Source organism: Amblyraja radiata, chromosome 34, assembly GCF_010909765.2.
Source record: "Amblyraja radiata isolate CabotCenter1 chromosome 34, sAmbRad1.1.pri, whole genome shotgun sequence".
NCBI lineage: Eukaryota > Metazoa > Chordata > Chondrichthyes > Rajiformes > Rajidae > Amblyraja > Amblyraja radiata.
Window position 1 is genome coordinate 16,172,209 of NC_045989.1, and position 63,551 is coordinate 16,235,759.

The 63,551-nt window shown below is 39.6% G+C and overlaps 1 protein-coding gene across 2 annotated transcripts; it reads right to left on the bottom strand.

Annotated features, from left to right (window-relative positions):
* Nucleotides 1–11,896: 11,896 nt before the first annotated feature.
* On the bottom strand, nucleotides 11,897–58,467 carry rfx7 (regulatory factor X7). Of its 2 annotated transcripts, none has more exons than XM_033050595.1 (9): nucleotides 57,841–58,467; nucleotides 42,820–42,853; nucleotides 38,055–38,137; nucleotides 35,927–36,046; nucleotides 26,677–26,793; nucleotides 24,865–24,949; nucleotides 20,512–20,719; nucleotides 17,412–17,716; nucleotides 11,897–15,592 (listed from the first exon to the last, which is right to left on the bottom strand). In XM_033050595.1, the coding sequence occupies exons 1-9, from the start codon at nucleotides 57,981–57,983 to the stop codon at nucleotides 12,266–12,268; spliced, it is 4,422 nt and encodes a 1,473-aa protein (XP_032906486.1). In that variant the 5' UTR covers nucleotides 57,984–58,467; the 3' UTR covers nucleotides 11,897–12,265. The 2 variants fall into 2 exon arrangements, with proteins under 2 accessions (XP_032906486.1, XP_032906485.1); XM_033050594.1 differs by having other exon boundaries at nucleotides 35,927–36,049.
* Nucleotides 58,468–63,551: the final 5,084 nt, after the last annotated feature.

The following is a 63,551-nucleotide window of genomic DNA, read 5'->3' on the forward strand; positions in this document are numbered from 1 at the left end:
ACACACTTCACTGATGCAGCGTTTCATGTTGACATCCTGTGAGATAATGCATTGAATTGCTCGTGGAGTGGTTAGATATCGGCATTCCGATTATAGTTGATGTGATTGTTATCAATAAAATATATTTAGGAGAAATCCATCGCAGATATTTTTCACCTGAATGGCAAATCTGTCTGGTCATTCCGAATTAATTTGTTCTTCTAAGCAAACCCTTTTCTCCCCCATAACATTAGAAATTGGTGATTCCAATTGAAAATAGGGGACGCTTAACTAAACTGAAGGTGTGTGCAATGTGCAAAGTCTAGGTTTACCTGCTTATCATGCAGCCACTCGTGGACCAGCCGTCACCTGAGCCCTCCGGAGTTTGGTGTTCTCTATTTTATTGTTATACAAATTTATCAAATCTGGTGCAAATTTAGATAAAAATGGGACTGATGTTCTGAGAAGTGAGCTTGAAATATGCTGAGGATGGATGGGAAAAAGCAGGAACATAAAACAGCATGTATATTAGTTGCAAATACTAGATAGATCACAGATGCACAGAGGCAGATATACATGGAAGCAGAACTGAAGAAGCGAGTTCTCAAAAATATATCAACGTTTTAATATATTTAAATTTTCTGATGGATATTGGAATATCTTGAAAGGGATTATCTGTATCTTGTATTTATAGTACCATCATATTGCCATTTCCAGGACGGAGTTTCGTTAAGATTAATTTAGCTTCACAAACAATTATGAATTTGGGCTTCAACTGGATTATTTCAGGTATCTGATAATATCTCCATTACATCACTGTACTTTATTATAAGCAGGTCATGGCGAGCTCTGTAAATAATCCTGAGAATAAGTGTCATAACCGCATTACTGAACATTATGCCAACACACCTTCCCTGATTGATGGGGGGGGAACACCTATGCAGACAGAGCATAGCATTTACAGATAAATAGCCAGTGCCTGCCTACAGGCAAATTCATGCTTTGTCAACACACTGTCCAGCTCACAAGGAAAATCTAGAGCCAGAGAAAATATTTTCTGAAGATACTTGTGAGAAATTATTCATTATTTTTTGTAACATTACTTTTAGCCATAAATTTCATTCGGGGTAAATTACCGAAGATGGAGGTTCAAAGCACTCCAAGTATATATGGAATGATTTTGTGGAAATCAAATGTTCCTGCCCCTTGAAAAGATACACCACCTCCTAGTATTCTTAATAGTTCCTCCAACGATAGTGCCTCTGCTAATGGTCCTCAAATAGCACCTTGTGAATGAGGAATGGAAACGTGTGTCATCCAAAGATGTAATTAATTGTCAGGGCTATGTACATTTCCATATGCATCTTTATTTTGTAAACCAGCATCTGCAGTTGCTTGTGTGAACACTTGGCAATCCTACTCGGTACAACTCCACATGTCATATATGGGAACATATGTGCCATGTAGACTTGCACTGACTAGGATTGAGAAGTGTTCACACAAGGAACTGCGGAAGCTGGTTTACAAAAACAGACACAAAGTGCCAGAGTAACTCAGCGAGTCATGCAGCACCTCTGGAGAACATGACTTTTGGGCCGGGACCCTTCTTCAAACTGTTTGTAAGGGGGCAAGAGGAGAAGATATGAAGAGAGGATGGAGCGGAAAACCCGCTTTGGCAAGTGAGAGGTGGAGGGGTGGGGGGGGGGAGGTGATAGCCAGATGGTTGGATAATTGCTCCCTTTCCCACCCATCCATCCCCTTGTATTCCTTCCTCTGGCTTAACATTTTACACTTCTATCCTTACTTTAGTCTTTCATCTCTGGCCTTTATCAAACCATCTGCCTATCAAAAATCCCATCCGTCTATCAATTGCCAGGTTTTGTCACGCCCCTACCTCTTATCCATCTTTCTCCATCCTTCACTTCCTACAATCAGTCTGAAGAAGGATCCCGGCCCGAAGCGTCACTTATCCATGTTTTCCAGAGATGCTGCCTGACCCATTTAATTACTCCAACACTGTATTTTTATTGAGAAGTGTTCACCTATTGATGGGGAGGGGTGTGGCGCGGTTGGAAGAAATTAGAATAGTAAATTCTACCCGAGAAGGATGGCTTTAAAGAGATTTCTCTGCCCATTTAAGAAACAGGAAAGCAACGTATTATCCCTAAAATTAGTGTAGGATAGATTCCGTCATAAATCTCTTTTTCTAATTACTTGGGTGATTCAGCAGCCAAGGAACTAAGGTACTGCCTAAATACCTGTAATGTGAGCTGGTAACTCATGACGACTTCGTCTCAGGGACACAAGGAACCAAAGATGCTTAAATCTTGAGCATATCATAAAGTGCTGGGGTAACTCAGCAAGTCAGGCAGTATCTGTGATGGTAAAGGACATACAACCTTTTCGGGAGACAGAACTACCTGTCCTTTGCCCCATTTGTTTAAAGGTTGCTGTTCTGAAACATTATCTGTCCATTCCCTCCACAGATACTGCCTGCCCTGCTTATTTACTCTAATACATTGTTTTGCTCAATACTTAAACTCACTTTTAATTTCCTTTCTCAAAGGACTTTAAGCTCTACACCCAGTGCTCAGATTGAAATGTTCAGAAAGCACAAATATCTACTTGACCACAACAGGACTGTTTAACTGACAAGACTAAATATGAATCAAATTTACTTCCAAATCGATCTGAGAGCAAACTGAGATATGTTCGTAATTGTGCATATTTTTTAACCTTCAGTGTGGGGAAATTACATATTTTCTACTTAAGGACCAAGATAATGAGATTTAGGTTTGTGATTTTCCATGTTAGAAACATCTTTGTGAACTGTAATTACCCAAGGCACTAATACCAATGTACAGAGAAGTCTACAATTACCCCCCAGTTGCATGAGTATGTAATTGGCCTCGTGTCACACCCATTTGCAGTAATTATAGCGTGATCTTAAGTTCATTGTCCAAGCTACTGAACACAGCATGAATGCATTGCATGAAACAATATCCCTACCCTATTACAAAAAGCAGAGTATTCAATTTGCATGGGCTATCACATTAAGCTTCATCAGAAAGTTCATTTTTGTAAGCCATATCAATTTATTGTTTTATTCCATTTCATGCTATTGTGCAAAAATGTTCCCCAAAACAGGAACGTTTGAATTTGTGGGAAGATTTGTCAAGCTGACCCAAGACAACATCTGAATCAACATTAAAATTAACTGAAGATAGACACAAAAGGCTGGAGTAAATCAACTGGATGAGACATTCATTCAACTCAAAAAGTGTCGGAGGAACTCAAAGGGTCAGGAGGTATCCGAGGGAATGGGCAGATGAAGTTTCTGGTCAGGACCCTTCTTCTGACATACAGAGCAAGTGTGAGAAAGCTGGAAAAGAGAGCCGAGGGTGGGGCAACGTCTAGCAAATGGATACACGCAAGGGAAGAGTGATTGGCAGATTGGTGGGGCGAGTAACAAAGGCTAGAGGTGAAAAGCAGACAAAATGGATAAAGTAGGCAAGATAAAAGGGAAATTAAGAACTTGGAGATGAAAGATAACTTCCTCTGTCCCTTCCACCCATATCCTTCCCTCCAGCTTTACATTTCACTCCTCCTCTACCATTTAATATCACAATGGTGTATTTAAACAATCTTTCAACCAAAGGTGTGCAAAAAACTATTGATCACATAAAAACATGATTGGTTAAGTAGCTACTAAGTTAGTATTCTCCTTAAAAGTCCAGAAGACTCCCAACATTACTTTTAGACTGCGCATAACATTGATGTGTCTTGTTATTATAGAGCCATAGAAACAGGCCCTTTGGTTCACCATGTCTATGCCGACCATGTCCATGCTGAGCTATTCCATCTGCCTACATTTGGCTCATATCCCTCTAAACATTTCCTATCGATGTATATATCTAATTGTCTGAGCAAGTCCTGCCCTTGTTTAATTTACCAAAGTGCAACATCTCACATTTATCCAAAGTTACATTCCACCCACCATTCTTTGACTCACTACCGGTTATCTAGACCCTATTGTAATCTTAGATCACCCTCTGCACTGGCAGCAGCCTCTGCCTACAGCCTGTCTGTTATTTCTATCTTTTTTTTATTATTTTTAGTTAGTCTAAAGTCTTGTGTTGGGGGAAACTTTAACTTTTCTATGTGGGGGAGGGGGGCAGGGTAAGGGGGAAACCGTTTCCCAGTCTCTTCCGGGAGGGGACACGACTATTTCTCCGAGTCGCGTCCTCGCCCCCCACCTTGCGGCCTACCAGCTGGATCGGAGCGGCCTTTCCTGCCGGGGACCGGGAACCGGACCAGGGCTGCTACAGCGGCGGCGCAGTGCTGGAGTCACCGCGGAGCGGGCGATGCCTACCTGGGTCGCCGTTTGGAGCTCCGAAGCGTTGAGCCGCTGCTCCAACATCGTGGAGCTCTGGTGCGGAGAGCTTCCAACGCGTGCGGCGCTGAACGGCATCGTGGAGTCCTGGGCCGCCTTGCAGAGGGTCTCCAGCAGCAGTATCCACCCGGCGCGGCCTGCAGACTTTGGAAGCCGCCGACTCCGGTGTCCACGCCGCTGAGGACGTCCCGCAGCCCCGACGTCGGACTTACAACACCCCAGCGAGCGGTCCTGGACATCGGGCCGCCCATAGCGGCAACTGCGGAGGGCTTGGGGAGGCCCTGACCACGAAGAACAATGGAGGAAGAGACTGACTTTGGTGCCTTCCCACACAGTGGGAAACTTTGATTCTGCTGTGTGGGGATGTTTTATGTCAAACCCTATAGTGTGTTGTGTCCCTTATTTTTATTGTATGGCTGTATGGGAATTTTATTTCACTGTGCCATCTGGCACATGTGATGAATAAATCTATCTTGTTTCTTGTCCACTATAACCACAAACATTGGTGTCACCTGAAAACTTACACCATTGTCATCCAAATCCTGATCAAAGGGAATAAATATCAATGGGCTCAGCACCAGTCCCTATGGCACATCACTAGTGACAGGCCTCCAATAGGTAAAACGACCCTCCACTGCTATGCTCTGATTATTTCCTCCCGAGCCAATTTTATATCCAATTCGCTGGATCATTCTTGATTCCATGAGACTGGTCTAAAACAAGTGACGGCACAGTGGTAGAGTTGCTGCCACAAACAGCGCTAGAGACCCGGGCTTGATTCTGACTATACATGCTGCCTGTAGGGAGTTTGTACATTCTCTCTGTGACTGCGTGGGTTTTCTCTGGGTGCTCCTGTTTCCTCCCACATTCAAAAGACAGCAGGTGTGTAGGTTAATTGGCTTCCAGACTTTGTCACTAGTCTGCAGGATAGAACTAGTGTTTGGGGATCGCTGGTAGGCATCAACTCTGTGGGCTGAAGGGTCTGTTTCCATGCTGTATTTCTAAACTAAACTAAATTTTGTGATTTTAATGGTAGTTCTGGACCAGTTCCTTTTGTTTTAAAGTATAGCAATTTATTGTCTTCCATGTTGAACAGGCTTCTTATTGTAATTATCCAAGGCACTTGGTGATCAAGTACATATCCAAATCCATGTAATGTTTCCCCTGGATTTACCCATGAGGGTAATGATTGCTGGTTGCCTGGCAGAGCAGAAGGCACATGATGACACGCTTTCCAGATTGGAATGTGGTACAAAATTTTTTTTATTGGTTTTTGAAACCATTTACAAAACTTCAACAATATCTGTGAGCACTTTCATCAATAAGAAAAAAAAAAGCTAAACTGAAATGCTATTCCAACATTACTGCACTACTGATTTTGTTTTTCAGCAGTACAATACACAAATACCATTAAAAAAAATCTACACTAAATAAAAATGGTGGTACAGGCCAGCATTACCTTGTGATGTAGTAAGTAGTTGGGGTTCAATGCTTGTAGTTTCTCTTGATGTGTATTAGTTATAATTGCTGAAACCAAATCATCTTCAATCAGCTCACATTAATGGCAATTTATTTTGCAAAAATATATGTATAGCAAATTACTGTAGCACCTTCCACAATAGTTTACCAAACACTAATTCCCCAAATCAATTGAACAAAAGTGATAACATATTCAACGTTTCCAAGGTGAATTAGTAAACTTCAGAAAAGGTACATAACTTGTAATGTGTCTAATTGAGCATCCCTGGCCCTTAAAGAACCAGATTCATTTCAGGAAAAAGAGGTTACTGGAATATAACTAGCACTGTACAATATAATTCAACAACACACATGCACACTTGTGATCATTTATTAACATGGTGAAGAAAAACTGAACGTTAAATTTTCATCGTTTTAATATTCTCATACAAGAGAATTAAGAAAAACAATTATCTCATTGAGATCAATGTACACTGCTACATAAAACACTCAAAATGTCATTTTGCAATGACATTTCATCTTATGTATGGTCTCACCTTCTAAAATCAATTCAAATGACAACTTAGTTTGTGTAACGATTAACATTTGTCCTAAGAGATGTGCCAGGCCAGAAACTCCCTTTAGACATCTAGTGCAAAATATGATCAAAATATATCCACTGAACTCAGAACTGAGGATATACTTAGATTAAAAGCATCTCCAAATATACTTAAGGTGCAAACCTATGTAAGAACCTCTTGCTGAAAACTATGCAATGTTACGCTCAGCGCTGTTTCAGCTAGATAAAGTTAGTTTATTTGTGCTCTGCTGAGCAGTTCGGGTCCAGTGGACCAGAATGTCAACAACAATGTCATAGCTAATATGTCAATATTAAAATAACTAATCAAAATATCAAACTTCAGAGATTGCCAAAGTGATAACCTCTTTGTAAGTGCATATATTAAAAAGCAGACTAAAAAAAAAAGGAGAGAAACACAAATATGAATTAAAAATGTCCAAAGTTTTCAAGAGCTTTTCAATTCCCCATACATAAAACCACACATATATAGCCCACTTTTAGAGTTTTCCAGAAAACTCTTCAACTGGACAGATTTAAAATAAATCACTGGTACATCGCATCCTCTCCATTCAACCATTTACTCAGCTCATCATTTTCCAAGCCCGATAATTATATGGATTGACTTTTAAAACATTACAGAAATTATATGTAATGTAACAGCTCTGCCCTTGGTTAATACCTATTGATCATATTTCTTCACATCAAAATAAAATTAGCAAGACCTTCCTTTGTAGAGATTGATGAAAACAGAGACTGTAGATTTTGGTTAATTGGCAAATATGTTTAAAAATGCTTTAAAATTTTAAAGTTTAAAGATGTGCTTGGCCTTTCAGTCAATTGTTTCAGTTAAAGCATGAATCACTAAATCTGCAATCACAAATGTAAAAGTAGTATCATAGGGATAAAGTATATGTTAATACCATAGCCTTAAACAAAGAATCAGTCTACACTGATGAAATTTAACTAGTATCGTGACATCATTGGGTATATTTGATCCATTCTGGGAAACTTTTCTTTGACTGTCAAGGCAAATTAATTGACCAAGTTAAAATAACTAGTTGAGCAACACAATGTTATGTTCCGCATAATTGATGCCCATAGGTTGACTGTCCACCTGACAGACAGGTATCAGGAAGTTGAGGATAAGGATAAAACACTCCAAACTCAGCACTTTATTCCTTAGAGCATAGAGGACTGTGGGGCTATCTTATAGGGGTTTATACAATCATGAGGGGTATAGACAGGATGAATGCACAGAGTCCTTTACCCAGAGTAAAAACCAGAGGACATAAGATTAAGATTTAATAGAAACCCTAGTGACAACTTTCTCACCCAGTGGTGGATATATGGAACGAGTCGCCAAAGGAAGTGGTTAAGGCAGTTTCAATGACAACGTTTAAGAGATATTTGAACATGTGCATAGATATGAAAGGTTTAGATCGATATGGGTCAAAATAGAACAAGGATTAGCTCAGACAGGCATCTTGGTCGGCATGTAACTTTTGAGCTAAATGTACTGTTTTGTGCTGTATGAATCCATGACTAATCTAATTAAAGGTATAAAATATTTATATATATATTTTAAAAAACATTCAAAAGTTTACCAACTAAGAACATCAAGCAGTACATGTGGAATATAAATGACAATAACAAAATGTAATGCAAGGAATATATACTGATCCATTGAGAATAGCAGTGTCCACATGTGTATAGACTCGTGGGCCTTTTTGCTTCTATCCATTATTTTATAGACAAATTGACAGTGGCAAAACATTTTAGTCCTCACCATTCAGAAATAAGCTAGCACAAAATGTCATGGTTAAATGCAAGCTATTTCAAATTCAGCATGTGCTCTTGAGAACCAGACTAGATCTAAAACCAGGTACAGTTTTCAGCTTTATTTTTGATAAAGCATGCAAATGTGATGCGTAGATTTTTTTTGGAGATGATAATCTGGATATGGAGGAGGCAAAGACATAGGAAACAAATAATTTAATTTAAGTTTTCATTTTTTCTAAAATTTTATTACTAACTTTTTTCTATTAGTTCATGGGACAACTTTAATCGCTAACTTTAAATTATTCACAAACTAAATAAATGCTACTGGAATTGGCTGTATTTATTACTATCTCCAATTGTTCCTGAGGTGGCAAATAAGAATCAATCACGTTGATGCATCAGGAGTCGTAGGTAACTGAGACGAGGTAAGGGTGGCAATGTTCATGAATGGACATTAGTGAACAAAGCAGGTGTCTAATGACAATCCAGCTAAGTATTCCAGTTGTAATTCAATTAATAAAACTAATCTGAAAGTAAAGTTCCCAGCTGCTGTGGTGAGATTCGAACTTTCTGGATCAATGGTTAGAAACTCATGACAGCTGGTCCAGTAACGCAACTATTTACATTACCTACAACTGGTTAAAGGGATATTTTGTTCATTTAAGATGTTAACCAAATACGGAGATCAAGAAAGAATTTAGGAAATTAATTTGTTCTTGAAATATGATTGGATAAAAAACATGTCTTCAGTGTCACAAAAGGCAATGAGAATATGTGGAATAAGTCTACACCTCGACTGCAATAGGGTACATCTATTCCTGTAAATTAGTTGGTCAGCTTTTAAAATTGAGTTTTAAAATCCACTGGATGGGTGTTCGCTTCATGATCAGTAATTTACTCTGCAACTGGAATAAATATTGATGCGTTTGAGAAGGGTTAATCTAAATGAAGAATGAGCTAGCATGTACATATTCACAAACAATCCCATTATTTAAAAAATTATGGAAATTAATGAACAAAATTTCATGATAGCAAAATTAACAAATAAATTCCAGAGAGGGACTGGACATAATCAAGTGTCAAACCATAATCATTATGATTATTCTGAACAATCAAACTATAAGGAGAAAATTCAGTTTATGCTATATTTGTCATTACAGATTTTAGAAATATGACTGTTTCTAATTCAATGGGATAACTATCTTAGAAGGCTTCAGTTACAACAAAATGGAGCACCCTCTTGTGGTCAAAGATTTCTAAAATTATGCATGTGAACTAAATTTATGATGTGGCTTTGAACTTTAAAAATTAAACAAATGTTGGATTCACATAACTCAACAAGTTATTTTAATTGTGCTGCAAACGTGGTTTTCAGTTTTGTTGGAAAGGAGAATACTGAAAAATGCTCAGTTTTCTAACAGGAGTCAGAGATAATTGACAATCAAATTTTTTGAATTGCTGGTTTAGGGTTGCTGAAATTAATTTAATTCTCACATGATAAAAACATTACATTTTACATCAGCTGAGACCATTCGGCCCATTGTGCCTGCTCACGAAAGGAGCAATCTACACACTTTAAACTGTTTTCTTAATTTCATGTTTTTATCCTTGTTGCTTCTAAAATTCAGACCACTTTTCAGACAGCAAGTTCTTCTAGGAATTGCATACATTTTAATAAAACAGGCCAACCATTCTGCCTGGATTCTTTTTGTTCAATCACATGGGTAACTCAAAAGTCTCATCTCACTTCTCAGTTTTGATAAGTTGATAAGTTGTAAAAGACTATTGAAGGTTATCAGCCTTGAGAATAGCCAAGACAGAATCATGGAATGCGGAATCAACTCAGGTTGTTTAAGGATCATATTGCATATCACATTTATCCATTAAACAGCATAGGAAGGTGTGTAGTCTTTAAAATGCGGCTCCATATGCAAGGGAATATATAAAAAGGCAACTAAGTTTTACCATGGCCCGATTAAAAATCAAATCCTATTGGACTATATATGAATCAAATTTAAAATACTCCCTTGAGGGCAGCTTTTCGTTTCACCCATTTCTTGAGTTATGAACAGCAAGAAAAGTGTTTGTCAGGAGACAAGTGCCATACTTGGGATGGAGACATTTATGATATTTTCATAGAACTTAATTTATTTGGTGAATCCTCTCAATCAGTCTAGAAAAAGGTAAATTATGTAATGAACAAATTTTTATAAAGCACCATGAATGTTTTTACCATTAAGAGCTAGCAACTGATTTTATTGAACAGTGTATACTCTTTTACGAATGATACAAAGGATTTAAACCACCCAAGTTGATTTGTGTTTAATTCTTGCATGTGCTGCTTAACACTGTTGTTAATCTTCTGAAATAGATTAACATAGCTGTTACAACACCTCAGAGAAATATACCATGGTCAGGTTGTATCATAACAGCGTCTCAAGTGGGAAAGCAACTAGCATGATATACTAATTTGTTTGCTTTACCAAATTCAGACTGTTGAATTCCTACTTGTTACAAGGCAAGCATCACACTGCCGACAATAAGAGTATATGGTCGGCAATAGAATTCTTCATTACTGTTGTAGTATCTCAATGACTTGTATTATTTCATCCTTTATGGACAGTTTCAGGCATCCAACATTGGGTGAATTGCAAGATAACGTTTTGAGTAATATCATAAGGATTGCATTACAGTGTTCCCACTGATATCACTATAAAGGTTTTTTAGTATTGTACATAATGCCAAGTGCTCTATATGTTTCGAATAAGAAATACAGAGCAAACGAAAATAAGAAAACGTGGCTGAAACACAACAATATAAATATTGTTGCTTGTTAAATTCAATAGAACTTATTAAATCGTATTAATAGTTAAACTCGTAAAAGAAAAGTCACAATGAAGCATTTTGAGACCTGAAGTTGTATCTTAAAAGACGCTGGGCTAAATTCTACCTACTGACAGCAGCCGAGATTGTAAATGCACCTAATTCCTTTGTTAGACTCAAAATGCTGGAATAACTCAGCGGGTGAGGCAGCATCTCTGGAGAGAGGGAATGGGCGACATTTCGGGTCGAGACCCTTCTTCAGACTTATGTCAGGGGAGGGGGCGGGACAAAGATAGAATGTAGACGGAGACAGTAAGACCAGTGGGAGAACGGGGAAGGGGATGGAGAGGGAAAGCAAGGGCTATCTGAAGTTAGAGATGTCAATGTTCCTACAGCTGGGGTGTAAACTACCCAAGCAAAATATGAGGTGCTGTTCTTCCAATTTGCGCTGGGCATCACTCTGACAATGGAGGCCCAGGACAGAAAGGTCAGATTGGGAATGGGAGGGGGAGTTGAAGTGCTGAGCCACCGGGAGATCAGGGAGGTTAAGGCGGACTGAGCGGAGGTGTTCAGTGAAACGATCGCCAAGCCTGCGGTTGGTTTCGGCGATGTAGAGAAGTTGACACCTGGAACATCTGACCTTTCTGTCCTGGACCTCCTCCATTGTCAGAGTGAGGCCCAGCACAAATTGGAGGAACAGCACCTCATATTTCGCTTGGGTAGTTTACACCCCAGCGGAATGAACATTGACTTCTCTAACTTCAGATAGCCCTAGCTTTCTCTCTCCATCCCCTTCCCAGTTCTCCCACCAGTCTTACTGTCTCCGCCTACATTCTATCTTTGTCCCGCCCCCTCCCCGGACATCAGTCTGAAGAAAGGTCTCAACCCGAAACGTCGCCCATTCCTTCTCTCCAGAGATGCCGAGTCACCCGCTGAGTTACTCCAGCATTTTGTGTCTACCTTCGATTTAAACCAGCATCTGCAGTTCTTTCTTACACTCACAATTCCATAAATGGATGGCACACACACATCCACACAGATGTATTTACAGTGAACCATACAGGATGGCATCTAAAATGAAATTATGGACACACGATTAATAGAACATATGTATGGAGAACAGTTATGTTTTTTCTCCTGGAATACACTTGTTTATGAACAAATGTTTTTCTGAAGGCAGGCACATCTATTAGGCTAAATATTATGAATCAGAAAATGAAATGTGTGCTATATATTTAACAGTACTCTTTGATTTAACCCAACATTTCAACTGTAGGATGATCTTTACTTTCCATCCAGTCAAAACCTGAAGACTCATTACAGATTTGCTGAAATACTGCATCATTATTTAGTTCCTCCAGTGTAGTATCAACATCGTGCCCCTGTTGTTTACTAGGGTCAAACAGCAAATTTGTGTCTAAAGTGCTCAGATCGTTTATGCTGCCTGAAAGCTCAGTAGGTAACCTGAGATCACTGGAGAAATCAGAGGCAACATTTAGATCTGATGATACTTGACCAACCACTTGCTGGTTAGACTGTAGGCTCTCTTCAGCCAGAAAGTCTTTGACTGTATTGTTGAAATCCAATGATTGCACTCTGGCTTCTGTTTGTGCTTGATTACCCTCAGAAATATAACCCATCTGATCATTATTGATGTGTTTTGTTACATAACTGGGCTTTTGGAATTCAAAGACAGAAGAGCCTGGATTAATCATTGGTTGCTGGTTGGCAAAATTAGATGTTGTCTCTAATATCTGAGTAAGATTCATTCGTGCTGTATAATTGGAGGGCAAATTATTTATTCCTAAGCCTCTCATTGCATCGTCACCTTCAGAATCAAGTTTACTTAACAACACATTTGTTATCTTTTTCGTGTTAGTTGGCTTCTGGTAAGATGGAAAAGTATTCTGCATCATAACTGACAAAGGGACAGATTGGCTTCTTTGAGCTATGCTGTTGGCACTATTATCAGAAATATTGTTAACAAATGTGTTGTGAACCTCGGGTGTCATTGGGCTTCCAAAAGTTGCCATACTTGTTCTCGGCAGATTAATCACTGGACCAACTGTGCTTCCGCTAAGATTACGTTGACGAACAGCAGGACTGACACTGCGGCACCTAAAATTATTGATCAGTGAATGTATTCCTTTGTTGTCAAGAGGCGCTGGCACTGCAAAGCCCTCCTGCTTATTGCAATTAGCCATTGAAGCTGCCTGGTGTGGTATAGGTGAAACAGGAGTAACACGGCCCATTTGAGCATCATGATGTCTGAACTGTAACTGCACAGTATTATGATATGATTGCATTGTCTGTCCAGGAACTGCAAAGGCATGTGGTTTTCTAAAGTGATCCTCTGTAAGTTTCTGGTAACTAGGAAGAATACCAACACCACTGGTCAACATTGCTGGATTGCTCATTCCAGTGTTGTATCCATTATTCATCCATTCAATTTTTGTTTTGTCTGGATGAGTAGCCATGGGCCGTTGCATCGGTTTAACAGGACTACTGGAAATTACACTGGCATCCTGGTAGGCCAGGCTGGAGCTTATGGGAGTAAAAGCAAACGGGTTCCGGCACTCAACAGGGCTCGGAGGTACACTACTGCTGCAGTTTGAATGAGGTGTACCAATTGGCGTATGCCTGCTACTACCGAGAGCACTGTCAACAGGTGTGGATTGAGCCATTCTGGAGCTAGGACTGGAACATGTTTGGGAGCCAATCATTTCTGATGTAGGTGTTGGATTGGGTGTCGGAGTTGGTGTTGGCGTTGGGGTTGGAGTGCCACTGCTATGGATGGGATGATAGAATTGCCCCATTTGATGAGATGATAACAGTGTATTCTGACTTCCTGCAGAATGACCATGAGCAGGTATTCCCAACGCAGATTCATAATCAACATTCAAGGACATTTGCTCTTCAAATAACACAAGCTCTTCTACAATACTGTCCTGTGTAAGATCATCGTCAAATTGAAAGTAGTTATCACTGGGTTGTGAACTTGGAGCAGTGAGATCCATCAAATTATCCTGCAGAGGTAACGGGTGTGACAACTGCACTTGATGGTGTCCTTGCAGCTGAACCGAATTAGAAACTTGCATCTGATTTTGAGCATGCAACTGTTGATCATAAGGCTGCTGATCCAACCCATTACATTGTGCTGGCTCCCATGCAGATTCTCGAAAATCAATGGTCCCTGAATTCCCTATTGTATTAGCATTTACAGCTGCCTGCCTTTCTGTATTCATAAAAAAACATTGGTGTTTCCTTTTGATATGCTGGATATCAGTATGATCGGCAAACAGCTTTGTACTTGTGTTGTGCCCCTGCACAGAAAATAAGCCCCTTTCCAAATCTGCGGTCTCGTTTTCCTGAAAGATAGACATTTGTTCTGTATCCGTCTGAACGCAACCCAAGGTGACCACTTGGATATCGGATGAAGGGTTGGCTAATATACGGGTTATCCCTGTTGTATTTAGTTTAACAGTAATTTTACTAGGTGTATGAACCTGAGATGTTGGGGTTTTCTCATTTTTTACCAGTACACCTGCAGAGAGCTTCGGATGTGTCACTACTGCAGTTCCAGGACTGATCTGATGTTCTGCACTATCGAAAATGGGTTCCAAAACCAGAGCTTTCTTCACAGGTGGCACCAGTGGCTCACCTAACGAATTTGAGGGAGACCGTTTCCTTGGGCTTTTTGGGCACATCCCATTATCTTTATGAGACCTGGCAGTATCGGCATTGGATTTTGAACTAATGCTGGTGTTCATCATTAAAGCAGAGGAAACAACAAAAGCATTTTGATTATTTCCAGACAATGAAATGGCCAGATTTTCATTGTGTAAAAACTTGCCATCATTTTTTGACCGTTTTCCTTCAGTTTTCTGACCATTACAGACTTTAGCTGCCTTCTCAGTAGATATTCTCCCATTTGGCGTCTTCACTTTTGTGGTACCTTCACTATTACCTCTCTGTCCGGACGGAGAACCAGAAGCTCTTCTGGGATCATTCAGATTTCTTGAATGATCTTGGCACTGAATCTGCTTTTCATCATTTGATATCGCTTCCTGTTCGTATTTGATGACCTCCGCAGTAGGTGTAGTCGTGGCACTACTTGATCTGGATCCAGCAGCAGAAAGAGAAGTAGCGCCAACTTTCACAGTTGACGTAGATTTTGTTTTTTCTGTTACTCCACCACTGTTACTCGCTGATGATGTAGGTTTAGGAGATGCACCTGTACTGGGTGGAAGAGATATTGTAGTCATCTTCACCATATTCAAAGAGCTTGGATGGGATGCTCCAGAAGCAACAGTTTTAATTGGACTGCTACTGGCCAAAAGTACCCTTGTTGGAGAGGTAAGAGTAAGTGTGTTGGTTGAAGGTGGTTTAGGCAAGATTTGATGATAACGTGGCCTTGAGCGGTCATTATGTGGACTTGCAGGAATATTCTGGATAGTCTTCTGCTGCTGTTTGACCGACTGCATATGTTGAGCCACAACCTGAACATTCAAAGGAAGGACCTTGCTTTCTGATGGACCCAATGGACTTGGTGACGTCATCATCTGCCTGCTTCTTTGCATCTAAAAAAACACCATAACAGTTACATAAGAACTAAGTTTAATAAATGAACTCAAAGTAGAGGAAATGCGTTTCCTTGCACACATTAAATGGTCAACAATTTTCTATGTTTTTTTTGCAAAGCTATGATAAGAAAAATATCCAACCAATGCATCCAAGCATAAAAGTATTTTACTTCCTTCACAACTAGTTTCAAAATTAAAGCAATTGCACTGTTAATTATTGAAAGTGTCCTAAGAAAATCATGTGCACTAAAAGCATTCACTATTAGTAGTTTTGCTGATCACGTTGCAATGAAAATGAAACATTCAAATTGACATTGATCTATACAACTTTAGGTAGAACTGCATTGTACTATATTTTTATGGCAGCGATAGTTAGATTCTTGATTAGTACAAGTTATGGGGAGAATGCAGGAGAATGGGGTTAAGAGGGGAAGGTAGATCAGCCATGATCCAGAGAAAAGTTCCCTGGAAAAGTAAGTAACTAGGACGGTTAGGGTTTAAGATGAATAATGAGGTGGAAGTTGGGGAGTGGATGGTGTTAATTGAATTAGTTAAAGAAAAAGGACAAGTTAATACAATTAATGATAAGCAGCAGGAGAGAGAATCCTGACAAAAATAGGGTCAAACATGCAGCACAAAAAGTGCTAAATGTGACGCTAAATATTTAGCTTCAGTAGTTAATTTTTTTAAAATCATTATATATTGAAGCCAAAGGTTTGCAATCTCAACGCATGTCTGATGAACTCATTGCCCAGAGACATAAATGGGCACAATTTCATTAGTGATGTATATGCAAGGTGATCAAAGCTGTGAAATAAATAAAAAACAGAAAGTGGTGGAAATACTTTTCTACTTGACTTTTGACAGCATTTTCTGCTTTAATTTCATAATTCCAGCATCTGCAGTTTATTTTTCATTTTCTCTTGCTGGGAATTGACTATACTTGGGTATTTGGCATTTCAGAAAGAGGAGTAAAATGAATGCTGTGAATGATAATCAGGCCTCAAAAATCAGCAAATAGGGCCAGCCTGGCCCAGGATAAGAATGAATGAAATCAGTGTGTCTCCACATAATGACTACATTGCTGTACATGGTATTGATCACAAAATAAAGGGGGCTTGTGACAAAGGCACAGTAAGGCAGTGAACAAAATCATGGGCAACTTGAATTTCATATTGATTGGGCAAATCAACCTCATAAAGGCAGTCTTATGGATAGATTCATAGAATGCATGCTGAACCATTTCATAGGGCAGCTCCTTGTGAACCAGGCAAAAGACAGGATTAAATTGGTGTTCTCATGGCAAGAATTCTTTGAAAGAAGTGATCATAGCATGATGGACTTTCACATCTAGTTTGGAGTGGCAAACTCGTGTGAGAATAGGATCTTAAACCAAAATAAAGGTAATTACTTAGAAATGAAGAGAGAATGGATATGGATTGGGAAAATGCATTAAAGATGTGTTTCAGAAGCAGAGCTTTTTTTTTTTAATGCTTGACCTTTGGAAAAATACATAGTGCTGACAAGTAACAACACTGGGAAAAGTGGCCAAGTAAATAATAGTATCAGACCATGCATCGCCAAATCAGCACAATAAATTTTAACTGAACCATTACCCTGAAACTGGATGTGCAGCACCGAAGCAATTAAACCACCTGATACCACGTACCTACGTTATGTGACTTTACAATTGAAAAATTATGTGATTTTATTCATTAGATTTTTAAATCCTGCCACCTCCCCTCCCTCCACGCCACCCTCTCCAACAGTCTTCACTTTGATTGTCAATCTTAACACTGAATCACGAATAACCTACCTGGATAGGGCTGGGAACAGTTGCCACTACTATGCCAATTGTGGGCTGTGGAGAAAGCAAAGCAGGGCTTCCATTGGGAATGTTAGTTACTCCTCCAACAGTGGGGCCCTCTATCTTCTTCCCTTGTTGCTCGCCTGGAAGTGGAGATTGAAGTTTCTGTTCTTGTTGTTTCTTCAGTGTATTTTGTTGAATTTTGCGCTGTAATTGTTGTTTGGCATCTATTGATGGCGAAAGCAAAGTCTTCACTTGGGGCTGAAAAGAGTTGCTTTCAGCCATAGGCACAAACGCAGAAGGTTGCTGCCCTCCTGCAACAAAGGAAATTATAAACTGTGAACACACAAAACTATGTACACTCGATAAGTCAGCATCAAAATCATGAGGATATTTAGCTCTGAAACATGCAGCTTCTGATTTTGTTAGCTGCTTATTACTATATTTTTCATGATAACCATTTCACCACCCGTGCTTTCAGTACATTTTTTGGATCTCTGATAAAAATGGAAACATGATATAATTATTGTTGAAAACAACTATTCTGTTTCCATAATGCTCTGTATTTCTTTGAGCACATTAAACTCTGGTGCATTTCCAATCGTTTCTGCAATAGTTGAAACACCAACTCCCTAGAGAAAGACATAAATCTAATCATTTTTATAAGCAATTAGTCACAAAATAAAAGCATAAGATTTCGATAGTTATATTTCATAATTCATCCAGGAACCTGGGCACAACTATTTTTGCCTTTTGCAGTTGCTAGTTATTTCTTACATATGATATTAAAAGCAAAGCAGTTAGGTAATATGTGGTTCTTCAAGTTCTTTTGTTACGACATAATAAATAAAAACTTGTCAGTTGCTGATCAATAATATCAGTGCCAGCAATGTAGAACTGTCCAGCTTTTACAGCACATGTCAACATCAAACATATCAAGATACTGTATAGTCCCTAGGCAGCATTCTTGCCTGCATGGGTTTAACAATGCAACGTAATCAATCAAATCTCATTATCCCTTTCTCATTGCGGAATCTTGCCAACAATTTTGTTTTTTAATTGACAAGATAAAATACAATGAAAAACCATGAAACCATTGTCGTCCTCTACATTTCCCCCCTGTAACCCATTCTCATATACATGCTCATCAACTTCCCAATACTTCTATCGCCCAGTCGTATAGTAGACAATTCACCTGACAGTCAGCATGTCTTTAGGATGTCGGAACAAATTGAGCACCTGAGGGAGAAGCACACATGGGCACAGGGAGAGCATGAAAACTCCATTAAGTAACACAGCAGGTCAGAATCAAACCCATGTCTCTGGATCGCTGGATAACTGCATTCATACAAGTTTTAAATTATCAGTAAATATAATTTTTACTGATAGTTGTTGGAATTTGATAGTTTATTGAAATGGCTTTCTTTTAATATATCCGAGCATATCATTTTTGAATGATGTGTTATACTGCATATTCATAATGAATTGTAATTTACAGGGAAGGATAAATGGATTGGATAGGTTTAGAGGGATATTGGCCAAATGCAGGCTAATGGGACAAGCTTAATGTGGGTAAAAAAGAAAATAGAAGGGAAGTTGATGGGCATGTGTGTTAAATTGTTGGACTTCAGAGAAACAAAGAGCAGGAATTAGTTTGATGACTTTACTCAGTGCAAGATCTAGTGTGGATCTGACAAACCAATTTGCCTTCAACTATGTTTAAACTAAGTTGCACACACAAATCCTTCACCGAACAGAATATCTGCCATCTGATGCCTCTCCCCTTTCTTGATCTCTTTGTCTCCATCATGGGGAACAGGCTATTGACTGAAGTCGACTCCAAACCCACTGACTCCCAGTTATCTGGAATACACCTCCTCCCACCCTGTCTCTTGCAAAGACGGTATCCCCAACTCTTAGTTTCTCCATAGCATCATCTCCTAAGATGAGCTTTTCCATTGTAGGACATCCAAAATACTCTCTTTCCCTAGTAATCATGCTTTCCCCTCTTCCCCCTCATAAATGGACACCTCCTATGTGTCCCAGTGAGTCCTGCTCTCACACCTCCCCGCAGACAGAACAATGATAGTTCTCCAGGCCCTCACCTTTCACCCCCAGCAGCCTTCGCATCCAACACATCATTCTTTGACGTTTCCACAACTTTCAATGTGACCCCACCACCAGTCATATCTTCCATTCGTTCCTTTCTGCATTCCACAGAGACCACTCCCTCTGCAACTCCTTAGTTCATTCATCCTTTCCCACCCAAACAACCCCTTCCCCCATGTACTATCCCCTGAAACCACAGGCGTAACACCAGTCCATATACCTCCTCCCTCACATACATCCAGGGACTCCAGCAGTCCTTCCAGATGAAACAGAGGTTCACGTACACCTCCTCTAACGTCAACTACTGTATTCTTTTACATTGGCGAGACCTAGCATAGACTCGGCGACCGTTTCATCGAACACCTGCGCTGGGTCCGGCAAAGCCGACTGGATCTCACGGTTGCTAACCATTTTAAATCCCCTTACTGATCTTTCTGTTGAGGGCCTCCTCCATTGCCAAAGCCCTTGCCCCTCCCTTTCCACCTATATTCCTCTGGCTTCACAAATTACAACTCTTCTAACCTTAACTCTCACTTTTCTGGCTTTCTGAACATCTGCCTATCAAAGCTCATCTCACCTGTATCCACCTATCACACACCTGGCAGTGTCCTGCCCCTCCTGTCTTTCAGCTTTCTTCCCCCCCACCACAATCTGTCTGGAGGAGGGTCCCAGCCCCAAATGTCACCTATCCATGTTCTCCAGAGATGCTACCTGACCCGTTGAGTTACTCCAATGCTTTGTGTCTTTTTTTGTAAACCAGCATCTGCAGTTCATTGTGACGACATAAAAGTTGCAACATCATGCACGTATCAGGAAAGGGAAGGAGCAACTCCCCTCACGCAACTACAGTATGTAGTTGAACTTCATAACCAATAATGCAAGCAATACTGTACTTGGCAACTTGTTTCCTTTACCATCATAAAAATGTTGTATATTAAGCAGCAGCAAAGTAGTCTTAAAATATTTAATGGGGAGATATTCCATACACTCAATCGCTCACCTGAAGGATCACCAGTCATCATGGACAACGCAGCGATGGATTTAGTGACAATATAGTGACTGGTTACAAGGAAGCGTGCGAGATCGACCACCGAATCAAACTTGCGAATTAATACCTTCTGGGCCCACTCACACACCAGACTGCAAGCTGCAGATCTGACCTCTTCATCAATACTCTGCAAGTGCCCTGCACAGTCTGATCCTTCAGACTAAAAAAACAAGATAATCAAAAATTAGTCTCTAATTATTAACAGTGGAAAATAAAACATTCACTCCAAAAATAAGGAATATCTCTGCGTGATAATCTCATCTTTTAATCACAAAAACCATTTGAGGTTTCAGTAAGAGAAATTCAACTACCTATGCAACTTAAAATAAAAATAACATTGAGGTCAAGATTGGAGCAGCAACACAAATAATTAAATGCAAACTGATCAATTTATGAAAATGCATTCCCTCAAAAAGTGCGACTTACATTTGACTTTGGGACAGATATACCCAATTCTAGATGTTATATTATAGAGACCACAGAAGTTTGCTGCACAAAATACCGAGGAAAGTACATTTACCTTAATGCATAAACAAGCAAATGATAAATCAATATTTCTTTGAGTACACATACATCCAAGTTCAATTTCTAGATTTTCAGATTTTCTTAGAAATGCAAGCAGGAAAATACCAGCCAACTGGCAGGTAGTTAGCCGAGCAATTTCACATCAGCTCTGTAAAATCTTTTGGGAAATTAAAGAATGATAGTAAATGACAACTTGGGACAAGAAATAACAAAAAGGTAACCCAGCTGTTAATCCGACTCAAATTGACATTAAGTGCAAAGTCTGTCTTACTCATTCCCTAAACAAATAACAGACAGTATATCAATCTAGATTTAAGATAAATAGCATAGAAGGGTTAGAAATAATTTCATATTTTGAAATCCTTTGAAACAAGAGTTTGGGGGGGGGGGGGGGGTAACTGTTTATATTACAAAGGAGTGTCACCATCAGGCTCCCAAGGAAATGATAACAGAAGGGGAGACAAGTAGTCACGCCTGGCCACTAAACAAGCTACTGGAAGTTTGAGCTTATATGTCAAGAAGTACATTCCAAGTCCAGATATGGACCTCATTCCAAAACACGTCGTAACTCAAAGGTTTCTTTAATAATGTCCCAAGGTCAAGGGGTTGGACAGGCTAGCTGCAGGAAGACTGTTCCCGATGTTGGGGAAGTCCAGAACAAGGGGTCACAGTTTAAGGATAAGGGGGAAATCTTTTAGGACTGAGATGAGGAAAACATTTTTCACACAAGAGAGTGGTGAATCTCTGGAATTCTCTGCCACGGAAGGTAGTTGAGGCCAGTTCATTGACTATATTTAAGAGGGAGTTAGATGTGGCCCTTGTGGCTAAAGGGATCAGGGGGTATGAAGAGAAGGCAGGTACAGGATACTGAGTTGGATGATCAGCCATGATCATATTGAATGGCGGTGCAGGCTCGAAGGGCCGAATGGCCTACTTCTGCACCTATTTTCTATGTTTCTAAGGTCAAATACTGCCATTTATTATTGTGCAGGAAACTTTAAGCATGTACATTTCCTGAATATTTGCTGTCTGCACTGTGAAATTGGTTGCAACTGGTGTTTAACTGTCACATGTACTGACAATGGAACAATGAAATTGTTGCTTGCAACAGTATAACAGGTCTGTAATCACAGTACTCATAGGTAACACAATAAACAATAAAAGTTCAATAAATTAAAAAAAAAATTTTTTGATGCCAAACAAAACTGCAATGCCAGTTTGTAGTTTAGTTGGTGTTCATAGTGTTCAAGAGACTGATGGTTGTTGCAACGAAGGTGGTCCCGAGCCTGGACGTGATAGTTCTCAGGCATTTCACTCCTGCCATCTGAAAGCGGCTAGCATCATCAAGAGCACTTCCCACTCTGGCCATGCTCTCATTTCAGTCAGGAGTGAAATGAGAGCATGGCCAGAGTGGGGAGGGCCCTTGACGATGCTTGCTGCCTTTCTGAAGCACTGCCTTGTACAGATCCCTACAATCAAATTCTTTCTCACATCTATATTTTTTCGGAAAAATGCCCATCTTATCCAACCTTTCTTTATAGTTCAACCTATTTGTTCCAGGAATGGGTCCAGTAAATCTGCTCTGAAATGCTTCAATGCATTTACACCTGTCTCTCATTAAGGAGTTCCATATTGTACACGGTCCTACAGATGTGACTTTACCAAAACCCTATATAACATAAGAACCATCTCCTTATTTTGTATTAAATTATACCAGCAATAAACTATAATATTGTTTGCTTCCTGTACCAGCATACCAGCTGTGTGCAAATCACACCATAGGACAGCCAAATCCCTTGGCAATCAAAGCTATGCAAACTCACACTATTTACAGTATGTGTTCCTTCATTATAGAAGTGCAAGTATTTATTCTTGGTAATAGAATATTTATGTGCTTGGATGAACATGTCAGGGTTTAAAGGTAGACAAAAATGCTGGAGAAACTCAACGTGTGAGGCAGCATCTATGGAGCGAGGGAATAGGCGACGTTTCGGGTCGAGTCCCTTCTTCAGACTGATGTGGGGGGGGGGGGGGGGGGGCGCGGGAAAAAGATAGAATGTAGACAGAGAAAGTAAGACCAGTGGGAGAGCTGGGAAGGGGAGGGGAATGAGGGAGAAAGCAAGGACTACCTGAAATTGGAGAAGTCAATGTTCATACTGCTGGGGTGTAAACTACCCAAGCAAAATATGAGGCGCTGCTCCTCCAATTTGCAGTGGGACTCACTCTGGCCATGGAGCAGGCCCAGGACAGAAAGGTCTGATTTGGAATGGGAGGGGGAGTTGAAGTGCTGAGTCACCGGGAGATCAGGTTAGTTATTGCGAACTGAGCGAAGGTATTAGGCGAAGCGATCGCCAACCTGCGCTTGGTCTCACCAATGTAGAGCAGTTGTCACCTGGAACAGCGGATGCAATAGATGAGGTTGGAGAAGGTGCAGGTGAACTTCTGCCTCACCTGAAAAGATTGCTTGGGTCCTTGGATGGAGTCGAGGGGGCGGTAAAGCGACAAGTGTAGCATTTCCTGCGGTTGCAATGCTACACTTGTCGCTTGCCGATCGCTTCGCCCAACACCTCTGCTCAGTTCGTAATAACCAACCTGATCTCCCGGTGGCTCAGCACTTCAACTCCCCCTCCCATTCCGAATCCGACCTTTCTGTCCTGGGCCTCCTCCATGGCCAACATTTTTGTCTACCTTCGATTTTTTCAGCATCTGCAGTTCTTTCTTAAACATGTCAGTGTATAACATCGTTTATCAACAATCTCGGACAATCTGAGATAGTTATCAAAGGGAGGGATGAAGCTGGTAAGCCATGAAACAAAGTGGACATATTCAAAGTAATGCTTTAACTTCAGAATATTTACGGAAAGAAAATTCTCCTCATATAATAAATGTGTAGCTTAAAAAAGAGGTTGAAAGGCAGTGAAGAGAAATATACAAATGGACCATGTTAATGTGTTTTCAGATGGCATCAGCAAGCTATCTGATAAAGTGGGCAAATATAAATTTGTGGGAGACTCAAAGTTAATGGTGTATGAACAGAAAGAGCTATTACATTGACTTTCAAAGATTAAATAAAAGTCTGCAAAGCATTTAAAATTCTAGGAAGCAGAGATGGGATTGTCCTCCCCCCCTCCCCCCCACCTCCCCAGGATAGAAATATCAAATACTAGAGGGAGGAAAGGGAAAGTTTAAAGAGATTTGCAAGGTAAGTTTATTTACACAGAGAATGGGAAGTGCCTGGAATGCACTGCTGAGGAGATGGTTGAAGCAGATACATAAAAGTGTTTAAGAGGCATTTTAAAAGGCACATGGTCAGACAATGGAAGGATATAGATCATGTACAAACAGATGTACAGTTTAAATTGGCATCAAAAGCATAAACATCCTGGAGTGAAGGGCACATTCCAGAACTCTATGTATAATGAAGTATTCACCATACTAACAACAGTAAGACCACTAAAAAGTATAATGTACAGGAAAACCTGAGCACACAGATGTATTATAAGTGATTAAGCATGACTTAATCTAACATTTAAGAACATTCTGCAGCTGTATGAAAGCAGTTTAGAATGGTTAACATGAGTGCGGGACTTAACGTTGGACTGAAGAACAAGTTCTCCAGATTTGTCTGCAAATTCAAGTGTGAGTGAGGTTTTGCTATTGGTGGATATAAAGATAGGACTGCCACTTTCAACTGAAACAGTGGAAGATGACAGTTGCACACACAATATTCTTTCCAATAGTGAAGGAAAACATATTGTTATAGTATAGTAGGATACTTACCCCTTCAGTGGTTTTGTGAAAATCCAAGCTTGGTAGTGACGGCATGTGAACAAAAGCCTTTTTCCTCAGACCACTATAGCAATATGTTTCAAGTAATTAAGGTTAATGTTTGTTTTAAAATACAAAATTAAATAAATATATCCTACTTATTATAAACATTAAAAAACTTACAAGCTGCAAGCTTAGCCAAGCAGTGTGTGTGTGTGTGTGTGTGTCTGTCTGTATTTGTGTCTGTCTGTATTTGTGTGTGTCCGTCTGTCTGTCTGTGTGCCTGTGCCTGTCTGTCTGTGCCTGTGCGCCCTTTTTTCACCTCTATCCCCATCATTGTGGACAGACTATCGGAACGCCTGTTGATGTTTAGTAGAGCGTAGAGTGTTTAATTTGTTCATGATATATGTATTTTTATTTCTATTTATTTTTTACTGCACACTGAATGGACACTGGTTGAGCAACGTTTTTTTGTTTCCTCTGGGTATGTGAGTACTCAGGAAAATGACAATAGAGATAGACTATACTATACTATAAGAAGGGTTCATTCCAAAATGTCACCTGTCCATTCCTTCCAAAGATGCTGGCTGATCCGCTGAATTCCTCCAGCCCTTTGTGTTTTGCCATAAGTGTGAAAAATTGAATGCATAACATTTCATGAACTATTCCCATTTTTTTCACAACCACACAAAATATTTTACTTAGAATTTATTACATGCCTACAGCGAAAACAAAAATCTAGATTTTGTAATTTTACAAAAGAGAAAGTAATGTTACATCTTGAAGAATTCAAATAATGTGGGGAACACGATTACTTTTAACTCTTTATCTAATTTTCTTCTCAGTAGCCTCTGCTGCAATTAAGATGCTATATCAGCAAACTACTTGAACTCCACTGTTAATTCTGAATCCAATTTTAAGTACACCTGCACAGCATCAAACATTCCCAAGTTCAAACATAATAGTATGATGTTCATTTTCCAAATATTAATATCAGAAAATCATCATTCTATTTTTGATAAATGGCTTCAGTCTTTGAATAAGTCTTCCAGCATTGTGCCATTATATATTATGGAGTCAAAATGATTAAAAACTGCACAAAACTTCAAATTAATTTCATGCTGAACCGTTCAGAAATGACTCCAATAAGGTACAATCTTGGAGTGGATTTGAAGAACGTTCATAATTTAAAAATAAAATGTTTCCCTACACTATCACTGCCCTTACATAACTGTATTACATAGAAGCATTCGAGGGACACATATTCCATGACTAAATTTTGTCAATAACTGAAGAGTAATTCACAGAATGCTAACGCATTCCTCAAGGACATTATGGGCATACAACCACAATATTTTCTTTGCGTTCATTGTGTTCCATAATTTCAAGGCCAGGAGGGTCACACTCCATTTACAGGTGACATTATTTGCACCAAAGAGTCCAAGTCATTTCCAAAAATCAGGATAAACTTAATTTACAAAATTAGTACAAATTAAATTTCATACTAGTATGGTGCAAAAGAACTTCAACTAAAATGGTTTAGACCCGATGTACAAATTGACAACACTGAAAGGAAACAAAACAAATCTAAAAACTTAATGTTATGCAAAATGCATTTAACATAACTGATCTGCATATAACCCAAAAGTATACGACGTGCAATTGAAGTAAAACACGTCAATTTCAAAGCTTAATCACATTTGTAATACATTTCTTGCTATATTCAAAAGTAACTTTCTTTTATAAAAAAGTTTATTACATAGACATTAATATAAAGCAAAATGAACCATAAAATGAAAACTTCAAAGCTACTGCAAAGGATATTTAGATTTCCCTCTTGTGCCAAGACGCCGAGCCTTCATATTTGGAAAGACATTCTTCATGATCTTCCCAAAATCAGCTGCACTTAAAGAGTTATATCCAAGATTGTCACAATAACCTCTGGAAAACAAATTAGAATTTAATTAGGTCTGGGGGTAATTTTAGATCTGAGGCCTGCATTCTCACTTCTTCAGATATTAAACACTTCTTCCCCCATCCACCCAAACACCATTCAAAAGTTACCATACCTTTGTCATGTGACGAATCCACAAGAGATCAACAATAGAATCATGAATTGCCATTACCGATGTTTATCTTTTTTTAAAGGCTCACCCAATCTGATAATTTGTTCTAATACACCATATTCATTAATACATTTGTACCTGTGTTTGTAATGTACGTAGATTTAAATATTCCATCAGAAAGAACTTTAATTCACAGTTTGCAAGAATAACTAACCTATAAATTGCCCCATTATATCAAAAGAAAAATGCAATTGTTTTTAATAGATTGTATTGTGTTTAGGTAATCTTGGGAAAAGTCCACCATTATTAATGTATAGTTAAGGCAGCAGGCACTAAACCTAGTTCCAGAATTCAACAGCAGACTTCAGCTCCAATTGCAATGCATTAGATCTGATAAGTGAAATGTGCTGGTATTAGTTTCTGGAATTCTATAGACAGAATGGCCAAATCTTTTTTTTATTTTATTTTTTTAATTTGTACTAGAGGGTTCAAAGTAAAAACAAAATATTTGCCTGCCCTGCTGGGTAATGTGTTTATTTGTTGTTTTTATTTTAATTGAAAAGGGCAAGTCTGGAAAATATCGAACATTTTAATATGATGCATGGATTGAAGCACTTTAACAATCGGTAACTGCAGAAACTTTTAATCAATAATTGTTCATTCATTTCATGTTTACTCGCCCATTGAAATTTAATACAGAACCCACCACATGGCCTATTAATTTAATCAGTAATGGTTGACCATGGGTAGGTTTAAATATCATTTGTAGACACAAAACGCTGGAGTAACTCAGCAGGTGAGGCAGCATCTATGGAGAGAAGGAATGGGCGACATTTCTTCAGACCCTTTATCATTTGGTGCATTATGTCCATATTTACCCTCAGATTATATTGTCCCCGCCAAATGCAGAAACCCAATTAAAACATGTTCTTTAAATTAAAAGCCAGTGATATTAAGAGTAAATTATTAATTGCATGAGCTTTTATGGAAATCATCAACACTTAGAAATTACATCTGACAAATGTTCCTGCATTATAATGGGGAAATAGAAAAGTTACCCAATACGAAACGTTGTGTAAATATTCCTGAACGATGGCCAAAACCATACTTAAAAAGTTTTTTTTTAATTCAGCAATGGGAATAAGATTCAACACAAATTTATATTAACACAATGTAATTTAAAGCTTAAATTTACCTGCTGTGCAACAAAATACTTTTAAAAAATTACAATGTTGTTAATTCACTATTTGAAGACAAAAGGAAAATGGGGGGTAATTGTTCACTATGTAAACAAATCACAATTCATAAAACTCACATTCATAAATAAAACACCTGACAAAACGCACACTACAAAGCAATGCATGTTTGATTGGTGCTGATGATCCACCGTTCACAGTAAATCCAATTTAAATGGTAGCTCTGCCAGCCAGTGAGATTTGGAACTGCTCCAATGCTCAGAAGTCTTGCTCTCATCAAGCCTTCTCCATTGATTTGGGAGCCGACCTCTCAAATGGCCAGAGTAAGAAGTGTCTTTCCCATTACTCATGAATTATTAAGCATTTGGACTAAATGAAATGATCAATGATTGAATGTTGGTATTGACCACTATTAGGGTGTAATGATATTACAAGAAATAACTTTTCCATGTACAATTAAACTTTATAAAAAAAGGATCCAATACCAATATTCTACAACTCTGTTTTATAAGGCATCAGAAGTCAGAAATAATAAAGTATATGAAGATTGCAATGTTGTTAATTCACTATTTGAAGACAAAAGGAAAAAGCAGCACAAATTTGCAAAATTTAACCAGTAAAGTCAGATACTGAGGTGCACACAAGACATCAGTATATTAAATCATCGACCCAAACTTTCATATTGTGGGAAATATCTACATTAATGTGCCAAAAGATAACCTTCAGCCAATTTTGTTTAAATTAATAAACTGCAAAACTTTAAGATAGCTGCTGCAATATTGACAACAGATGAAAGGCAGAAATTGCTGAATAACATGACATAACTATTTATTATTAGACACTCCCTTTAAATACTTTTTTTTTAAACCGGAATTGAATTTCACCTCCATAACATCCCAAGCAGCATTTACCTTATCTGACTGACACATGCATTCCGTGTTTATGTACAAGTTAAACACTGGGAGCAAAATTCTTCCTCCAGCGTAGCTTCCTCCAAATAAGCGAATTTGGTATTACAACTGCGCATGCGTGAGTTTGCCCAGGTGGGTCATTCGGGACAAACATTCTCGCCAGCTGAGCTACGATCGATAATTGTTTTGACCTTCGTTTCATATGTATTTTCCAGTTTTGCTTCTTCGAGGTAAGAAAATACCGCTTTCAAAACTATTAACTAGATGTATATATGGTTCATATGTACAAAACGATGCTGATTTGGTGGTTTTATTGGCTTTTCCTTGGTCGCTTGCTGGCTCGCTTGAGTGAGCGAGATCGTGACAATGAATAACCATTTTTAATTTTTTTTTTTTGGAGGGGGATGGGGAGAATGAAATAAAATGTATGATTTCTATAACTATCAATAGGTAATATGAAAAATATTTGCGGGGTTTTCACCTCTTACTATACTAGTCCACGGTCACGGGCTGTGTGCACATTTGTTGACTTCTGAATGAATTCTGCATGTACATGTGTAAGTAAAGTTGTGTAAAGCAAACCAATGTTGACCAACATGTTGACGACGGACAAGTCAACAAGTGTTTGAGCATTTGCTGTAGATCATGTGTATGTGTACAAATGCAGCAGTCAAGAGAACTGTACTTGCACGGGATGCATCCAAAAACAGAAGGACATAAACAAACTGACCGACAAAGTTGAAATTTTGGAAGGCAAGGTAGAAGAATTGAAATTAAAACTGAAGAATGCTGCAACTAAAAACTGTTTTTGTAGCAATATCAAGACCGACAAAAATGCGAGAAGATTGACAGGGCTTTCTTCGAAGGAAGACTTAGACAACCTATGCGAGCATGTGAAACATAAAGCAATGAAAATGCGATATTGGGATGGGAAGAAAAAAGTCGTTAGTACTAAAGTACCAAGAACATTTAAACAATCTCCAAAGAAATCTGGACCCAGGTCAAAACTCAGCATCAAGGATGAAATTGTACTTGTGTTGATGAAGCTGCGCCTTGGGCTGTCAATGGTGTTTCTCGCAAGTATGACAGTACTGAACTATACATTTACTTTGTGAAGGCCCAGTGTAGTTGCATTTGTATAAACAATTTTAAGATAATTTGTTTCTTCAAGCCACAATGACTATTTAATAATAGTTATACTGTATGTGTGTCTGGATTAGTTCCAGGATGCATGTCGGGAACTCGTTTTGCATATCTGCTGGGTAGTTTTCAAATAATTCTTCATGTACCAGGTAGAGATAAAATGTTGGGGAAAATCATAGTGCTTTGGAATTGCAAATAATTGATAAAAACATGCTAGATGATTATTTAGGTGGCATGTCATGGTTGTTGTACACGCGGTAGAGGGTTGCTTGCTATCATTTTAAGATACAAAAAAGACGAAAACTCAGACCGGAAATGTTATTTTTACACAGTTCCGCCCAATACGTACACACAGTTTATAAAGCACTGCGTTTGCAATCACTGGCAATGCTCTTTGTTTATCCCGAATGACCTTTGACAAATCCCATGATTCATTGCGCACGAGAGATACCAAGCTCGCTTATTTGGAACTACTGTATGCAAATTTCCCCAACACCATTCAAGTACACCACAGGGTGGTTCATAGAAACTGCAGAACTTAAGCTGCAGGCTAAATCACTACTCACTAAGTATACACAATAGGGATTTTGAAAGGAAGGCCATTTATATTACACGTTGGTGTATTTATGTACTCGATAACTGATTTGTTTAAATGCTACGGTACTGCCACCCAGATGGCATCTCAGAAACCAAGTAATAAGTAGATTTAGGACGTTAGTACTTGGCTGAAAGGCCACACGGGAACAAGAGGTGCTGTAAGTTTTAACTAGCGGAGAGACAGGCACAAAATCTTTTTGCCTGAGGACCACATATAACACAAAGCATGTTGTCGTATCTAAAGTGCTCCAGTAATTACACTGACCCTGGCAACACGTTAAACACTGCAGAACAAGTAAAACTCTGACAATCTGGATAGTTCAGAAATCATTCCTTAGTCCAGAGTGTGTGCCAGAATTCCAAAATGTGATCAGGCAATGTGACAGGAGCCAGGGGTCAGCAGCACGGTCAGAAAGGAATGCTGGAGAGTGGGCCGTTGTGCAGCTGCAAACAGGGTTGGGGCTGAAACACCAGGGGGTCAGGAAGCATGTAGCCTTGCAAACACAGCAAAGGTCCACAGTGCTTGTATATTTCCTGTTCACATATTATACTACTGTGTAAAAAAAATTTAGAAAATGAAATGAAAATGCATTTGGGTATTAATAGTAGTGGCTTTTAATACTCCAGAAAATCTGCTAGTACAGCACTAGCAAAAAAATCTCAATTTTTTAAGCTATATTGTCCATTTTACTATACAATGAATCTGGTTTTGCCTTGGATCAAATCTAACATGGCTATAATTACAAAGTCATATGTTACCTTACTTTGTTTAAGAAAGAACTGCAGATGCTGGAAAAATCGAAGGTAGACAAAAAAGCTGAAGAAATTCAGCGGGTGAGACAGCATCTATGAAGCGAAGGAAAAGGTGACGTTTCGGGTCGTGACCCTTCTTCAGACTTCAGGAGTGGCATGAGGATAAACTGTAAACAATGTTATCTCGTCAAGGAGTGAATGGGAGCAATTGTGAATTTATGGAATTCCCTGCCACAGAGGGCAGTGGAGGCCAAGTCACTGGATGGATTTAAGAGAGAGTTGGATAGAGCTCTAGGGGCTAGTGGAATCAAGGGATATGGAGAGAAGGCAGGCACGGGTTATTGATAGGGGATGATCAGCCATGATCACCATAAATGGCGGTGCTGGCTCGAAGGGCCAAATGGCCTCCTCTTGCACCTATTTTCTATATTTCAATTAGAGAAAAAGGAAACAGACAAAAAAATATATGCGTTGTGAAATGCAAGTAGGAAGACTAGCCTGGCAGATCAGGCTGGGCATATTCTCCACTGTCCTTCAAACTCACCAGAGCCCTAGTTTCCATGCTCTCCTTGAACCAAATGGGAACCCATCTCCCCAACTCCGTTTAAACTTGCTAGTTTACTGTGAAATTGATTATGATATTGCGTAACATATAAAATGCGATTATAAATGCGTTAGGTTTTAACAGGGACTAACATAAACTAATGAGGAAAATCTGTTAGTTCAGCCTTGTGTCCTTGAAATGCCCACAAGCCTTTGAAAACTAATGAACTGCTCAGATGCATGGTTGAAGATTATAATGCGCAGTCTTAGATTATTAGCCTATGTAGGTTATTAACCACTGAAATTAAAGACCAGAATTAATGGGTTTAAGGTAGACAAAAATGCTAGAGAAACTCAGAGGGTGAGGCAGCATCTATGGAGCGAAGGAAACAGGCAACGTTTTGGGTCGAAACCCTTCTTCAGACTTGACATAAATGCTGGAGAAACTCAGCGGGTGGTGACAAAAATGGTTTTAATGGTGAATGGTTTTAAATTCAGTTTGCCACCATGAGCACTGACATTGTTGTTCTTATAACTAACTTCCAGTCTGAACTGAACAGAGTGACGTTCCATTTCATGAATAGGAATAACAATGGATCTTTGTGCCACAAAGACTCTCAATAAACTTGCTAAAAAATTGCGGCTAATCAGTCACAAAACTGCATTGCGGATACCGACCGGGCAGCTGGAAACCATTTCAGGAGAACAATTTATGGTTGCGCTTTAAGCATTTCTGGACAAACCTTTCCTACTTCAACTATCTAATCTAATCTAATCTAAATCTATCTAATTCTAATCTAACTACCTAAAATGTTGAAACCTCAGAAGTCATCCCATCCTAAAGCTACCTGCAAATCTTGTAGTTAACAAAGTTCTTGTTGAAAGCATTCATTGTGATGTACTCCAGTTACCAAATGACTTTGCACAACATTTTTTACAACTATTATCAATCAGATTCTGCTGTTATTACTTGTCTCTATATAGCAAAGATCACACGATAGGAAAGATTATAGGATTCAGAAATTTACAAAGATGTTGCCAAGCCAGGAAAATTGAACCAGGAATTGAAAACTGGATAACCAATGGTTACTTTCATTAGAAATATGACAGAGGGAAGATCATTTTAAAATGAATGGCCTGGTAGAATAAATGGGAATGATCTAGTCCTTCAGCAGAAGGGTCAAAAGTTAGGGTGTACGGATTTAAGGCACTTGGTGGAGGAATTAGAGTGCAGAGTTCTCACTGCTTAAAATGAGTGCACAGATAACTTATCACATTTAAACAATATTTGGACGATTGCTTGAAGAGCCCTGACCTGTGGAGTTATGGATCTCGGGGAGCTCTTTTTTTCATTATGGTCATCTTCTGTATTCCAAATTATTTATGATTTTATCAATCTTGAAAATGAAGTAATTTTACAAAAAATGTATGGAATGTTAGAGGTATGGAGGAGGAGGAGCCATCTTGGTGAACGGCTGCTAGCCAGCAGCCGTCCGTTTTAAATCCGTTTTTTTTATAGTTTTTAGTGAGTCCTGTTTTTTGTTTGTAGGGGATATGGTCTTTATAATGTGGGGGGTAGGTATTAACTTAATTTCTAGGTCCCTACCTGGTCGGTGTGGCAGCCTTTTCTCCGGGCTGCCCGTTGACCCGTCCTCGTGGCCTACCTGCGGGCTTGGAGCGCCGTTTCCTGGCGGGAACCGCCCAGCACCTCGGCCTCGGCGGCGGCACAGCATTGGAGCGCTGGAGTGGAGCGGGCGATCCCTTGCCTGGGTCGCAGCGCTGGAGCGACGCGCTGGAGCTCTGGCGAGCTGGACCGCCGAGAGCAACAACTCCGGGCTGCGGGTCTGCGGAGCGGAGAGGCGGCGCCAACTTTACCAACGGGAGCCTGGGCGCTCCAAACCGGCGCGGCCTTGTCGGCTTCGGCAGCCGCGGGCTCCAACCAGGAAGCGGCCGTTCCAAGTGGCCCAGCCGCCAAAAGGACTCTCCCGACCACCCGGTGAGAACGGCCAGGGACATCGGGCCTCCGTAGAGGCAATTGCGGTGGCCCCAATAGGCCTGACTTTGGGGTGAACATGGGGTGGGGACTGGACATTGTGCCTTCCTCCACAGTGCTATCCACTGTGGGGGGATGATTTTTTTTTGTCTAACTGTAGTCCTGTAGGTCTGTGTCCAAGATGGCTGCCGTGAAGGGAGAGTGGACGCTGGCACGAATTGGTTGCCGCTGCTCTCTCTTCACACTGTGTTTTTGATTTTCTGTTTTTGGATTGAATTCTGTTTTTAATTTGTGTCATTGTGATGTCTTTAATTACTTGTTTTACTCCGATTATATGTTTCTATTCCGATCTACTATGTAAGGTGTCCTTGAGATTTTGTATGAAAGGCGCCCATTAAATATAAAATTTATTATTATTATTATTATGTTGTGGGCAGATCATCTTTCAATGAACTCACCTGCTTTCAGGCACAACTACCTTGCATAAATAATAATAATCAAATTTCAAAAGTAAAATGCCATAGATGCTTGAAATCTGAAATAAAACCAGAATATTCTAGACATTCTTAGCAGCTCAGGCAGTATCTGTGGAGAGAAAAACAGTTACGTTTTAGGTTGATGATTTGACGTTTTCAGTATTTACCTCATTTTATGATTCCAAATGATGAAAAATAGCTGGACTAATCATGATCATTTTTTGGTGGCTCCATGTGAATCACTATCATAGATCATCTGACACTTTCAAACTGAAGTTCAAGATAATTGTAGGTCTGTGAAGTGCCGAAGTTTACAACTTTATGATAGATCGAGAGAGTCAGTATTACTGTGTTTTCCCTAGCATAATATTACTTGGGTCAGGAGGAGTTTGATTTGGGGGAGGAGAGGGGGAAGAGAAAAGGAAAAAGCTTAAAACACACTGGGATTTTGTCCCAGGTGTCAGACGTGAAGAAAGGCGAGGGCCCAGTGATTTTGATGGGTAATTGTATCTGCCTCAATAGCTTCCTCTGGAAGCTCGCTCCAGATACAGACTGAATTCAGTGAATACACATATGCAGGGGTCCGAGGGGTGATAAAATGGCTCGATTTATTTTCAAATGTAACTAAATCCTGTCAGGAACGTTTAAGGCCAAGCTGCCAGAGGCTGAGTCACCATCCCTCAACAATGCTGGATTCTGATATCTGGTGAGCCAACAGCACTTGCCTTCGTCATCTGGCTTAACTAAGTATGGCCTTGGGCAGACTGTAAACTGCAAATCCAGCAAGGAAGGACCAGTCCAATGCGGTTTAATCAAAGTATTAGTACTGTATTTTACAAAATGCAAAACATAACTCTTTATAAAATATGCTATTTGCTTCCAGGTATTGCATTCTTCATTAGTTGTAACCAAATTATTTTATAGCTCCTCATATCTTTTCATAAATGTTCTATCAGCAGAAGATCTAATATCCTGAAAAATAGGTTGTCCTTTTAACAATAGATAACAAAGAATATTACGGGCAAATCATTGCTCCTCGATGTATTTATGTTTTCATAACCATGATTAGATCAATAAATAAACAATATTTATCAAAAGGGAGGAATGAATTATCTGTTGTTATGGCTCTGTCCCATAACGTTAAAGAATAACAGAAACATCTGCGAGAGTAAAAAAGATTGAAGATAATAATTCAACGGACTAATCTTAAAGAAATCTAAATTATCCTTAATTTGCAAAGTATATTACAAGGATGAAAAATTGTAGAACATTTATATATCAGTTAAGTTATGAAGCTCTTCACTGATGCATCATTTATAAACTACAAACCATGTTTAAAGTCTGTCTGTAATCTATATTTCACTTGGTCATTTACGTTTTCTAATGTAATACCCACTTGTATTCGTCATAAACCTCTTGCTTGGGCAGTGAAGTATCTGGGTGGTCCTCCAAATGATTTCGGATCCAGTTACATGCATGCATTTGCAGAGTACGGCTTGAAGACAAAGAGCTTGGATTGCTGCAAACAACGAAGAAATGTTAGCATAGTTGCAACATAGAAATTAAGCAAGATGCACAGGGAAGGTTTTCTGGTTTTAGAAACATGAGAAAAGTTACCATTAAATCTAACCTTTTGGAATTTGTGACAAGCTAATCAATTCACAAATTAATTAATTAATTAATTGATAGGCCGTTTTCTCATAATACAATTTCAATTATTTCTGACAATAAAGATTTCTGATAATAAACTTAATAGCTTTTAACATTTTAATTTGTTTTCCTTATTCCAGTTGCTAATAAATCAGGAAAACCAAGAAACTATTTTTTTATAACAGTTGTCTATTTTAATATTTAAAAACTTACTTGTAATTATATTCCTCAATATTTATTATAGTCTACAAAAGAAATATATGTTACTATGCGGCTGATTAAGTTGTTGGAATAAAGCTCAAAGGAAGCAGATTTTCTAACCCTAGCCCAACATAAAATGTAAGTTAAATCATACTGATTGTTTACCTGCATGACAATTTTGATGAATGATATAATAAATCTGGTGCTCTTACAGTAAAGCTAGCTTTCGACCTGAGTAGAACTGCCTAATCAGTATTATTGCTTTATAACTATACAGCAGTTACAACAGAGAAATAGACTGTTTGACCCAAAAGGATATATTTGGAATTGAACTTCTCACTGTTTCTTCTGCTAACGCAATGTATTTTTCATTCCTTACTCCCTCATATATATCTAGCTTCTTCTTAAATGCCTCATCTACTTTTTAAAATGGTATGTGCCACATGCTAAACACTACATAAAGTATTATTTCCCAAATCCCTTTTGGATTAGTTGTGATGGTCTCTCATTTATGACCCCCAAGCTCCATACTGTTCCTGCTCTCGTAGTAAATACCCTCCAATCAAACCCTTTCAACGAGATTTAATGGGATGTTTATCTTCTATTTTCCAGAAGATATACAGCACATCCCATTAAACCGATTGTTTATGGTTATTTTAGAGTGATAACAATTTGCACATTTCAAATGTAGATAATACCTGGAGCCAGGCCAGAGCTACATGCGCACAGTAAACTTGTAATAACTTGCCATTTAAACAGATGAAAATGATCAAGCTACCAGACTTCAAAACTGCTACTTACAGCTGCATCATTTGTTAAAGGAAACCAATCATGCAGTAGTTGTGATACAATTACTTCAACATGTTAATTTACACACAGTTCACGCTGTGATGGACTGCAGAGTCCAAGCGAACAACTTGGTCCAGTTTTCTCGTTTGTCTACTCCCACCTATTTTGCAATTTGAGCAAACAACATATTCATCTATTGGAGGAGAATGAACAAGTAGACATTTTCTTCCACCATTATTGCTTCCAGAACTGTCTGCTGCCAAAAAGAAGTATATTTCTAAATTTATCAAATCTATTTTCAGGCAATGTCTCAGGCTGAAAGACCACTCAGACTTCCCATCTGAAATAGTTTCCCTTTCAACCTGCAGAGCAAGGATAAGATTAGAAACGTAGCAGTGTGAATGTTCTGCTACATATATCAACGCTGTGCTTCAAACTAGTATCCTGTTGAAAATTGGTCAGGGTTCATCAATTCAAGAGCGCAATGTCAAAAGATATAGAGAAAAATTAATAATTAACACAAACTGCTTTAAAACTCAAGTTTTTAATGAGAAGTGCACAAAAGGTTAAGTTATTCACTTGTGGATCCTACGAATATCATAACATGATAAATATAAGTTGCTAAAATTAAGCTTATGAGCTATTTGTCTGGAACCAAGTAATTTTTACTTTTAAAACAAAAATAATTAAATGGTGTACCTCTTTTCTATTTGACTGTTGTTACTCAGCATCTGTTTATAACAAAATTATTGATTCCTCTTTAAAGTTTAATTGACTTGCGAGCATTTGTTGTCGCTTATTTTCTATAAGTAATTACTATTTATAAACATATAGTTCCTTGAAAAGCTATATAAAGAGTAAAAGAATATCCATGTCGACATTACCTTTTGTTTCCATTGCTGAGACCAGAAGGCAACTGAAGGTAGAGGTAGAGTTTTTCTGGATCTGTAAACTTCATCACTTCTTGCTAAAAGCAAAAAATAAAACGGAGTTGGAAGTACAAATGGCTTTTTGAAAATAAGTGGCACAGACATGTGAAGTGCAAAGTAAATCCTACACTTCCGGGCAAAATGTTACATCAAATCAGTGTCAACCAATTAGATAAAAGATGATCTGCCTCGCCACAACACAATGCATTCCATACGATAAAATTCCATCCCCCAATACAGTGTTTCTTTTGCCAAACATCATAAATCTTTGTGTTATGGTTACCATTTGTTAATTAAAATTAAAATGATTTCCCTCCATCAACTGTCAAAATGCTATGTAATTTTGACACTTTTCCCTTGTGAGGGTGTAGTTTTAGTGATAGTGATGAAGCAGGCCTTTTGGACAATGCGTCCTCGCCGACCATTGATCATCCATTCACATTTGTTCTATGTTATCTCACTTTTACATCCACTCCCTTCACACTAGGGGCAATTTATAGAGGCCAATTAACGTAATCACGCAATTTGGAAAGAATATGGGAAAGTAAAATATTCCAGTTGGGGATTGTAGATTGGCTATTGCATGCTAGCCAATTAGAGTGTTTGTTAGTAGTAGCCCCGCCTGGTACATGCTTTATAATATTAGGAACTCGCCTACATCAGGCAATAGTTGTAGCAGCTTGGACGTGTAATGTACAGCATATCCAATACTGTAAGAGTTTAATAAAGATGTGTTGTATCTTTAAATGTGTATGAGTCCGGTAATTACAGGGATGATCATGGATTTGATGGGTTATTGTCAAGAAAAAATCATATAAGGTGATGACAAAAAAATAGGGCAGTACTTATTTTTGGAAAAATAAACAATATAGGAAAGACTAAAGATACTAATGCTTATTAAAAGAATACTAAGAAAAACCACAAAAGTATTTTCAACTTTTTACATTGACATTTTTGTTCTCCTTTCCAGACTGTATAGCCAACACCATTAAAATTTAGAACAAATCAATAAAATAAAACAATCAAACTGTCATTAACTTGTGTAGGAAAGAACTGCAGATGCTGGTTTAAATCAAAGGTAGACACAAAATGCTGGAGTAACTCAGCTAAGTTACTCCAGCATTTTGTGTCCACCTTCTATGTCATAAACTTTATTGCTTCTTTTACATTTGAGAAGGCTGCCCCAGAACACCCTGCCTGTCATACTGTCTCCTTCCCAACCGCTCTCCTCCCAAACATCCCATACCATCTTTGCTGTTGAACTTAAGGCACAAGTGAAGCAAATCAAGAAATTCCGTGAAAATGGATCCTTCAGATATACCAGTAATTTTCATACAAAATGCTGTAAAGGTAAATTGGGAATGGAGAAAAGATTAAAAGAATCGGTGGGCCAGAGGGCCCGTTTCCATGCTGTATTTTTCAGTCGTTCAATCAATTCATTAAAATCCAACAAAAATGATCACGTGGATAAGGTAGAATGAATTGCGAAGGAAAATACATCAAATAGTTAGAAAAAGAGGACATTTACTTGCCCAAGATACCAATTAGCATGCTATTGTGGGAAATGGGCTTTTGGACAATAAATTAATTTTACACCCAGAACCACAGATAAACTTCTGACAGGCTATAATTTTGAAATATGTTCCCCATTAACTTCATGAGCAAAAAATTAATATTTACCATGGGTAATCAGCTTTAAATTTCTAGTTACACTGAAATAGCTGAATCAATTTACGATTTTAAATTGTCTTTTGTTGATAGAACTGTTATACTGTTTAAAATGGCGCATACCTAATCACAAAATAGCTAAGAAAAAAACTAACATTTATAAAATGCATTTCACAATCTCCAGATGTCTCAAAGACATTTACAACCACTGAAATAATTCTTAAAATGTGTAGTAAACGAGCTGAAACTCAGCAGCCAATTTGCACACAGCTGGATCCCATTAAATACACCGTGGGCACTGTGGTAATAACTACACAATCACTTTTATTTGCCCAGTTTACTGGTGTTACCTCACCTACTTACTCTTCAAGCTAATATCCCCTTGCTTGTGACTCCACTACTGGTGAAAACATCTTAGTATCTACTCAGACAACTGGCCAAAGGATCTTACATGTTTGAATAACATCCCCACTCATTCTTCGGAACTCCAAGGAATATAGATCCCAATTATTTATTCCCTCTTGGTTCACTCCAGCAATTAGCCAATAAATCTCCATTGCACTGCCTCCAATGTTACGACATTTAAAAAAAATAGGGACCAAAACAGGTAATGGAAGGGAAAACAGGTTAAGGGAAAACCAAAAAAAATAGTACTCACTAACACCTTGTACAATTGTAACAAAACCTCCCTATTTTTCAACTCCAACCCCATTGCAATGAACCCCACATGTAGTTTATCATCTTAAATTATTTTTTATCCTGCCTGCTAGCCTTTCATAATTCATGCTCTAAAACATCTGGATACCTCTATACCTCATTCACTTGCAGTCTCTCTCCATTTAGATAATAATCCGCCATTTTGATTTATCTTACCGAAGTTCATGACCCCACACTTTCCAACTAAATATTTCAATCCTTTGCCCACTCAATCTTTCTTTAACCCAGTATCATTACCACAACTTAGCCTTCCACCTACATTGGCAAATTCAGAACCATCCATTCCAACAGGTTGTTAATACACATAGCGAACAATTGCGGGCCTAGAACTGATCTCTGTAGTACTCCATTAGTTACCTCCTTCCAGTCTGAATAGTACCAATTAATTTAAATGATTTTCTACTTGTCAGCCAGTTTTCAATCCATTCTAACTCACTTCCTCCGATACCATAGACTTCCAATTTATTTATCAGATATGGTGTGGTCCAAGTCAAAGCATTACTTGTAGGGAGAGCTTGGATAGGCTGATTTTATTTTCACCGGAGTGAAGGAGGTTGAGGGATGACTTTATAGAGGTTTACTAAAGTAAAAGAGTCTTACTAGAGGCCATAGGTCCAGGAAACAAGGGGTAAAAGTTAAAGGAGATCTGAGGAGCAAGTTTCTTTCCACACAAAGGGTGGTGTTTATATGGAACAAACGACCAGAGGACGTGGTCGAGGTAGATATTATTAAAAAATAATAATAAATGTAGGTAAATGGCATCAATGTGTATATAGGTGTAGATAGGCATCAGTCAGCATGTGCACATTCGGCCAAAGGGCCAGTTTTTTATGCTCCATGACTATTTTAAATAAATGCTAAACCACGATGGTACATAATTGAAGAACACAAACGTATTCTGCAACTAAATGGTAATAATATAATTCAACCGTTAAACCAAATGTTTCCACTGGCAAAATTTCAAACAGCTTCTCTTTCAAGCCCCAAATACAATTTTCCAGGCAAATACGAAACACTTCAGCTACAGGAGAATTAAAGTAGGACCGGATGGAGGAAGAACTCAATGACGGAGGAAAAATCCAGTGAGATCTTTCCTTTTCCAGGCCGAATTTGTGATCTTGTGGAGAAATGATCCAAAGATAACCAAGCTTTAACACAAGCAGTTGACTCGCAAAGACCAAGAAAGTTGAAGTTTGATCATCAGTCCCTGTGGAATTTTGTGTTTCAATGGTTTGGGAGAGGGTGAGGAGTTGTCTAGGGAGAGAATGGACCCGCAGAAGCAGAACACATGGAGAATCTTATGATGATTTGTTCTCAGTAAATTATAATCTGTAATGTTATCTGTTGGACTGAAAGGAGCAAATTCAATAACATCATCCCGAAAAGGGAATTTGTTAAATATTTGAAGGAAAATGCCCACTGTAATCAAGCAACTTGTCAGTATTCACAATATAATCTCTTATGGATATTGGCCACTTCAATGAGAAACCATCGGACAATCAGAAACCAAGGAAATGTACCCAATAAATAGAAGGGGAGGAAATAACACGAGTTGGTTGGAAGGAAAAGATGGTGCAGCAAGTTGCTAAAAATAAAGATCATTGTGTTGACACAAAGCATTAGAATGGGCTAGACTAAAAGACGAGAGGTGCATGAGTTTTCGGAATGTTTTCAAGTTACAAATCTGAGATGCATTGAAAAATTTAGGTTCCTTGTTGTATTATTATAGGGAGCAGAGGAGAGCATTTTTAGATTGTTTGTACTATATTTTCAAAATGTAGGGCTGAGAAAGGAACCCAGATTTAACCTACACTTAGTTTTATTTTGTCATCTATGGGAGTACATATCTAAATTATACCTGAAATGAAGTCAGACTAAAATGAAGTTTAAACAGAAAGTCTCAATATTAAACATGATTGTATTGCACTGTTGAGGCTACAATCTAATCCTTCTGTCAAGATGGAAAATCTAATTCTACCTGTTTTGAAGATTTATACTAAAGTTAATAATCCTACTCAAATAATGGAAAAACAGTAAGATCTCTCAACATTCTGATCAGTTTTCCACTATGACAAATATTTTTTTTTAATGGATTTACCAACCATCACAGTATTGTTCACAACTGTTGTCACGTTGATTTATAAAAGAGTTAATGTACTTGAAATTTAGAATTTGTATTTGAACGTTTAACAAAAGGCACAACAATGTCTATTTTATCACTTGCATCAACACCATGCCACTTTCTTAAACACCATTAGTACATATTTATAACCAAGCAATAGTATGCACAAAAGACAACATACAACAAATATAAAATATTGCATTATGTACTTACCAAAATGCAGTCCACTTTTGATTGTACAGTTTTGCTGTGGAGAGAAAGAAAATTAGTATTATATTGAAATCTAAATAAGGTAATTTACAATATTTATACAGAAGATGTTTTGCTCATTTCGGAATCCCAAATGACCATGATGTCTCAGCAAAACATGTTAACTGAGTAAAATGGATTATTATACTTCCATCATAAAATGGAAATGAATGTTTTAGAAATCTCTACCCCAGAGGACTGTTAAGCCTTATTTGTCAAGTTCACTGAAAGGAATAATTAGTGGCACAGAAAAACCGTAGCAAGGTAGGATATCAGCCATGGCATAGCATGCGTGAAGGACCACATGGTCCTTCTTGGCACAATTTATTATGTTCATATGTAGTGCTAACCTTGGGAAATGATTAAATTGTCAGCAGATTTGATGATGATATAAAAATTGATTCATAATTAGCGCAACTTCAATTGTGCTTACTAAAAATCCAATACGGATGCTGTCATCAAATGCTGCCGACAAGGATGGCGCTGTTGTAGTCTGGTGAACTGACCTCAGTCCTGCAATGGTCAGAATGGTCACCAGTGTAGTCATCAAGACTGGGGGGGGGGGGGGGGGGGGGGGGGAATAAAAGTTGAGGGAGTGAGCCAGAGTTGGGTGATTCAGTGTCTCCCACAAAACATAGATGGAGCTTGGGTCCTGATACCTCCATCATGCGGGATGGAAGCGTGGAGGGGTTGTAAATTCATGACCCCGAACTGGTTGGGACCATGGAATTGGAAACTATTCTACTTGCAGAGGATATCCAAAGATGCAAGCGATGTGCAGAGACCCAGATTACCAGGTTGGTAACAAGTTTGGAGGGGGCGATGGTGCCGAACACTGAGCTGTAATCTATGAACAACAGCCTGATATGTATTTTTATTGTTAATTTTATGATTCGGTCAACCTGAATTCCAATATCCTGACACCACAAAATTCTCCTGGTCAATGCCATTTTTGTTTTACAGATATGTAGGTGATCATGGAGTGTCAAAGTAAGATAATGAATCATCCAAAGTATTATAAAATGTTCCTGATATAACGTGCCATTCTTCAGTGATGAGTGGTGGTTAATACTCAAAGCTGATATTCCTTCTCTAATAGCCCTGTCCCACTGTACGAGTTCATTTAAGTGTTCTCCCGAGTTTGCCGATTCGAACTCGGAAATTTACGGTAATGGCCGCTCGCAGGTGCTCGATGCTCTCATGGACATTTTTCAACATATTGAAAAATCTTCACGAGTCTACCGCGTTTCCCGAGTACCTGCCGTTAGCGTTACGAGCCGCTAAGAGACATCCCTGAGCTCCGACGTACCTGCTACGTTCATTCTACATGCTTCCACGAGTTTGATTTTTTTTAAACTTGGGAGAGCTCTTGAATTAACTCGTACAGTGGGACAGGGCTTTAAATCTTTCATGAACTGCACCAAACCATATTCAGCATCACTTTTTGATCTGTACTGCACCTCCTGCAAACCAAATTTAGATTTGCTGATATCTGGTGCCCGAGTCAACAGAATGAAGAAGGTTCAGTGTGATGGGTGTGAAATCTATTGTGTTATGCAAATGAAACTCAATAAACTTCACACCTATTGCATTGCACCCTTTTGTTCTGGCCATATCTCTTTATAACATCTTGCTCTCAGTTACACATCATAGTTATAAATCTTGTGAAACTATTTTCCTCTTTATCCAAGTGATTCATACGATGGAAAAACAGTTTCATGTACAGTTTTGTCAGCTCCACTTTGGAGCCACGTTGGAATAAAAAAGAATAATTAAAGAATGATGCTTATTGCTGCTTAATGTTTCCACCCCCTTCCATTTATTGACTAGTGGTGACATTATAGGTACTTGATGGTATCTACCAAATAATCGACCGCTGAGGAATTATATACCCACCCCATACAAAAAAGTGAAAAAGCAAACACCGGAAATCTGAAAGAAAAACTATCTTTAACACAGATGTTGCCTGACCTGCCAAGTGTTTTGATGTTCTATTTTATCCCAGAATAAAAGGCTTACTGGCGGTCCCAGTTCCTAATAAAAGCTACTGAGGCAGTTAATTTTTATTATTATAGCCTTGTGCATGGATTCGAATCAAGCATGTATATGTTTTCTAACCAGGAGTGTGATCCTGTAAATGTAGCAAGATATGAAGAAGTTGGCAGACAGGGTCCTGCCAACACTGCTCTCCCATAATGGAAGGTGGTTTTCATGCATGTGTTATACACAATGGAATATTAATCCAAGCATTGAATTTGGCCTAGACTTGTATGGTAATGCGCTCCAGTTAAACAATGTGAAAGATTGATGGCCTACTCCTGCATCTATTGTGGAAGATACAGCAGGCGATGAAGAAAGCGAATGGCATATTGGCCTTTATAAGAAGAGGAGTTGAGTATAGGAGCAAAGAGGTCCTTCTGCAGTAGTATAGGGCCCTAGTGAGACCACACCTGGAGTATTGTGTGCAGTTTTGGTCCCCTAATTTGAGGAAGGACATTCTTGCTATTGAGGGAGTGCAGCATAGTTTTACACGGTTAATTCCCGGGCTGGCTGGACTGTCATATGCTGAGAGAATGGAGCAGCTGGACTTGTATACTCTGGAGTTTAGAAGGAATGAGAGGGGATCTTATTGAAACATATAAGATTATTAAAGGTTCGGACACGCTAGAGGCAGGAAACATGTTCCCGATGTTGGGGGAGTCCAGAACCAGGGGCCACAGTTTAAGAATAAGGGGTAAGCCATTTAGAACGGAGACAAGGAAACACTTTTTCTCACAGTTGTGAGTCTGTGGAATTCTTTACCTCAGAGGGCGGTGGAGGCCTATTCTCTGGATACTTTCAAGAGAGAGCTAGATAGGGCTCTTAAAGAAAGCGGAGTCAGGGGATATGCGGAGAAGGCAGGAACGGGGTACTGATTGGGGATGATCAGCCATGATCACATTAAATGGCGGTGCTGGCTCGAAGCACCAATTATCCTCCTGCACCAATACTCCTGCACCTATTGTCTATAACAATTTCTCTAACTTTCCTTGTTGGGTAATATGATAAACAACTGCCAATTATAAAAAATATATAAAATCATAATTTAGTTTGACATTACATGAGAATAATTACAGTCTCAAGGGTTTGTGGAGCTGACAGGCTTATTCCTGCTTCCGTTTCGTTCTACAACAAATTTAACACGATCAAATATTATTGCAATCATACTCTATTTCAAATTTTTGTGAAACTTAATCCTACACTTCTTCATCTCTTAACTTTCCCCTGGCTTTGTGATTGTTTAAAATCTATTAAAATATTGGAGCCTCGGACCCAATGGAATCTCCGGGAGTCTCAAAGTTAAACAAATGCCTTTTCAAACGATGCAGACCGACACTTTCTAAAGGTCAGATGTCATCACAATTGACCTTTCCGTTCCATTGCAGGATTCATCAACACCAGCAGTGGAACAGTAACTCACTGAAGAAACGATCCAGATGCTCTTCACATCTGGTTCACAGGGAATATTAGTGTTCGAATAGTGAATGCTTTCATTCAAAGCAGTCACAACCCTGTGGAAAAAAGCATGTGCTTATTTATTATATTATGAAATTAATTGTTAGAGTTTAATGTGCTTTCATTAGATGTAAAACACTAGAAAAATGTTTAATCCATTTTATTAAAGTTTCATTTCATTTCAAGTCCCTACTCTTTCCCTCCCCGCCATCCTCTAGTGGAATGGTATCTCATCTGTATGGCGCAAAGGGTCAGCTTGTTCAAATTTCCTCATTTGGAAAAAGTATGAGCAAGCTGGGGATGCAAGCAGAGTCTGGGCAAAGGTGTATGTCCAGAATGTCCGGTCATTCAACTCTTTCTCTCCAGAGGTTATTGCCGATTGTGGGGTGCTCCCAGAATTTTCTGCTGAATATTTTAAACTCGGTCTTTAGTCAGTTTTACCGTTTATCCCTTGAAGGTGCCGAATCATATTCTAGAGTCCTTTAAATCTTCCATTTCTAATGAATAGAATAACTACATGGGTCCCTCAGTAACAGCATTATTAATCCCCCCCCAGGTGCGAAGTGTACATTAAAAAGGACTTGAATGCATTTTCTAGCATAATTAAAGAAGCTCCAATGCCACAGATCATATGCTGGGTGCATGGATTTATAGATAATACTCGTATTAAACTTGCGAAACTAGAAAAATGGTAATAAACAAACTACTGGAGGAACAGTGGTGGTCTTGGTGATTCACTGTTAAAGAATTCTTGGATTTTTAACCAAGTGTTGTTGATAAAGAATGAATGTCCTCCTAATTTTTACACAGTAACTGACTGTTTAGAACATTAGTTTATTTCACATGTATCTGTTGATGGCAGCAATAGGTAACTGAACTACAGTGCGGAAAACATTTTGACCAATTCCATTCAGGAGGGATTATCCCTCTCTTGCACACTGGTGCACCATGTGAGCTGGGGATGGTGTCAGAAACTGCGGCCGTAAGCGAAGATTAGGCGGTACAAGGTGTGGGCAGCTCCGTCCGCTACAAGAAAAATCCGTTATAAAGGGATCCGATAAAATAAGGGTTTACTGTACTTAGAAAATACAATAATTATTAAGAAAGGCTTAAAATAAAACAAAATAAAAGGATTTGGATGATGAGTCTTGGATCTGAAAAGTTAACCTGTGTCTTTTTCTATTGATGTTACTTGCCCCATTAAGCATTTTTAGCATTTTCTGTTTGTTTTTTCAGATTTCCGGCAGCTGCAGTATTTTTTAAATTTTAAAATAAAACGGCCTAATTTTAAAGACCATAAACATAACAGAAATCTAGCAAGCTTTCAAAATGATGAAATGGTCAAAAGGCCAGGCAACATCTCTGGAGATAATTTTGGAATTTATCAGTCTTGTTGAAGGGTCACTAATTCAAGTGCACTTGCTTTTCTACACAAATAATGCCTTGCCTAGAAACCTTCATTATTTTCTGCCTTCAAAATCAGATTTTAACATCCGTAGTATCAAACATAAAAGCATTTTTCTTTGTTTCAAAATTAAGTGTTTCTGGTGGAAAAGGTGGAAGACTGTTCTCCTGTTGTTCATAACTACACAAATCAGTAAATAATGTAATTAATTCAGGATCAAACCACAGACAAATGGAAAGGAATTTGGGTCCTTTTTAAAAGATACGCAAACTGGAATTATTTTACAGAAGTGGATATTTTGTCATTTAAAAGAAGTGTTATTTCAAAAGAAACTGAAATACTCAATGGAAACTCGAGAAATAATTTATAACATGCAATGGCACGATATTACTTCCCCAACCATGCAAATACAAATTTTGATGGAAGGCAATATCAACTAATAGATAGACAATTCCCCAATGAATACCATTAAAGCAATTTTGCACACTTTTGTTTTTAAATCCATAATGAAGACACTGGTCCCTGAACCAAGACCATGAACATAGAGTGCAAGTAAATAACCCTATCTTGAAATACAAGGACATCAAAAAGTTCCAATTGCATGTGAACATCACCTGACACTAAGCCCCAAAACGGTAGTAAAAACAGAAATAACATACGAACAGCATCTATGGAAAAAGCAGAGTTAACATCCCAGCTCCAAGACCTTCATCCAATCTGTTGATGCAGTATATAAATTTTGCTCTCTGTATTTCTTAATTAGGCATTCAGGTGACCACCACTTCCGAAGAAGGGTCACGAGCCGAAACGTCACCTATTCATTCTCTCCAGAGATGCTGCCTGTCCCACTGAGTTACTCCAGTCTTTTGTGTCCATCTTCGGTTTAAACCAGCATCTGCAGTTCCTTCCTACACATTCCTGTGATCATCATCTGCCTGATTTTAAGCACCCAAAAGGATAACATAGAAGAATACAGCACAAGAACAAACCCTTAGGCTCACAATGTCTGTGCCGAACATGATGTCAACTCTTATCTGCCTGCACATAATTCACGTAATACCCTGCATATCCATGTGCTTATCCAACAGCCTCTTCAATACCATTATCTACCTCCACCAGGCTTGAGGCACTCTGTATTAAAATAAAATTGCCCCACATCTTTTTTTAAACTTTTCTCCTCTCCCCTTAAAGCTTTGCCCTCTATTATTTGATATTTCAATCCTGGGGAAAACGGTTCTGACTGTCTAGTCTCACTATGCCTTTCATAATTTAATACATTTCTTTCAGGTTTCCCCCCCGCCAGAGAAAAGAATCAAAGTCTGTCCAACCTTTTCATTTTGCTAATCCCCACTCTTCCAAGCATCTTTTTGGTAAACCTTCTCTGCATCTTTCCAAAGCCTCCACATCCTTCCTGTAATGGTGTAACCAGAACTACATGCAAAACTTCAAAGGCGACCTAAACAAAGTCCTATAAAACTGCAATATGACCTCCTGACTCTTAAAACTCAATGCCCTGATCATTGAAGTCAAGCATTATTTACCACTCTACAGTGTTCTCCATAATGTTCGGGCCAAAGACCCATAATTTATGCATTTGCCTCTGTACTCCACAATTTGAGATTTGTAATATTTTAAAAAATCACATGTGGTTAAAGTACACCTTGTCAGATTTTAATAAAGGCAATTTTTATACATTTTGGGTTCCCCATGTAGAAATTACAGCAGCGTTTATACATAGTCCCCCCATTTCAGGGCACCATAACGTTTGGGACACAGCAATGTCATGTAAATGAAAGTAGTCATGTTTAGTATTTTGTTGCATATCCTTTGCATGCAATGACTGCTTGAAGTCTGCGTTTCATGGACATCACCAGTTGCTGTGGGTCGTCTCTGGTGATGCTCTGCCAGGCCTGTATTGCAGCCATCTTTAGCTAATGCTTGTTTTGGAAGTTGGTCCCCTTCAGTTTTCTCTTCAGCATACAAAAGGCATGATCAATTGGGTTCAGATCGGGTGATTGACTTGGCCACTCATGAATTGACCATGTTTTAGCTTTGAAAAACCCCTTTGTTGCTTTAGCAGCATGTTTGGGATCATTGTCTTGCTGTAGAATGAACCACCGGCCAATGAGTTTTGAGGCATTTGTTTGAACTTGAGCAGATAGGATGTGTCTATACACTTCAGAATTCATTATGCTACTACCTTCAGCAGTTGTATCATCAATGAAGATAAGTGAGCCAGTACCTTCAGCAGCCATACATGCCCAGGACATAACAACACCCCCACCACCGTGTTTCACGTGGTATGCTTTGGATCTTGGGCAGTTCCTTCTCTCCTCCATACTTTGCGCTTGCCATTACTCTGATATGCTAATCTTTGTCTCATCTGTCCGCAAGACCTTTTTCCAGATCTGTGGTTGCTCTTTTAAGTACTTCTTGGCAAACTGTAACCTGGCCATTCTATTTTTGCAGCTAACCAGTGGTTTGCATCTTGCAGTGTAGCCTCTGTATTTCTGTTCATGAAGTCTTCTGCGGACAGTGGTCATTGACAAATCCACACCTGACTCCTGAAGAGTGTTTCTGATCGGTCGGACAGGTGTTTGAGGATTTTTCTTTGGTATAGAGAGAATTCTTCTGTCATCAGCTGTGGAGGTCTTCCTTGGCCTGCCAATGCCTTTGTGATTAGTAAGGTCACCAGTGCTCTCTTTCTTCTTAATGATGTTCCAAGCAGTTGATTTTGGTAAGCCTAAGGTTTGGCTGATGTCTCTAACAGTTTTATTATTGTTTCTCAGTCTCATAATGGCTTCTTTGACTTTCATTGGCACAACTTTGGTCCTCATGTTGATAAACAGCAATAAAAGGTGATGGAAAGACTGGAGGAAAGACGAAGTGCTGAGAGCTCTCTTATACCTGCATTAAGGAGGCAATTAAACAATTAAAGCAATTACAAACAATTGTGAAGCCATGTGTCCCAAACATTATGGTTGCCTTGTAGGGGGGGGGGACTATGTACAATACAGCTGTAATTTCTACATGGTGAAACCAAAATGTATAAAAATGGCCTTTATTCAAATCTCACAATGTGCACTTTAACCACATGTGATTTTTTCTATTACATATCTCAAATTGTGGGGTACAGATGCAAATAAATAAATGATGGGTCTTTGTCCCAAACATTATGGAGGGCACTGTATCTACTTGTATTGCCACTGTCAGGGAGTTATGCACTTCATTCCCCAAGATCCCTCTACACATTAACACTGTTAAAGCTTTAACAATAATTGTATACATTCCCCATACATTTGACCTCCCAAAGTGCAACACCTCACACTTGTTCAGATTAAACTACATCAGCCATTTCTCCGCACATTTCTATAACTGATCTAGATTCTGCTATATATTTAGGCAGCCTTCCTCACAGTGCGCCGCAATCTTGGTGTCATCCGTAAAATTGCTAACTAACCCATCTACGCTTATTTCAAAGTCATTTATATATATCATAAACAACAGGTCCCAGCACCCATCTCTGTGGAACTCCACTGGTCACACAGCTCCAGCCTGAATATTGTCCTACCACCAGTAAGCCAGTAGTGACCAAGTTACTGTTAATCCCATTCATCCTAATCTTCTGGATCAATTTACAAAGGGGAATTTTATCAAATGCCCTACAAAAATCCATGTAGGCAATATCCACCACCCTAACTGCATCGCTCACATTAGTCACTTCCTCAAACAACTTGAACAAGTTCATAAGATACAAGCTGCTGCCTCTAATTAACTTATTCTCTTCCAAATGGGATCCTCCATAAAACTTGCTTCTCCATTAAATAAAATCATAGCTGATCTACTATGTCAGTGCCACTTTCCTGCATGCACCATATTCCTTCATACTCTTACTTTCTAAAAATGTACTGATCTCTCTAGAATGTACTCCGCATCTGAGCAACTGGAGCCCTTTCAGGTGGGAATTCCAAAGATTCACTATCACCTGGGGAAATAAATTGCTTCTCAGCTGTCAAAAATGGCCAAACCCTTAGTTTGAGACTATGGCATTTGGTTCTAGATACCCCAGCAAAGGAAACAGATTACACATATTTGCCTTGCCTTCACTTAAACACAAGCAGGTATAGGGCCAGTCTGCTTTTCCTCCCCTTAACCACCCAACCCACCTTCTGCTGAAACAAGCCAGGGAACCAGTTCAGACCATACACCATTTTTTTCCAAAGGTATTTCATTAAAATAAATCTTTAACGAAAAGTATTTAGAGATTGAAGGATTAAGAAATAGAAAAATAATTTTGTTTTGGAGCGATGGTAACTAAAAACAAGGATCAGATCTTTTCAAACAACCAGGAAACAGTCACCTTCCCAGGCTGGTTGCCCTGACTCCAATCCCTATGAAGTGCTTCGAAAGGCTGGTCCTCTCCCATATTAAATCCAGCATCCCTGCCTCACTGGACTCCCATCAATTTGCATACAGGGCAAATAGATCGACAGAGGATGCCATCTCTCTGGCCCTTCACACTGTCCTGACTCACCTGGACAGACAGGGCACGTATGTGAGGATGCTCTTCATTGAATATAGCTCTGCATTCAATACGGTCATCCCCACCAAGCTCACCACCAAACTCCACCAGCTAGGCCTCAGCTCACCGATATGCGCTTGGATCCTGAACTTTCTCACGGAGTGACCGCAGGCAGTGAGACTGGGCCTGCACCTGTCCTCCACCATCACCCTGAGCACCGGCACACCACAGGGTTGTGTACTAAGCCCCATGCTCTACTCCCTCTTCACTCACGACTGTGTCCCTGCATTCGACACCAACACCATCGTGAAGTTTGCAGACGACACAACAGTGATTGGGCTGATCACCAACGGTGATGAATCAAACTACAGAGCGGAGGTGCAGAACCTGGCGGACTGGTGCGCCAATAACAACTTGGCACTAAATACCTCCAAGGCCAAGGAGCTGATTATTGACATCAGGAGGTCCCATTCTGGAGAATACGCCCCAATCTCCATTTACGGGGAAAGTGTGGAGAGAGTGTCCAGCTTTAAGTTTCTGAGCACTCACATTTCAGAAGACCTCACATGGTCCACAAACACCGCCGCGCTGGTCAAGAAGGCACAGCAACGACTGTTCTTCCTGAGGACATTAAAAAAGACTGGTCTGCCCCAACAGCTGCTGACAACGTTCTACCGCTGCACCACAGAGAGCATACTAACGTATGGCATCTCAGTGTGGTATCTCAGCTGCACGGAGGCGGAGAGGAGAGCTCTTCAGCACGTCGTCAACAGAGCGCAGCGGATCATCGGGACAGAGCTACCAGTCTTGGAGGGCATCTACCACACGCGGTGCCTCAGGAAGGCCCTCAGCATCCATAAGGACTCATCACACCCCTGCCACGGTCTGTTTCAACTACGGTCTGTTGCAGACGTTACAAGGCCTTCTACGCCCGAACCTCCAGACTCAGGAACAGTTTTATCCCAAGAGCTATAGCGGCTCTGAACCGGCCCTAATGAGTGCCCCCCCACCCACCCCCTTTGGACAGTCTCCCTCAGATGGTCACGTCAATCAATTCAGCTTGCTTATTTATGTATTGTATTTATTTACCTTTCTTGTACATCAGTGGAGCTGCACACTAAATCTCGTTGCACTGACGTGCAATGACAATAAAAGATATTATTATTATTATTATTAAACACTGTATCCCAGCAGATACAAATATGTTTTATTTGAAACTTAAAAAGACCATAAAACCTGAATTAAGATTTAAAAGTTTGTGTTGCAGAGACTGCAACAGAGAAAATGTATGTAATGTGCTTGTGACATTCTGAAAATGTCCAATGTCAGTGTGTTTTAAGGTGTACAAAACAGAATTACTGGGGGAAAACAGGTCAGGCCACAGGTTGAAATAGGAGCTGCTTGCGCATTAAATCAAAACAAAGATTACTGTAACCAGACTACCAATGAAATTGACAACCATAAATGCACCAAATAAAGGAACACGACATGGCTCTTAGGGAACTTTTGCTAGCCACAAAAATGCAAAAAATAGCAGCAAATCTACTTACTTTCATTGTACCTATAATTAAACCCATCTTTTAAGAAACAAGATATGAAAGCTTTATTTTGACCTCAGAAACAAAAGGACCTGTGCATTATGAAGTAAGGACGTGGGATTGTAAACTAATACATATTTATTGGGTGAACCATCCCCCTGCATCCAATAGGGACAATACCAATTCTCAAAGTTTTTATAAAATTACCTTAAAGTGGGCTTTCTATCTTGTGGCCTCTTCAGTCTCACCATAGGTCACTAACTACTAATATCTCAACCTGCCCCCCCCCCCCCCCCCCCCCCCAAAATTACAAAATCATAAATATGAAGTAAATTACCTGTAATAACTACATGTTTAAGATTTGGCAGTTTATACCACAAACGTACTTATTGAATATTCATAGCCAAGACATTAGATCACAATCACACAATAATACTTTATTAGCCAAGTATGTTTTGCAAAATACGAGGAATTTCATATGCCAAGTCACTTACAAATGGTCCTTATGAGTAATTGACAATGCAACATTAAGCGTAGGAAAACAAAGAGCCATAAAAAAACACAACATATTTGCATCCAGCAACTTTTCTACATGCCATTAATATAAAAAGGGGAAAGAATTATGACTTCAGAAAATACATAAGCTGGTTTTAGATTACTATCCAATAAAGTCAAAAAGCACACAGAATCCTATACACTATCCTGATTAAAAATCTTCAATGCACAAACTTTAATACTGTTAACAGAAACTATCTTTGTAAATCTGTCATTGTCATTAGACCCTACACCTTTGGAGGTACTGAAATATCAATAATACGATTGCGTCATAATCAATGTATTTTATAGGGAGTTCGATTTGAAATCAGGGCAAGTACAACACTTCACCAAAACGGAAACCAAACTATATCTCGTTTCAATTATCCCCCAAGACCTTTACCTCTTGCGAGACCAAACATAGCACGAATTGCCAATGACAATGCTAAACTAGCTCAACCAGCAATCTGTTAAATTTCCTTTACATTTTGTACTCTGCATATTTGGCAACCACTTTGCCATGACAAACAAACAAGCCTGCAGGTGCACACCCACCATCAATGGACTTTTATAAGCTCCAGAATCTTCCAATTCCCACACATGGTTCCACAACATCACTGCAGCACTGGGGGAAAAAAATGTCTGGAGTTTGAACAATGGGCAAGAACCATGGGTATTTCAGACAGAAGATTATAAATATTCCATTTATCTGACCCACACAATCAAATGAACTTCTTACCACATTTTGAACTTTAATATACGATTACATCAACTAATGAGCATCTCACTGCCCCCCCCCCCCCCCCCCCCCCCCCGTTCTTAAAATGTTTCTTTCCTTATTTAAATCTGCTTCATGCATTTTGCTAACTATTTTCTTTAAAATCCCTTATTATTGTACTATTGATAATGTAAAATGAAATTATCTAGACCTAAATTATGCAAACATCTGAATATTATGCACTAAAACAAATCATCCTTCAATCGGCTCATGGGACAAAGCCCCAATGTCTGCCATCTCGTCAAAAACTTTGATTCTGGAATTATTAAGACTCTTTTTCCAAACTAGTACATTAACTAAACAAGATATCTAAACTCCATTAACATATATACAACGATCCAGACCAAGCCATTGTTTTAGAATTATCTGTGTTCGGTGGTTACGCCCATAGCTTTATGCATCAAATAGCATTTGCCATCTTTATGTCAGCAGGCCTACTTTTTTCAGATCCTTTTTTGCATTTACATGTAATGATAATTATCTGCAAATTCAAGACATTCTAACACAGTCCCATTGTCCAAATCAACCAAAAAAGCTGGTTGAATGCCAATTCTTGCTAACGATGAGATGCCCAAATTCCTTGTACACCACTTCATGCTACCATCTATTCCTCCAGCCAAATGCCTTCCATCCCATACATTTAATTACATATTTTACACAATGTTAATTTTCACATTCATTAAAATAATACTCCAGACTAATTTGACAGCAGAAAAATCTAAACTTTGTGACCCAAGACATTTTCTCATGACACAGATGGATGCTATTCAGCCCATCAATTCTACACTGGATCTCAATGCATTCCCATCAGCCCCATCACCCACATTTCCTAAAGCTGCTGTGAGGAAAATAACAAGCTGCATTTCAGAGAGGAGTACACAAGTAGTGCCAGGGCATAATGATTTATGCCAGCTTTTAAAAAAATGGATTGATGAACAATGATTTTATTCAAATTCAATATGAAAGTTTAAATCCTGTACTTACTAAAACAGCTCACTTTGAAAGAACAAGGTAGGCCAGGAATAACACAAAAACTTAGTAATGCTCTACTATCATCAGCCACTAGGTGCATTTTCAAGCAAGATGAGCTGACTAGACCAAGAACCATCCATTTCACGTCTTGCAAAACTGCTGCACCTGGCAGCTTAGTCTAAAATTGGAAAAAACTTATATCAAGTTCAAATGAACAGCTTTTGCAATCAAATCCATACAAAGCCAGATTGCAGCCTGACTTCCTTCAAAAGCAAACTCCAGTACACACCAAAAATAAAATGTTAAAACATTAATCATAGAGCAGGTTTTCATGGAACTTGGATTCAAGCTCATTGGATATTGATCATAGACATAAGGACTTTGAAAATGAGTGGTGTTGATGATGAAATGTATAAATGTATCACATTCAGACTTGTATTATACTAAATAACTAATAAGAGTGGAATTTCTTACATCATTTAAAACTGTTGGATGACAGAAATATGGAAAAACAAATTCTAGTGGGTTGTACACTTTTCAATTATTATTAATCCATACCTTCTCTCCAAAGATGCTGCCTGTCCTGCTGAGTTACTCCAGCATTTTGTGTCCATCTTCCATTTAAACCAGCATAAACCATCTGCAGTTCTTTCCTACACATATTATTAACGGGCTTCTTATTGACATAGCAAGGTACACCATGGGCATAACCAGCTAAAATTTATGCCGAGTTTCACAGTGATATTAAAACAGGTGCTCAGAATAAATTTCAACAAAAGGAAGAAAGATGGATGGATTCAGAAGGGAATTACACGGCTTTGAGCCTGAATATTCATCATCAACAATTGAAAATTGGCAGATGAACACAAGGCAAAAACTGAAATAATACAGATTTTTTTGGATTTCAAGAGATTGGTGCAGGAGGAAGATAGGATCTGTACACAACGTTGGATTTTTTTTGATTTGGTTAAAAGGAGCACTGATGGACCATAAGCCAAAGTAGGGTGGCAATATTTTCTGAAAACCATATGACTTCGAAGTGCATCAAGAGATTTGGTCTAAACATTTTCATATATTTGGACCCCTGAAAATTATGTTAAAATCCCTAAAAATATCAGATAGTAGTCATTCATTTTTAACAATAACATCAAACATTTGAAGAACAAAACTAATGGACATATTTTGCCTGTAAATAACTCATTTGTTGTAATTAGAAGTGCAGACCTGTTAATATTTTCCAGATGAATCCCGTTTTTCTATACAAGGGCATCATCGTTACAAGAAGTTAATAAGTTTGACCGTATTAATTTCTACTCCAATGAATGCTCTCGGGCGCATTTTCGTTTATACGCCCTTTGACACTGTATCGGGGGGGGGGGGGGGGGGGGGCAAAGGAAAACCATATCGTTTTACGAAAAATGCGAGGAAAAAAAATCATGTTTCACATAAATTCGAGGATGGCAATGGTCTTTAACTAAAGCACATAAAGAATCTATCCATTCCTTCAACGGACCTCATAAACGCGTATCAACCCAAACAAACAAAAACACCAGTAAAATCGATGTCCCACCACACGGAAAATAAAATATTGTTTGCCTATGAAAGAAGTACTTACATTTAATATCATAAAACATTAGTAGCGTTAGCACCTCTTATCACCGGCAAACAATATTTTATGATATCCGGCTGAGGGGCAGGCAGGGACTTGTTTGTGAAGAAGGCCATGGTTGTGCACACTCACCAGATTGAGTTCTTCAGCTTCTGCTGCAGTGCATTCGCCTCCGACTCTGCCAGCCCCGGCACCAGGCTTGGCAGAGCCGCGCTGCCGTCCGGCCTGCGGGGCTGCTGCTGCTCCGACTCTCGCTCGGGCTGCTCCTCTGCCATGATGGAGATGGTGCGGCGGGCGGACGGAGGGAGGGAGGGAGGATGAGAAGGAGGGGGGAGGGTCTCGGCCAAGTCGAGCAAACGAGGGGGGGAGGGGGGGGGACACGCACGGCGACTAGGCCGCAACCTCTCAGCGTTGGCCCCGTTGGAGCGATCAGCGCCTCCCCCCTGCCCTCCCCCCCTGTCGCCAGACACACACACTCCCGATTCCGCTCGGCCCCGATTCAGCGAAGCAACACGGCCCCGGCCTCGGCCTGTCCCCGGCTCTGGTGCATCGTGGTCCCGCTCCGAGCCGGAAGATGCTTCGGTCGCTCACGGACACCGAGATCCGACCGCTTTGATTATTGGAATAAAATCGGAGGGGGTTTGGGGGCGCTGTTGTTTGCGGAGTGTTACAGCCCGGAGCTGCAGTCGGGGGCCATGCACTCGGGCTGTGAGCGGAGCCCACATCAGATCAGGCGCAGACAGCAGAGCAGAGCGGTGCGGGGCGCCCAACAAACAGCCAGCAGGGCGCAGGCGCACACCGCCGTCAGGGGGGGCTGGGGACGGGTTGGAGGGAGGGATGGTTATGTTCAGGCAGGGAAGGGTGGTTGTATGCAGAAGTGGTAGCACGGGTCGTTTGAGAGAGGGATGAGGGTTGGTTAAAGGAAGGATTTGCTGCAATGACAGAAGGAGTGGTGTTTATAGGATGGGGGAGGAAGAGTTGGAGGGAGCGTTGGTTGGGGGAAGGGAGGGAGTGGAGTTGGGCTGGGGCAACGGGAGCAGGTCGCTCCCAGAGAGTCCTCGATGTAGCCCAGCTGTCACGTGCAGCAGTAAAGGTGCACAAAAAAGCTGGAGAAACTCAGCGGGTGCAGTAGCATCTATGGAGCGAAGGAAATAGGCAACGTTTCGGGCCGAACCCCATCTTCAGACTGACAGCCACATGTGCAGCAGTGAGCTGTGTTATCACACTAAAACCACAATGTGCTTCAAGACTCAAGTCGCAGTGGTATAGCACAGAAATGGCCCATTCTGCTCTCAATGTCCTGCCAACCATTTAGTCCATCAATACTTATTTGTCTACATTGGGACTGCATCTTTCTATTCCTTGCTTCTTTATGTGTCTTGCTACATGCCTCATAAATGTAGTGAATGTTTCTGACTCCACCATCCCCCCGTGAAACAGATTCCACTTCTGTGTTAAAAAAAGTTCCCCCTCAAGTCCATTTTAAGATTCCTCCAAAGTCAAAGTAGCCTTTATTGTCATTCAGACCTTGTGGTCTGAACGAAATTTCGTTTCCTTGCAGTCCTACATTTCGTAAAAATGACAAAAACACACAATAGACACAAATTAACATCCACCACAGTGAGTTCACCAGGCACCTCCTCACTGTGATGGAAGGCAAAAGTCTTAAGTATTTGTCTCTTCCCTTCTTATTCTCCCCCTGCGCCGAGGCGATCCAGGCTTCAGATGTTGTGACCCCACCGGGCGATGGTAAGTAATGTCAGTCCCGCGGCTGAATCCTAGCTCCGCGAACGGGCCGGTTCAACTCCGCGGCCCGGGGTGGTTGAAGCTGCCGAAGCTGCGGCCCTCCAGTCCAGCCGAGGCAGCTGTTGTTGCTTCACCTTCCTTGCTATCCACAACATCATCAACTTTTGTGTCATCTGCAAACTTATTAATCATACTTCCTATATTCACGACCTTTAATATATACTGGACTAAGTGGGACCCATTGGGTCCCATGTTCACACGGGAGGGCTGGTCCCCCAATTCAATACTCCACCTCTCCACCAATTCCAATATTGCTGGCCAGTGGTGGAGGGGAGGTCTGGAGCACTAGTATGGGTGTTGTGGGCCGAAGGGACTGGTTTCCAGAGGGCTAGTATTGACATTGTGGGCCGAATGGATTCTTGGGCGGGCAGCTCAGTCACTCAGGCCTAGTGGGCTGGCATCAGTCACTCAAGCCTGGTGGGCTGGCAGCTCAGGCCTGGTGGGCTGGCAGCTCAGTCACTAAGGCCTGGTGGGCTGGCAGCTCAGAAACTGCCAGAAATTCTACCCAAAGAGGGAAGGGGGTGAGGGTGGAGAATCAATTTTAGACATTTTTCCTGCAGATCACAGCAATGAAGCAGCACAGGAAAGTCTATCCTGGCCTGGATCTCACAGGGAGCAAATGAAGAGAGGGAGAAAAATACTGGGTTGAGGTTTAATACTTGCAGGGGGAATACTTACTGTTGGGTCGAAGAGACTCCTGGGCTAGTACAGGCCTGAAGGGCCGAAGGGGCTCTTAAAAGAAATCTCAGTGAAAGGCACTTTTTCTGGACTTTTCCTGGCCTGGCACGGGCCTTTTGGGCCAAAAAGGGACTGGTTTCTCGGCTAATAGGGGCCTTGTGGGCCGAAATTAGTGGTTTCAGGCAGGCCAAACAACTCATTTCATTTCCAATTGCATTGCAGTTTCAAGCACAGGGCAGGCCGAACAGCTTATTGCATTTTCATTTCACTTCCATTGCCATTGCAGTTTCAAGCACAGGCCAGGCCAAGCCAAACCAAACAACTGATTGCATTTTCACTTAATTTCCATTGCCATTGCACTTTCAAGCACAGGGCAGGCACAAGCCAAACAGCTGATTGCATTTCACTGTATTTCCATTGCCATTGCACTTTCAAGCACAGGGCAGGCTCAAGCCAAACAGCTGATTGTATTTTTACTCCATTTCCATTGACATTGGACTTTCAAGCACAGGGCAGGCCCAAGCCAAACAGCTGATTGCATTTTCACTTCATTTCCATTGCCATTGCACTTTCAAGCACATGGTTCGAACCCGGGCCATTGGAGGTGTAAAGGCATCACTGCTGCATCACTGTGCTGCCCCAGAGTTCAACAAAAAAGTTCCACAAAGGTCAGCCAATAACATCAGAGCACATGGAATTGGGGATAATACACTGGCATAGACTGAGAATTGGTTAACAGACAGACAGCAAAGAATAGGAATAAACAGGTTTCCTCAAAGTGGGAGGATGTGATTATTAAGGTATCACTTATGTTGGTGACGAGGCACTCGCCATTAATAATTTATATTAATAACTTGCCTGAAAGGACCACCAGATGTCATATTTACAATCTGCTGATAATGCAAAATTAGGTACAGTTGTGAGCAGGATGTACATAGGTTTTATAGATATATTATTAAGCTAAATGAATTGGCGAAGACATATCTGAAAAAATGTTGTCGGAAAATACGAGGTCATCCTCTGCTACACAAAACAGAAATAGGAACAAATTGAAAAATCTTAATGTTCAAAGGGACCTTAATGAGCTTGCCCTCTCTGGCCTTTATCATGAGAAAGATTAAGTATAGGAGTAAATAAATCTTACAGTAATCATGAAGGGCCTTAGTGAAATCATTCCTGGAGGATAATGTATTAATGTTTAAGAAGGAACTGTAGATGCTGGAAAATCAAAGGTAGACAAAAGTGCTGGAGAAACACAGCGGGTGAGGCAGCATCTATGGAGCGAAGGAAATAGGCAATGTTTCGGGTCGAAACGTTGACTATTTCCTTCGCTCCATAGATGCTGCCTCACCCGCTGAGTTTCTCCAGCAATTTTGTCTACCTGGAGGATAATGTAAAGATTTGATCTTCTTACCAAAAAAAGGTTTTACTTGAGGGATAGTGAGTATGGACAAGATGTTTCAATAGATTGGTTCCGAGGATAATGAGTTTGCTTCATGAGATTGAATAAATTTAGCCTCTATTCTCCAGAAATTAGAAAAACGAGAGATGATCTCATTAAAACTTACAAAGTTCAACAGAGTGGATGCAGGGCTTTGTTTCCTTTGTCTGGAACCAAGTGCCACAGAATATAGGGTTGGCGGTTTTGGATTTAGCCCAAGGCCTGTGATATTAATTAAAACAACTTCATCACCATTCTAACTAAAATCAACTGTCAGTGTAGATTGGATTTCAATATTGGGCTTCCATAGGTCTACAGCTCATTGAATGAGTAATGAATCAGTGAAGGGCCATTAAATCAACCATGTTTCCAATTCAGACAAAACTAAAAAACAACACTTTGGAAGCACTGTGCGAGGAAGTTAGCATTTGTGCACAGGGAGGGCCGTTTACATCTTGGACAAGGATTCTATCAATCTCTTTCTTAATTTAAAATATTTTAGGTCACCTCTCATTTCTCTTTGTCCTGGGTCTTTCTCAGCAAATTCAACTTTTCCCTCTAGGTATATTGCTTTAAATTCTACATCGTTGTCATAAACCCTTCATTGCATATTAGACTGGATTCTGCACCTTAATGTTTCTGAAAATATGTAGCATGCAATACAGCTACAGTGTTTACCTATATAACCATTCTACTTCTAATTTATAGTATGATAAACAATAGGTTTTTAAAGTTCTTCTAAGCTATAAAATGCAAGCTAAATGCAAATCTATTTCATATGAACAATTTTAATTATTCTAACAGAATCTCCAAGAACATTTGTGAAAAATCATCAGAAAGATTTACATTTCAAAAAGATCTTGCTTCCTTGGAAGTGGGAAGGAACTGCAGATGCTGGTTTATAGGTGTCGTTTTGGGTCATGACCCTTCTTCAGTCTGAAGAAGGTTCCCGACACGAAATGTCACCAATCCATGTTCTCCAGAGTTGCTGCCTGATCCGCTGAGTTACTCCTGCACTTTGTGTCTTTCTTTCTTCTGACTTCTTGGATTGTCGGAATTAATTGTACTAAACATGGACAGCTGCACTAGTTGCAGTTCGGCAGTGTTAACATTCGCTTCACAGTCAAATGATTGAGAATTTCAAAATGTTTGACCTCTGAATCTATTCTCATGGCGTGTCTCAACAGTTCTGATTTTTAGAGAGTTTATTAATGCATTTGTGGATGTATGCCACTTCAAAAGCCACAATGAGGAGTATCTAACATTGTTTACTTTATTCAAAATTAGGAATCACTGTGGGAAACTTGTATCTACAAATGTATCTGTCTATTTTTCAAGTATTACTCATCTCCTAAAAGCTCTAAAGTAACTGTGATTTTTTTTAACATCAGTTAATAAACACTAGCAAGCTCTCCTGTGAAACATTATTCTATTTCAAGATCACTGTGCTTTAACAGTTGAATTTCCAGCATTGGTAGCACAATTCCTCACAGTACTGGTGTTTGGATGCAGAGTAAACATCAGTGGTAACTAAACACAAGTGCCAATTCGCTCAGGGTCAAAGTCACATTCATTGTCTGAAATCTTATCACAGAATCCTTCGAGGCTGCCTCAGTTGTGTTTAGTTTAGTTTAGAGATACAGTATGGAAACAGGCCCTTCCTCTGACCGTGTGCATGCCATCCATCGACCACCCGTATACTACTTCCATGTTATCCCACTTTCGCATTGTACACACTAGGGGAATTTACAGAAGCTAATTAATCTGCAAACTTGCATGTCTTTGGAATGTGGGAGGAAACCGGAGCACCCAGAGAAAATCCACATGGTCACAGGAAGAACATAGAAACCCTACACAAACAGCACCGATTGTCAGGGTCAAACCCAGGTCCCTGGTGTTAAGAGACAGCAGCCCTGTC

Coding starts and splice junctions, on each gene's coding strand:
- rfx7 (XM_033050594.1), bottom strand. CDS start 57,983: ATGGCAGAGGAGCAGCCCGAGCGAGAGTCGGAGCAGCAGCAGCCCCGC. Junction 42,854..57,840: donor AAGCTGAAGAACTCAATCTG/GTGAGTGTGCAC, acceptor TTCTCTCCACAG/CAAAACTGTACAATCAAAAG. Junction 38,138..42,819: donor CAAAAGTGGACTGCATTTTG/GTAAGTACATAA, acceptor TTTTGCTTTTAG/CAAGAAGTGATGAAGTTTAC.